General features: G+C 43.3%; 1 long non-coding RNA gene across 1 annotated transcript; it reads left to right on the top strand.

The window, feature by feature from the left end:
* The first annotated feature begins 14,842 nt into the window (after nt 1-14,842).
* On the top strand, nt 14,843-44,285 carry LOC138835126 (uncharacterized). The gene is made up of 3 exons (XR_011374456.1): nt 14,843-14,964; nt 43,355-43,445; nt 44,095-44,285. It is a non-coding gene; the product is annotated as an uncharacterized lncRNA (long non-coding RNA).
* Nucleotides 44,286-72,089: the final 27,804 nt, after the last annotated feature.

Raw genomic sequence — 72,089 nt, 5'->3', positions numbered from 1 at the left:
CACCTAAATTATAAAGTTCGTTTTTTAACATATTGTCTTATACATCTCAGTTACAATGGGTCAACCTGAATCCCTATTTAAGCATTTTGTTTTTTCCCTCCCCCTCCCCAAATTAGAGAATTGTATATACAAGATGCAGGGCACCGACATCAAATATAGTGAAAATAAGGGTTATACCGTAGGGGTGGACCATACAAAGAAACAAAAAAAAATCACAAGGTACATTGTAAATACTTTAGAAACAATAGCAAGGGGAAAAAAAGCAACCTGTGTCCCTATCTTTTGTTTCATTTCACTTAACACGTCTTATCTAGTCATAAGAAATACATTTTAGAAAAAGAAATACATTACAGTATCTTTTTTTATATTTGCAAAATCCATTATTATTTGGGAACATGACCTAGTGTTTGAAAACTAAGCAAATAAAGGTTTATCCAAATATACATATTTCCCTTGGATTTTAAGAACAAGGTAGTGTTATTTTCATCCTAATGCAAACCAAATGATCCACTAGTCACAAACACATCAAGATAACAAACAAGTAATGAATAAGAACTATTTTTTGGAATCCTTGCAGAATGGTCTAATTTTCTATTTCATTGTAATTTCCCTTTCAGTACAATATGTAATTGGGAGTTACAGAATTCCAACCTGTAAGTTTAATGTCCTGGTTTTTGTGTTTCTCTCTCTCTCTCTCTCTCTCTCTCTCTCTCTCTCTCTCTCTCTCTCTCTCTCTCTCTCTCTCTCTCTCTCTCTCTCTCTGTGTGTGTAATTAGAATAGTGCCCATAAATACTAAAGCATTATTTATATACTTCTATAATGTGATATATATATGTATTTTTCTATATAGAAAAATAAATTATGTTTAATAAGAGATCCAAATGAGTTTTGTTATGTTTTTGATCACCAAGGACTTCAGTTTTGCAAAAATATTTGGTATATTACATATATCTATACCAATGTATATTGGATATTACATATATTTATACCCATGCAAGTACTGCTGCTTACAAGTATTCTAGTTTTTCCCAACATTTTCAATCATGGTTAAAAATTGCCCATAGTTGCCAAGCACCAGTGGCTCACGCCTATAATCCTAGCTACTCATGAGGCTGAGATATAAAGATTGCAGTTCAAAACCAGCCCATTCAGGAAAGTCCATGAGACTCTTATCTGCAATTAATCACCTGAAAACCAGAAGTAGCACTGTGGCTCAAGTGGTAGAGCACCAGCCTTGAGTTGAATCACTGAGGAGCTGAATCTCTGAGGGACAGTGCGTAGGCCCAGAGTTCAAGCCCCATGACCAAAAAAATAAAAACTAAAACTAAAACTAAAACTAAAACTTTTTTGAACATGGTCAAACACAGATAAAAATAAACTGGCTGGCATAGTTAATTCTTCCTTAAGAAAAAAATACTTTGTGTTTGGGTTTAGAAACACTATTAGAAGATCATTTTTGACATAACATCATTTTGGTGCAAGTTAAAATGTTTGGCCTGAAAAAACGATGCTTTGTGGTCATTATGAAAATTTGTTGTAAATCATAACTGCAACTGAAGAGTGTTCTCTTTTGTGGTGAAGTTCTTCACATGACTCAATGATAAAGTCATCTAAGATGACATATACATTCACTCACAATCTTTCAACAAATCTAAGCAGTCAGACTGAGCATGGTGGATATTGCTAGTATGGAATGTAGCATGCAAAATTGAATAGCAGAAACCTGAGGGGAAGCTTCAGACCACAGCAACTATCATGGGTTGAACTCATGTCCCTGATGAATTGATGTTGAAGGCCTCGCCACTAAGTTTCCAAGGTTATGCTGTAGGATAATACCTTCCCTTCAACAGCTGTATAGTGTCTTATCAAGTTCTACCAATAGATTTGTTTCTAGACTATGACTATACTCGATTAATCAAAACCTAAAAATCTGAAACATTCCAGTATACTGGACTAAACTTTTCTTTCCATCCTACACTCAGATGTAGGGAGAATTTAAAAAGATGTTCTGGGACTGGGTTATAGTTCACTGAGACTACTTGCCTAGCTAGTGAAATATCCTGGGTTCAATCTTCATTAGCACAAAAGATAGGTGGCAAAGCCCAGAAAATGGAAAGTCATTCAAATAAAATTCCTGAAACATGGACAGACTCTCCTGGTATGTTTAGGAAAGTTAGAAGAAAGGCCACCCCCTGCTACCAACTGTGTTAGAACTGGAACAATCAAACCTCGGGCAATAAAAACTGAAGAAACAAACTATAAAGGCTGTGGTTTGCTGCAGGGTATTGAGGGAAGTGGGAGGGGGAATTGGGAGAAGGAAGATTGGTAATGGCAGCAGCAACATAGGTAAAATGGTCAGTGACATTATCTTGTGTAGAACTTGGAGACGCACATGGGACATGGGAGCAATTACATTGACATACAGCTGCTGTACCGGTTAAAATGAACCTTTGCAAGCTAACACCTCAGTTGATGGACATATATCTTCAGTCAGAATGTATATACAGATATATGCACATAGTTCTTAAGTGCACACACCTCAGATCCATAAATAAGAAGAAAGTAATACCACAGAGGATAAACAGTTCAACCTGAACAATGTGTTGGTCCAGCTAATACAGCAGAATGCTGATTCTTTACCTCCCTTCCTTGCATTCTTTGGATATGGTTATGATGTGTGTGGCCTGGAAGTGAACTAAAGATAACTGGTGCTGGGTAGAGGAGTCCTATTTTTGTTATGGCACCTTTTCATTTTAATAACATGGTCATTGGATTGAACACAATCAAAGTACCATAGTAATTGACCTCCCCTTCCTGGATGAATGAGCAAATGATAAAATAATGATAGCATCCTTGAACATATCCAAATGTACACTGCCTGGCTGCCTTGGCATCTTCCTCTATGGAGCTCTCAACATTCAAACATAACAGATTTGGTAAAATATTGTTAGGTTGAGTTTTACTTTACTTCATTCAGTCATCCAATGATTGTGGAATGTTTTTTGTTTTGTTGTTTGGGTTTTTTCCCCTTCCTTCACTGGTGCCTCCATTTTTAAATGATGTGTAGCTGAAGTTCAATAAGAGAATGAGTACTTAGAACTGTCCCACTGATGGAAGGAAATGTTCATGTGAATGTACACACTAAAGCACAAAACCTAAAGCACAAAACCTAAAGCACAAAATCTTCCTTTTGGTTCCTCCAGGGAGAAGGCTGGTGGGGACCTACTTGCCTTGAAAGCGGACATCTGGTCATGGTACCTGCACCTGGGTTGACAGGGACCAAGAAGATAGAGGTCTTTGAGGTGAAGTACAATAAGCCCTTGGGCAGGGAATTTTTGTAGCACCTAGAAGCTGTGTTCAAGCCCCAGCACTGGAAGAAGAAAGAGGTAAAGAAAAGGAAGAGGGAAAAAAAGAAGGACTTATTGTTTGAGTGCATTTATATATTAACCATGCCTCATGGATAAGAGTGATATGAATTTGTTACTCCAGATGTGGCCCGTTCTACCCACCTGTCTTCACAATAAACCTCTTCCCAGGCGCCAGAGAATTATGCCCCTGGAAGGTGACTATTTAGATGGAGTTGCTTTCCTCTAGTCTAGATTGTGGGACATGGGAACTCGAACCCGATGGACTTACCCCCAACAGAGCACAGATGAGCATAGTACATAAGCACATGGAGAGAGCCATACTGGACAGTGCTGTTTCCAGTTAAGTGTTCCCAACCATTCTTCTTGGTCCCCCTATCCACTCTGCTAGGTTCCCTGTCCCATACCTCCCCCCCATCATCCCACCTCCCGACCCCACCCCTCTGGCCCATGGTCACCCGGTGTTTCCTCAGCCTACCACCATGCTATGTCCCCTACTCACACTTTTTGGACTGGACTACTTCTTGAGGCCAGATACACCCTCAGAGCTGCACCCATTCTCCTGACCCACCGGTATCACAGCCACAAATTTTACCTTCATTTCCACCTTTCTGGCCCCACGCCTTCCAGCCCTACCACTTTTGCCCCACTGCTTACCCCTCACTGATTGGCCCAGTCCCTTCCATGGGAACACATGCGTAGGAGGGGGAATGTGTGCTTGCCCAGCACTCACTACACAATGAGAGTTGCCAGAATATTCTTAGCATGAGCTTTGGCTGCCACAGAGAAGGAAGGCCCAGGACAGAGTGTGCCGCTCCTCCTTGACTGGCTAAGGCCTGGACAGCCCCAGGGCTCTCTGGTTTACCTGAGTTCACTAGCAGCTGCAGGGCTGGAGATACAGACCTTGCCTCAATCTCCTTAACCGGCGCTACATCTTCCTGAGGGATCTTCAGCTTCACCACCTGAATTTCCATCTTTCTACTCAGTGTGGCCCCTGCTGCAGGCAATATCCCATGATGACTGCAATTTGAGGTAAGAGAGACCCCTCCCATAGCCTCTCTCTTTTCCATTTTCTTCTCTGCTCCCCTGTGGGAGCCTCCTATCTCAGCCCACCACTCAACCTCAGGAACCTGAGAGAACTGACCCGGAGCGTTCCGGGAGCACCACAAGAGGGCAGAGTGAGGCGTGGCTTTTCACACAACACAGCACAGGCAAGCACAGAGCACCGACCCTCCCTCTCCGCAGAGAGAGCCGACCCCCGTGCTGATAACAAGTCATGGGAAGAGAGGAGCAAGATAAGGGCGCCCCCCTACTCCAGCATGTACAAGTCCCCGACCTCATGGCGAGGGCAGGGAGAGCGCAGCAGGACCCGGTTCCCACACCCCTGCCTCCCCGCACACCACCGGCGCCAGCACGTTGGGACGGTGAGGGCAGGGGCCCACGGGCAGAAAGAGAAGAGTGGTCCCATTCGCCATGATTGTCTGTCCCTCACCTGGCGCAGCTTAGGTCCGGGCCTGAAGGAGATCACAACATCACCACATCAATCACACCGAGAGGGTGGAGAAGACAGCCACACGGCACTCAGGAGGTGCGGGGCCAGGAAGCTCGGCTCCTGAGAGGGCCAACAGCCTGGGATAAAAGCGTAGCCAGGACAAACACCCTTTCGTGAGTAACGAGCAAGGCAAAAAGAAAAAAAAAAACTAAAAAAATAATACCATGGACTTAAGAGTCCCTGGCACTCAGGATAACCAGGACACCTCTGCTGAGCACAGGACCAAAGAAGCTAGTAAGAAAAAAAAAAAAAGGAAAAAAGCCACGGACAGCGCTCGGGAGTAGCGCAGCTCAGCGGCCGACCAGGCTCACCACCGGGAAGTGGCAGATCGGGGGATTTGGAGCTAGGAGTGACAGGAAAAAAAAATGGAGCCACGGAGGGGACGAGCCAGACGGCAGAATGGGGATGCCGCACACGCACAGGCAAGGCAGGACTCACCCCCCTCCCCTTTTCCTCCTCAAGCTGGCCACGGCGAGGGAAGCACACTGCACAGGCCTACCTATGCACCCCAGACAACCAACCACTCTCCTCCTCGGCGTGCCGAGGCAAGGGCCAGAATCCGGCACCGGGAGCGGGGGAGAGATCAAGGACGACGGGACTCACTCTGCCACCAACCACCAACCAACCACCACCACAACCACGAGCCACCACAGGGACAGGGCCTGCTCAGGGCAGCGGGAGCCGGAAGTGTGGGGAGGGAAGGACAGGGGGACCTGGACCGGGAAGAGACGGGAAAGGCCCGGCACACAGCATCCAAGAGAGCCCCAAAAGACCTGCTGACAGCCACCGGGACACAGCATGCCAGCACCCTCCTGCAGGTACAAAATCCTCACGTCACCACGCCAAAACCAGGTGGTCACGCAGGGGCGACAACTCGCTGGCGACAGGGACCTCTTGGAAACCACATCAGGGACACTTGTCCCCAACACGTCCCCAACAGAGCCAGACACAGAACTCTCAGGGACAGCTGGTAGACCACATAAGAAGACAGACGAAGAGTGAGGGCGGGAGTGGGTTCAGGGGACGCGCCCGCCCCACTACCTCGTGGGCACACACCCCGGGTGCGCACGGGCTCACAGCACGGGCGGTATGGGGAGCCTTCCCCCGGCAGACGGGAGGCATTCACTCCACCCAACCACAACACCCACACCGTGTGGGGTCGGTGGTGAGTGCCCTGCCGCCAGCATGCACACACCTGGGATTCCTGGGCTCAGGTCCCTGACTCCCGAGGTGCTCCCCCTGCCTCGATTTTTCCCCTACTCAGGGCCCACCGGACAAGTCCCCACTATCGTGCACACCACAGATGGTAGGAAGGTCCCCGCCCCGAAGCTCGCCTCTGCCGTGCCCATGGCTCCTCCTGCCGCAGAAGTCTGTCCTCCGGCCTCCGGGACCGTGGAGGAGGCCGTGGAGGGAGGCCACACGGGGCCAGCGACCGAGGCCCTCGTGCCTGGCACGCGCCAAGCGCTCACTCGGAGGTGACTCCGGGGAGGGTGTGTGGTCCGAGTCCAGGCCGGGACTGGCCCCACCAACTATCGGCTCACCCGGGGACCCTTTCCCCTGACTCCCGAGACGTCCCTCGTACTGTATTTTTTCGCCCTCAAAGACCAGAGTCCAGGGAGGGGAGGAGGACAAGGCGTCGGGCCCAGACAGAACTACTGGTTGACCCGACAAAGCTGCCAGCCCCCACAAACCAGGCACGGAAGAGAGAGCGGTGACGCACGGCCCTACCCCGCGCTCACGTGTGGGTGCAAAGTCCGACAGAACAGCAGCCCCGGCACCACAGCAACACCACGACCACAGTCGTGCCCGGCATCCGGCAGAGGCGGGACCTCTGCCTGGCATGCCAACGCCAGACCTCCTCCTTTGCTCGCTCGCTTGGCTGAGAATGAGGGGACTGTCATATCAAAGCGGACGCCAGGGGGAGCACGACAACCGCCTTCCAACGACCGACTCCACAGAGCCGCCGTACCCCAGATTGGCCCGCGCCGGCCGGCTCTGAGCTCCGGAGACACAGAACACGGAAACAAATCGCCTCACTCCCCACCGCCACACACCGAGAGGCACAACCTAGGTCAGGACCTGCAGCCGGGTCCTCTCTGTGACCTAACGAATGCCACCAGAGCCAGCAGAGACCTAGACCAAGATCGAGCCGCTGCCGATGCCTCCTCGGCCGCCAGCGACCAAAGCGAAACCAGGAACCAGGACGGGAGTCGCCGGAACGAAGCGTCCCGAACCCCAGTACCAGGAAGCCGGGATCGGTCTCAAGCAGGAAGGGGTGTCAAAGACGGCAGGCCTGCACCACAAGAGAAAATGAACCAGCCACCCGCATGACCTCCGCCGCCCGGGGCAAGAACCCTACCCCGCCCAACATGGCCAGAAAAGGGCAAGTGAGCGCTCGTCCCACCATCTGCCCGCCCGTCTTTTTTTTTGGGGGGGGGGGGTTGTTTGTACTTTCTGTTTTCTTTTTCCCCCAGATGGAAACCAGAAAGAAAAAGAAAAAAAAAAACCTCCCAAAGATGGGTCGGCTCCAGCAAGAGACGAGCCCTCGGGAGGCACCCCGCTCACTTGTGAAAGTCCGCCGCCCGCCCGCCCCACAACACGCTCCCTCCCCCCGCCCCCACCCGCCCCCCCTCACAGGCAGGGAAAGGGCAGGGGGAAGGCCAGAGAGAGGTTTCTTCTAACACACAGAGTAGGTACACGTCACGCACACAGGTCTGGAAAACCACGGTGACAGTGCCATGGGAAGCGTGAGTCCACTCACCCATCACTAAATGACAGGAAAGCCAAACGAGAACCACTGGCTGGGTGGGGAAGGAAGGGGAGGTGGCACCCATGTGACGCTTATCCCCGGGCACCGGACGGAACTACCTTCTCACCAGTTCATACTCTAGCCTGTCATAACAGCTAGCCTTTTCTAATAGGCTCTGCCACTCTCTCTGGAGCAGGATTCGGGGCATGAGGCGATGAATCTGAACCCGACACACAGGTGTTGGAGGGTAGAGGCATCATCACTCACATGCCTGTGGTGGAGGACCTGGACCCGAGTGTGGTGGTGCACAGTGTGTGTGTGTGTGTGTGTCTGTGTCTGTGTGTGTGTGTGTGCGGGGTTGGGGGGAGGGCAGGTAGGGAACCCTAGGAGGAAAGACAGGGAGAGACAGACGAGGGGCCCCGGCCCAAACAGAGTGGGGGGGGGTCAGAGGGGCGATCCTATCTCCCGGGGGTGAAGCATGGTTAGAACCCACAGGACAGGCCCGGCGGGCGTACTTCTCTTTGGAGTTCGCACTGGGAACATATGCGGGCAGAAGCGCCCCAGCACACACATCGCATCGCAGACGGGTAGAGAGGCAGAGCCAGGGGGTCAGGCATGGCAAACACTCTATTCCGTCAACACACACACACACACACACACACACACACACACACACACACACACACACACACACACACCTTACGGTGTGTGTACAATATCCACAAGGTAAAAGTTTATTTATCCATTCCCCAAAGAAGAAGAATAAGATGATGTCAGTTACAGGGAAGTAGATGGATGGACTGATGGACTAGGAGCAGGGGGGGGGGGTTGGCAGAGGGAGGGGGGGTGTGCCAGCGGCGGCGGAGAAGAACCTAGAAAAGGTGATGCCAGGGGAAGACAGACCGGCGGAAAGACAGACAGACCGACCAACCAACGGCACCTGTTTTCTCTCCTACGTGGATGCTAGACCTAAACTATAACTGGACATGGTAAGCTACACAGTACTCCGGGCAAACAGAGTGTGTGTGTCCTCGTGTGTGTGACACACATACTGTCCTTTTGTCAGAAGGTTTAACTTCTCTGAGCATTTAAGATATTGCAGAGAAGACACAAGACGTAATATCCGTAAGTGGCACGACTGTGAACGTTTATAACCACCGGACTGGAATTAGGAGGACAGAAATGTACCTGTCCTCACGCTTTGGGTCATGATCACAAGTACATTTGGTTCAGGATCTTTCAAAACACATCGATTTATCCTTCTGGACACGATGGTCTAGGACCACACTAGTCAATAGCCACTTCAAAGCCAGATCCGCGGTTGGATATGTTTCAATTGGCTTATATTGGTTTATATTGCAAGTGATTCTAGAGAAGACAGAGAAAAGAGAATAGAGGGGGATTTTCCCTTGCTATTGGGTGTGGGGTGGGGTGGGAAAAAAAAGGATTAACAAGGCCACAGATTGGATTCTTAGAGTGAAAAACCATGGTGAAAATGGAATGGGATGGAAATTTACTCACCAATCATGTAATCATTGTCCTAGTTCTCCAGACAGGTTGTAATCTTCTTTTCAGTACTGGTGCTCCAGCCACTCTAGAAAGCATACATGTAAGCTTCCACTGTCGCTAGATTTTACGTACTAATTGTAGTCTTGCGTGTCTTTTCACAACCCAGCCTCTCAATGCCATAATAACAGATAACTGGGGAGCCACTTAAAAAAAAATAGCTTCCCATGGGCTGGGAAGGCGGCTCACTGGTAGAGCTCTTGCCTTGCATGCCTGAGGCCCTCGGTTGGAATCCTCAGCACCACATAAGCAAAAAGAAAAAAGCTGGGAGTGGCGCTGTGGCTCAAGTGGTACAGTGCTTGCCTTGAGTTGAAGAGCTGAGGGACAGCATCCAGGACCAGAGTTCAGGTCCCCTGACCGGACCCTCCCCGCCCACAAAAAAAAAATAGCCTCCCAGGAAACAATTAGTCAGCTTGCCCCGCCCACACCCAGAAGGGAAGATAGAGGGTGGGTGTTGCTAGTAGTGAGGCAGAGTTCCACAGGTAACTGAGATAACTTTTGTCTTGTAAATGTAGTCATGGCAACGAGTTGCAGTGTTGCTTAGGACCTTTTAGAAGAAACTGGAATTCCAAGAAGGACTGTTATCAGGAAATCTAGGCAGGAAGCCTCTCAGAGAACTACCTTTTGCAAAGGCCAAGGCCTAAGTTAATGAGTGCGTAAGATAAGAACACTGCAAGAAAGCAATCTTACGGTACTGTTCTATACATAATATATTAATAGACTTGAAAAATACAAGAAATATCACATGGAAATGATTCATACAAAACAAAAAATTGAAATGAATTCTTTATTTCTTCTTTTCTTCCTTACCTTTTTTTTTTTTTTTTTTGGATGTGAGGATTGAGCTCAGTGCCTGGGTGTTGATATTTACATTTTCACTATTTTATTTTTTCCCCAAGGCAGCTACTAGTATACATTTTTGGGCAACAGCTCCACATGTGGTTTCCTGGGAAATCCTTAATCTCACAGTAGACTTAAAGACTACCCTGTTAGGCCAGCTTGGAAACGACCTTTACATTTCTCTCAGCCTTCTAAGTAGCTGTGGGTTACAGAGATGCGCCAGCTGCATAAGGCTAATGGGGCTCATTTTGTACAGGGGAAATTGTCTTTGATTTGGAACTGGAAAGCTGTGCTATGTATCTATAACAACTGTAGTTTCAGGTCTGTTGAAGGTTTCCTCAGGGCTGATTAGTACTGTGTAATGCAGGACCACAAGGCAGGCAGAATCACATGAGGTGGCACTGTATGGTGCCAGTAAAATCAAGAAGCTCTCACTACCCACCAAGTGTGATGGGTATTCCTTCCTTTCCCTGCCCTCGCCCAGAACAAGAGAACGACGGTGAGCAAACTCCATCTAGTGTCCACTTTCTGAAAATACCATGGTTGTGAATTCCAGTTTCCTCTCATGAAATGAATGAATCAAGGAAGGGTGGGGGTGGGTCAGTGTAGGAATTGAGATTAAAAATAATCATTGCAGGCACCATGAGACCAAAGTTTGAATTATAAGATTCTAAGGTATTGTATGAGAAAGACAAGAATTTTGGGTCAAGGAATTATAAATAGAAACGAAAATGCAATCTGTGACTAAACAGGAGAGAAAATGACAAAATATTGGTTTGAGTTTTGAATGTGATTGGTTAATTCTATTTTGAATGGTGAAGGCCAATACTCCATTTTAACTCCAGCTAAACTATTGTATTGTAATGTTTTTTTTCTTTTTTGTAGGTCGTGGGGCTTGAACTCTGGGCCTGGGCGCTGTCCCTCAGCTCTTCAGCTCAAGGCGAGCGCTCTACCACCTGAACTACAGCGCCACTTCCGGTTTTCTGGTGGTTTATTGCAGATAGGAGTCTCATGGTCTCTCCTGCTCGGGCTGGCTTTGAACTGCGATTCTCAGATCTCAGCCTCCTGAGTAGCTAGGATTACAGGCGTGAGCCACCAGCTCCCGGCTTGTAAATCTTTTAACTTATGATTCTGTAAAAATTACAAACAGATGCTAACCCTCACAAAGGACACATTGTTAATTCCTCCAAGGGACAATCTGTCTTTATCTCTTTCTTTACTGTGTGGCTACACCTAAGCGTTTGGGGCACTATCACAGAACATTTTATTTATATACGACTAGTTTTCTACCAGTTTTGAGCCACAGCACCATTTATGGGTGTCTCCCGCCAATGGTGGCTTTGAATCATGATACTCCGATGTCTCTAAGCCATCACTGTACCTAGGATTATAGGCTTAAGCCATAAGCACCCAGCTCAGAGACTAATTATGTTTACAGCAAAAATGTACATTTGGAACTGAGAAGCTACAGTATATAAATGACTGAGGTAGCAGCTCTACTACAGATTTCCTCAGGGTGAATTAGTATTATATCATGCAAGAGTGAAAACTGGCAGATATCAGTACTGTCATGCGTGCCTCAGTCAGGCAGAACACGGTGCAACCAAGGTATGGTGCCAGGATAATCACTGATATGCCAGAGTCCAGCCATCACCAACGTTCTTCTCCCTCTCTAGGCAATGTTATGGTGAGCGCTCGCCACCTACTGTCCATTTTCTGCAACTACCCAGGTTAGGAATTCCAGTTGTCTGACAGGAAATAAGCCAGAGAATTCTTGTCGGTCCAAAGGTGGGGTAAAAGGCAGTGCACTGTAGGAATGCAACAGAGTTCCACAGAGGTGGAACCACAGAACTCAGTCCAAGATTTGATTTGTCTTCTGGGCTGCCTGACACTCTCCACAGATTATTCAAAGCAGTGGTATTGGTACCAAGCTAGGTAGCAGAGCCAGGAAAATAAGCAATTCCCTCTCCCCTTTAGCCAACCTCCCCTCACACTTCACAGAGAATAGGAAATGGAGGAAATAAAGGGAAAGAGGGGGCAATATGGGTTATAGATTGAGGTATGAAAAGCCACTTCATTTAGCTAATAACTGACATTTAATATGCCTAAATAATAGCAATGATCTTCACATAGTGATGACATATGATTTCAAATTAATTTATTGTCATATGATTTCGTGAAATTTTATCTCTTGAGAATACAGATGGAGAGAAAGGTAAGGATAAGGAAAATCTCTCTAACCTTATCTCTTCTTGCATAAACATTTAACATGTTCTGGAAAGGAATTACTAGAAAATACAGTACATTTCCAACAGAGAAAGAATTACACTATAAGTTGAAGATATGCCATCGTTGAATGCACAGCATTAGTAATGCATGCATGATGCCTAGGTTTGAGATAAAGACATACTAATGACATGTTAAACATACTCACAAACTGTATACACCTAATAATAGGATATCAAAATATATACAACAAATACTGCCACAGATATGGTTTGGGGATTGATGAGGAAGGAGAGAAATAAATAGAACAAATAAGGGCTTGGAAGATGGCTCAGTGGTAGAGCGCTTGCCTTGCATGCCTGAGGCCCTGGGTTCCATTCCTCAGCACCACATAAGCAAAATGAAAAAAGACGGAAGTGGCGCTGTGGCTCAAGTGGTAGAGCGCTAGCCTTGAGCTGAAGAGCTGAGGGACAGCGCCCAGGCCCAGAGTTCAGGCCCCACAACCAGCCTCCCCCCCCCCGAAAAAAAGAGAAAAAGTCAGCCCGCCATTACATCACACCTGATCAACAATAGTACATAAGGCTGAGTAAGGCTGACCCAAAATCCCTCTTAACTTCAAATCACATAACTTTTCTTCACTCATTGCCTTTGCAATAAAAAACTGGCCAGAGGATCCATGGTAGTCCAGACTCTGTCATCAGGTCACAAGCAGACAGACAGGTAGAGAAATCCGAATCCCACCTTGCTTTTGTCTCATTCCTTTTCACGGTGAAAGGGCCTTACATGCCTTCTCCTGGCTCTAGTTGGCCCTCTCAAGGACCAACTGCAAGAGCACACTGAAAAGGCTGTGGGTCTTTCCTCAACATGACCTCCTCAACAGGACCATTAATTGACCCCTACTAAGCATGCTGTGATTTTCAAAATCAATGACTACTTAGATAAATTTAAAGTGCCAATAAGATAGTAAAGAATTTCTAAATATAGTGATACAATACTTAGTAGTTCATGACTTATAACAAAGCAAACCAAAATCTGTTTTTATTTAATTGACATGTTTGTGTTTGGCTTTGCCACTCATGCTTTAAGTTGACCTTGAAGTACGGGATGTCTACAATTATAATTGTTTTTAAGGTGGAGGTATAGCTCATCAGTAGATAATCTAAGTTTCTGTTAGCAAAATGAGTCCCTTCCCATAGCTTTAGTCCATTCCCTCCCTTCTCCACAGCTTAACATACTCCCTTCCTAAGCAACACTAGGCCCACATAGTAAAGGCAGTACATAATCAACTTCCAACCCCCTTTACCTTGGGATGGCACTTCTCTGGGACCAATACCACCATATAAGGCAACAAGAACCCCTTAGGGTGACCTTCAGATTTGGGCAGTTGCAGGACCCTTATCTACTAGGTGGATAGGAGGCATAAATCCTAGTCTGACATGATGAAGCCCCTGGCCCACACGTGGACACCAGGGTCTCCACCTCCTAGCACCTTCTAGCACCTCCTACACCTCCTAGGTTATATAGGTCACCCCAAAAAATAACCGGTGCTTCTTCTCATTCCTCCCTTGGGAGAAGGAGTCTTGCAGTCACTCTTTCCCCACCAATAAACCTTTCTTTGTTCTCTGTACCTTGCTGTCTGCATGGTTATCTGGCAAAGTATAATATTAATTTTGCCATCAGTTCCTTTCCAAACACTGGAAAACCAAAAAACCAGACATCTGTTTCTATATATGTGTACATATATATGAAGGCGTGAAAAGGTCAACAAGTGTATTATCAGTCGTTACCTCATTTACAAAGAAATGAAAGCACAGCACAAATACATCCACGAATCTCTCTTTTAAAAACAGCTTTGATGTTCTACATAATACATGCAGATTAATGAAAAATACATATTTTAACATGTACCCTTTCATGTTCCTGTCCACAAACGAATCTATTTGTCAGCGTAAGAATGACATGTACTATCTGACCGGGCACTAGGCAACCTAATTTTTATTTCCTATATATCCCAAACTTAAATCTACCAGGAAGTTATATTGCACCACCACCACCACCACCACAAAAGCTTAGATTTTCTCAGAAACACAGAATCACATTAAAAATTACCTTACAATTTTTCCAAACTTCAGTAGGTGGTATAAATGCTGCATGACTAACAAGCTGGCTATACATAAACTGAGGCCCCGGTGGGGCTTTTGTGTATTTCCTTCAACACTAGTTCCTGAAGCCCAGGGATTCCATTCAATGGTAAGGCCTGCAGGTTCTGGTCTCCATGGTGATTGGGCCCTGCATTCCCTCACATCTGGGTTTGCATTCCTGGTGAGCCAATCTGTGCGACCAAGCCGCATCTACTGACCCAAGGAGAAGCCGTTTCGCTGAAAAGCCTCGGCTCCCGCAGGCTGCATGAACCTGTACTGAATAAAGCCTCACGCCATCGTGCTCTCGCTTGCACACTGGTGGCACGGGGGGCGGAGCCCGGCCTGGTGCTCACGGGGAAGGGTGGCCTCGGGGCTCGGGCTCGGGGTAGCGGGGTCGTGAACGTGGCTGGCTCATGTCTGGGCACGGATCCTGGTCTAAACTTGTGGTAGAGAATCAGAAGCGCTGAGCAGCAGGCACAACTCTGGCCAAGGCCTTGGTGGCACCATCCCAGGAGCTGGATCCGGTGAGTCCAGCACGCCATGCCTTATGGAAACACCTGGTGGGAGGTGGCGGATCCTCCACTGCCCCGTAAGTCCCACTGCACATGCGCAGCCCTGCCCCCTTCCGCCCCCCCCCCCCCCCATTGCCGGAGGTAAGGGTCCGGAATCGGTCCACTAGTCAGGGTTGTCAGTGGCCGGTGCAGGGTGTGGTCGACAGGACCCGCAGGGGGAGCTGCCGGGCAGAGAACTGGGTCCTTCCGGGGCTCTGGGTGGACCGGCTCCGGGGGCGTTCGTAGGTCATGGGAACCAGGGTTCGGACCGCAGCACCTAGCAGCAAAGCGGGACAGCGAACAACATCAGGAGATGGAACGGCCCCCAAGTGTGCTGGACACCCACACATTGTCAAGCCGCCTTCGTTGAGGGAAAGGCAGGGAGAAGCAGAGCGGCTCAGGGACAATCTTTCAAGAAATAACCGATTCGGTATCTCAACCATCATGGGAAAAGCTGCGTAGATGAAATCGGAGGCAGGGGCTGGGCCACCGCACCCGCACCAGACCGCGGTGCCCGCAGCTTCTACGTCCCTCCTGGCCACCTCCTTCCACTGCACCCTCCTCCTCTCCTTTGCCCTTTTATTAAGGGATGATAAGGATGACTCTTAGTGGAGAAGGACTGTCCTGAGAGCAGCCCAGGTCTCCAGGGCCAGGCCATTCCACGGGCTGGAGCTGAAACTACTGCGGTGCTCAGAGCCTGGGTGCAGTGAGCGCTGCTTCCCGCCAGAGGGCTCGCTCAGCGCGTGGGTATCATGGGGCCCAGGGTGTAGTGAGCGCCGCTTCCTGCTAGAGAGTGCTCTGGGAGCGTGCACATGCTAGGTTGTTCTGTCAGACTCCCTTTTCAGGTAATGATTAGGAGAGTCACAATTAGGCTTGCTTCACATAAAACCTAAAATGAAATAAGTTCCATGCATGCATTGTAATGATAGGACTTGAAAAACAATTAGTATTTACCTGTTTTCTGTATGTTAATTGCTGCTTGGATAGGTGAGGTGAACTAATGTAGGAAAAGTCAGGGTGATAGGGTTAGAATGGGGTAAAGAGAAAAATGAAAAGTAGTGAAAGTAATTTTCATGATAGCGAGTACATATGAACAGACATTCCATGCTAATAAGTAGGTGATGAATGGTTGAATTAATTCAGATCATTCCTGTGACTTTAGGAATATCAAGGTATAGAGATGAATATGGTTCTGGGGGGAATAATTTTCAGCATTGTCAGAGACTAAGGCTTTGCAGGTAATGAGTATAGTTATTTTACACTACAAGAATAACACCAAACCCACAGCAGCTTCACAGGCTATCAATGTGAGAATATTATTACGCATTGTAAAACACGGAGTAAAATGTGTGTTCAAGATTATTACAGTGAGCCAGGAACCGGTGGCTCATGCCTGTAATCCTAGCTACTCAGGAGACTGAGATCTGAGGATCGCTGTTCAAACCAGCCCTGGCAGGAAAGTCTGTGAGACTCTTGATCTCCAATAAACCACTAGAAAACCGGACGTGGTGCTGTGGCTCAAGCGGTAGAGTGCTCACCTTGAGCTGAAGAGCACAAGGACAGTGCCTAAGCACAGAGTTCAAGCCCCAGGACCAAAAAAAAAAAAAAGATTTCTAAAGTAGGCGATCATAAATAATGATGATATTATACTGTCAAAGCAGAGAGGAAGAATGTGAGACCGGAAACATCAGAGCTCAACATACAGAGTAGCTACCATTACAGGCATGAAACACCAATGCCCAGCTTAATAAGGAATTTATTATTATAGAAATACTTAAGTAATTGTACAAAGAACTTCAATTCAACATATCAGTTTGTGAGTGCAATGTATCATTACATTTACTAATAGTATTTTATGAAGTTGATGTACAAAGGGTTTTAATTTCCATACTTGGGATCATGAGTACAATGCATGTGATAGATGTCACCCGTTTTATCATTCTTGTCATCCCTTTCCCAGCCCCCATCACCTCAGTTTGTCTAGTTCCATTTTCACACATTCACATTGACTATCATGGCTACATTCATCTACCTTTCCTGTCTTCACTTGTCTACCCCACTTTCCTTGACATTATCCTTCCTGAATATACTACACTGTAGTTCATGGTTTTGTGCAGGGTCCTATTTTCCTTAGAAACAGCTATTATTCCAAGATCCATGACTTAGTGTGTGGTCAGGGTCAACATTTCACTAGTATGTTTTCCTAGGTGGTCAGCTTTCTACCCAAGATAGAAGTCCTGTGGGTTTTGTTGTTGTTTTTGTTGTTTCCCCAAATCTTTGCATTTTCTTTTTATTTATTTCTTGCTCTTTCTTTTTCTTTTTCTTTTGTCGGTCATGGAAAAACACTCTGGGCCTGGACCCTGTCCCTCAGAATTTTAGCTCAAGGTTAACGCTGTACCACTTGAACCACACTGCCATTTCCAGTTTTCTTAGTGGTTTATTGGAGACAAAAGTCTCACGGCCTTTCCTGCAGGGGCTGGCTTTGAAGCACGATCCTCAGATTGCGACATCCTGAGTTAGGATTACAGGCAGGAGCCACCTATGACCAGTGTGTTTGTGTGTGACCAGTGTGTGTGTGTGTGTGTGTGTGTGTGAGACCAGTGTGTGTGTGTGTGTGTGTGTGTGTGTGTGTGTGTGTGTGTGTGTGTGTGTGTGCGCGTGTATGTGTGTGTGTGCCCCAGTCCTGAGTATTGAATACTGACGCTTGAATTCAGGGCCTGTGTTGTCTTTGAGCTTCTTTTTTTTTTTTGCACTCTGCCACTGGATCCACACCTCCACTTCTGGATTTGTTTGGGGCAAGTTTCTGGAGTATCACAGATTTCCTGCCTAGGCTGGCTTTCACCCTTAATCTTCATATCTCAGCATCTCTAACACAAAGATGAAACTTTAATAATAGCAAGCTATCATGTGACAGATGCCAATATATTAGGTTTCCTAAACAGACTACTGAGTTCTCAGTATCTCTAATGTGAGTTCAGACCTCCAAAACAGCAAGCAATAAACCATCATGACTGTCTCTGGGAATATACAATTTTTAAAAATATTCAATTACCAGCTGGGTGCCAGTTACTCACATCTGTAATTATTGATACTCATGAAGCTGAGATCTGGGGATTGCAGTTTTAAGCCAACCTGGGTAGGAGTCACTTATCTACAATAAGCTAATCAGAAAAAACTGTGTAGTGGCTCAAGTGTTTCAATGTGGCTCAAGTGGTAGAGTGCTACCCTTGAGCACAAAGAGGCTCAGGGACAGTGCCTAGGCTCAGATTTCAAGACTTGGGACTGGAAAAACATTCTTACCAGAGCTCCCACAAATAACAACTACCTTCCTTTATGATGAAGGTTTACATTAACTATATTTATTCTCTGTACTAATAGCAAATGCCACCTTATCTTCATAAATCAAGACTTGCTTCAAAAATTCTATTTTGTAAAAATAGAAAAATGAAAAATTCATAAATCAAAAGTGGCTTACATTAAACAAACAAGTTTCCGCCGGGCGCTGGTGGCTCACGCCTGTAATCCTAGCTACTCAGGAGGCTGAGATCTGAGGATCTCAGTTCAAAGCCAGCCCAGGCAGGAGAGACCGTGAGACTCCTATCTCCAATAAACCACCAGAAAACTGGAAGTGGCACTGTAGCTCAAGTGGTAGAGTGCTCGCCTTGAGCTGAAGAACTGAGGGACAGCGCCCAGGCTCAGAGTTCAAGCCCCACGACCGACAAACAAACAAACAAACAAGTTTCCAGAGCTCAGAATTCAGGGCTCAGCAGGAGACTTTGCTCCCACAGACCTAGGACTCACCTGACCAGTGCCTTCTCATATCCAGGAAGTCCAGAAGGATGTTGTAAATGATCATGAGGTTCATTAGGAATGTTACCAGGTAGGGAATAGTGCACTTGATTAAAGTCAGTAGAATTGGATGGGGTGATAAGCTGGGCTCAGAGCTCCTTCACTGACCTGAGAGTCACGTTGGTGTGGTGTGATTGACATAAATGGTCAAATGTAAGCTGTCTCTAGTAAATCAGAAATCTTGACAAAAATCATTTATCAGAGGTGCAGGTAAGGGAACTACGATATTTTTCTATCAGTGCAGGACAGAAGCAATGGTGTTTTTTAAACATTTATTATTATTGTTGTTATTGTTATTGTTATCTTTAGGTAATTATACAAAGAAGTTCCCATTCTACAAGACACTATATAAATACAAGGTGTCTGACAACATTGTCACTCATCCCTCCTAGCAATGGTGTTTTGAACAAGAAAAAATAATGAGTCAGCAGTGGAAGAATGCTTGCCTTGCAGGCATGAGGCATGAGTGGGGAGGTGCTGGTAGGAGGCAGATAGTGCTGGGCTTGGAACCAGAGTGAGGAGGGGCAGCTGCTAATCATGGCAAATCTGGGAACAGACAGCCAGCGGGGCGACCTAAGGACATTCACCTACCAGGGTCCACGAGAGGGCCACATCCAGGGCACTTGAAAGCAGGCAGGAGGGACCAGGACACTGCAGTCCTGGAGAGAGCCACTATGGACTCCCACTAGTGTGTCCTGTCCCTACAGACTGTCCAACAATGCAGTCTCACTTTATTCAGAAGGAACTGGGGAACCAGCTCAGGCCCCGATGCCCTGCCAGTCCCCACTGCCTTCTCAGGCCACCTCCCTTCTCTATCCTTTCCTCTCCCTCCCTCCTCAACCCACACCAGAATGGAAAACAGAAAACATTATTTTCAAGTCTTGTTTGTTATAAGATTCTTGAACATAAAATAAAGAACACTTGCAATAATATAAAGGGATAGCCCAATTAAAAAATGCTCAGTGCTGAACACCAGAAGTGCTGAGCTCAGAGCTGCTGATGGCTGTTGTACACCTGCCTGAACAGACTAACCACCACTCAATATTGCACAGTAAACTACAATCGTTTATGGGGATTTTCATCTCCATTGTTTCAAAGAAGTACCTCAGCAATGTGTCATCCCACGATGGATCATGCTGTCATCTTATTTAGTGAGCATGCTGAGAGCTGGAGAATAACAGTTCAAAAGCAGCCTAGGCAGAAAAGTCTAGGAGATTCCAACTGCAAAACAACCAGCTAAAGGCCAAGCCAAAGGCATTTTTCAGGAGTTAGAATACCTCATGCTCTGCTATTGTAACTATGCAATCAAAGGTGTGCACATGTGCATCCTGCCTGGGAACACTGCAGTTTCTAGCTTCTGGGCAGCAGGACAGGGAGTTCATCTCTTCTTTACTTATTTGGTAGAATCTGGCTTTTTGTATAATTCCCTATATTCTCTATGTTTTATTTACTGATCATAGTGATGAAACTCGGGGCTGGGCACTGTCCCTGAGCAATTTGGTTCAAGGATAGTGCTCTGCCACTTGAGTCACAACATCACTTTCTGCATTTTGGTGATTAATTGGAGGTACCAGCCTCATGGACTTTCCTGGGCTGAATTTGAACCATGGTGCTCAGATCTCAGCAGCTAGCATTACAGAACCATGGGCATAAAACTTTTGTTAGAGGTTAGTCCTTATTGTCTTAGTCAAGATTTTAGCTGAGATGGAGTCAGAGGAGAAGGAGCAAATTCATCCTGACTGTCTGCTTTCAGAAAAACAACTTATTGCATTTAATTTTTCTATAAACTCTGCTCTGTTTCTAAAGAAACTGAAAACTTTTTATTTTTTACTTAATAAGCTGTGTCCCTGAGCTCTTTTGGTTGAGGAGTAGCATTCTGCCATTGGATCCATAGCTCCACTTCTGGAGCTATTTTGGTTTTTTTTTTTTTTTGTTGGTCGTGGGGCTTGAACTCTGGGCCTGGGCGCTGTCCATCAGTTCTTCAGCTCAAGGCGAATGCTTACCACTTGAGCTACAGCGCCACTTCCGGTTTTCTGGTGGTTTATTGGAGATAGGAGTCTCACGTTCTCTCCTGCCCGGGCTGGCTTTGAACCGCGATCCTCAGATCTCAGCCTCCTGAGTAGCTAGGATTACAGGCGTGAGCCAACAGCGCCCGGCTTCTGGAGCTATTTTGGAAATTAAAAATTAAATTAAACTCGGTGGGGAAGGTGGCTCAGTGGTAAGTGCTTGACTTGCATGCATGAAGCCCTAGATTCGATTCCTCAGCACAAACCACATAAGCAGAAAAAGCTGAAAGTGGCACTCATTTGATATGGATGAGTTGGTGTCTCACAAAGTTTTTGCCCAGGATGGCTTCAAACCACAAATCTACTTCCTAGGTTTACAGGTGTGACCCACTATGCCATGGTTGTGGTTACTATCAATTGTCAACTAGAAAAGGCTAAGAAATGCATTAGAGGTTACTAATGCACAACTCTTGGTGTATAATAGAGGCTATTTCATGAGAGCAATTATGTGCACTTTGCACATAATGTTAACTTGTAACACCCTGGAAAAAGCATTTGTAGACAAACATTTAAAAATACATGTAGGTGGTACCTTGTAGGACCCAGATTTAAGAAAGATGACAGGCTCCATGGAATGAAAATCGGTGTGCCTAGAAGTGGACTTTAAAAGCAGTTTCCTTTGCAATATCTTTTCTCTTCCTGCTTGATAACCATCCTGGTACACTATTATAGCAGCAGAAGTGGATAAGAGCAGAGAGAACTATCTTGAAACATTTACTTCCAATCTAAAGTGGACCTTCCTCTGACATCTGATGACAGGACAATGGTAGGCTTCCACACTTCTGTGGTTACTCAGTAGGAATACACAATACACTAAAGCCATCCCTCAATCAGATCCTGTGCTTCGTAATGAAGAAACATGCGATGACCATCTTGCACTCCATTCACCATTTGAGAAAATGAAATCTGGTGCATTTACTAATAGAGTGTGTAGTATAATACAGTTTTTTAAACTGCAACAAATAAAAAATAAATTTATAAATTAAATTGAACAAAAAACACCCTAGAAAGTAGTGGTTTTGAGAAGAATTTGAGAGCTTGGCAGCAGTGGCACATGCTTGTAATCCCACCTTATCATATTACTGGGAGCTGGATCAATGCCTACCAAGGCAGAAAAGTGTTGTCCCCATCTCCAAGAAAACAAACAAACAAACAAACAAACAAAAAAAGAGTCCATGTGTCCTGGATGAAATCCCCAAAGGCTGCTCCTCAGAGGGTGATGTGTGATGCTGTGAGGATGAAATCTAACCTGTAGTGGAGCCCTCAGGGTATTGGTCATGTCAGGAATATGAAATGCCTGTTAAGGAGAATGCCTGAGGCTGGGAAGGTGGCTCAGTGGTACAGTGCTTGCTTTGCATGCATGAGGCCCTGGGTTTGATTTCTCAGCACTATATAAGCAGAAAAAGCCAGAAGTGAAGCTGTGGTTCAAGTGGTAGACTGCTAGCCTTGAGCTGAAGATCTGAGGACATTGCCCAGGCCCAGAGTTCAGGCCCCACGACTGAAAAAAAAAAAGGTAAATGTCCTGTGGCCTGCAAGTAAAAATACCATAAGGTGGGAATTTTCCTTTCTGATTGAGTGGAAATCTATAATCTGTGCCATTTTCCCTCTAGTGTATATGAGTTGTTTTTCACTTCATAGTGACTCATGCCTAAGAGTTTTCCTAGAATCGCATAAGAAAATTTAGTCTTAAAATTTTGAAGACTTTTCGATTGTTTACAGCCATGGGGAATTCTGGGAAATGGATGGACAAAAACCTACAAGAGCAAAGGTGGAATCTTAGGGTTATGAAGAACTATTTGGGTTCCAGGTTAATAAAGGTGGACTTGTGATGGATATGTTGAGTATTATTAGCATGAGTGGATTAAGAAGTAGCTAGGAGATTAGGAAAGCACTCCTTGGGTTACATTGTGTTATTGCAAGGAGGATTAACAGTGTGGATAGATCTTCACTCAATGTAGATGAACATTACCATCCCATTCTGGGAGCCTGAGAGAATAAATATCCTAAAAGGAGAATGCCAGGTACATCGATATGTTCTCATTCTCATTCTCTCCTCCATCTACTTCCAAGGAATCACTCAGTATGTGAGAAGGTTTTCTTATAAAAACTTACGTGTACTGAAAAATCCTGAAATTATAGGCAAAATAAGCCTGTCCTGCTTTAATTTGTCTGTATCAGATCTTCTGTCACAACAATGGGAACTCATTAAGACACTGCCACTCTCTGCCTTTTACTGGGAACCCTTTCCCCAGGAGAAGAACCATGACCATGAAGAGACTTGCTCTGGTCAGTTGACAGTATGTCACAGAGGCTGGTAGCCACACCAATGGTTCCCATCATTTCGCCAAGCCTAAGTGGCAAGTTGTAGGTTGAAACAGCATTGATGCTCCCCATAGCCTGGACTATTCCAGCTGCATCAAGCTGTCAGTGGTACTCGGGTCAGTGCTATGAGCCTTATGGCTGACTAGATGTGTTGCTCAGTGAGGATATCTTAGAATCCCCCATCTTGCTCCCATGTCTCACTTCTGGTCCACATGCTTACTCCTTCCAGTCATTCACACTGCCTATGTGCTTCTTTGGTTGAAAGTCTTTACTATTAGTTTGGGTCCAGAACTCTGGTGTACATGACAGGTCATAGTTAAGGCAAGGGCTGTCCAACATGAATAAGTACCATGCTTGGGCCCCTTGCAGAATCTGCTTGGTTCAGACTCCACCATGCCCTATGTAGTGCCACAATGACACTCTGAACATAGGCTCTCTGAACACACCCAAGAGACAGACCATTCTTGCTGCTCTAATGCCTCCCAACCCACCCAGCATTCTTGCTGAGCTGCTCCATGGCCCCAAACCTACCAACAAAGTGCTTCTCTAGTATGATCTTGTCATAGCTGCAGGTCACACAGTGTCACCTCCAGCTATTTCTAAGTAGTTTATTGGAGATAACAGTCTCCTGGACTTTGAGCTTCTTTTAGCTATCATTCTACAATTCCCTTATGCTTATTATGTAATTTGCCTACACTTGAGCTGTTGTCATGACTAACAAAGCCAGGTTCACAAGTCTCCAGTGCATCAGGAATAGATTAGCTGGAAAAGCAAAGTGTTCAGAAATCCAAGGCTAGCTTGATTTCTTCATGGCATGAGAAAAGAAATAGAAATCTGCATTCCTTGAGCTCAGAGAGACTATTTTCTGTCTTTCACATAGAATTAAGTTTGTTTAGTCACTAACTTGCAATTTTTTTTGTCTATTACCATATTTTATATTCTTGGATTTGGAAATCAGGGAGCAATCTAGCACTGAAGGCATCCCTCCAGCCCTATTGGTTAATGTTATATTTTTTTCAGATAAGAGAGGATCCCACATACTTTCCCCAAGTCCTTCCTGACACTTAGAGCTTCCCAATCCTTGTCTCTCACTGTGCCTTACATGGACTAAACAAATTTAAATAGGACAACTCTATACTTCATGAAGAATACTTACTAGAACTTAACGTTAATTGATACTTTTATTTTTATTTTATTTGTGAACATACTGTACAGCGGGGTTACAATTACATGGGCAGGATAATGCATACATTTCTTACCAAGCATTGCAGCCTCCTCCTTTGTTTACCCTTCACATCCCTTCTGTTAATTGAGACTTTGTTTTTGAAGCACCTTCTTAAAATTTATATTATTTCATTTTAATATATTTTTATTTTTAATTTTTCATTATACAGTTGATATATAGAGGGATTACAGTTACATAAGTTAAGCATACATTTATTTTTGGACAATGTCATCCTTTCCCCTAATCCCAATTTTCCCTTCCAATCCCCACCCGCAAGTTGAATAGTGCATCTTCAGCATAGTGTCTATTGAATACCATTGCTGCATTTGTTCACCCATTGTCTTATTTCATTCTTATGCCAATACCAAATTCTGTCATTCCTGGCTATTAAGTGAAGGAACTGAAGTTCAAAGATAAGAAACTCAAGATCACATTGCTAAAAGAGCTAAAGTTTACAATTGAATAGATTTAGCTGTGCATGATGGTGTGACTGTTATCTCAGCTGCTAGAAGCAGAGGCAGGATATTGTCAGCACGTTGCCTGTCTAGGCTGCATAGTAACACTGTTGCAAAACATCAAAACTAAATGAAAAAAAAAACAAGTATCTACCAATGCTAGAGATTATGTGGAGTTTTACAGCATTAGTCTTTAAGGAAGGAGACTAAGGACACAGAAATGTAGTTAAACTTGGCTGGGATAATGGTATCCTGATCATGGTATCAGGCTGCTGTTCTTCTTTTTCTTCTTTGTTTTTTTGGTTGGTTGTCCAGAACTCTGGGCCTGAGCACTCTTCCTCAGCTCTTGACCAAAAGGTAAGCCCCTTACCAATTGAGCCACAGCACCACTTCCAGCTTTTTTCTGCTTATGTGGTGCTGAGGAATCGAACCCAGGGTCTCATGCATGCAAGGCAAGCACTCTACCACTGAGCCAATTTCTCAGCCCAGGCTGGTATTCTTCAGCAGATACTTTATGAGTAGGATTTCAGTGATGATGGAACTTTAGTCTATATTTCTATTGTCTATATGTGTATAGCTGGTACTTATATGTATGTATTAAACATGTGAAATATGGTTTAGGATAACTGAAGGCTGACTTTAAATTGTATATACTTTTACTTACATTGCAATAAGATGGAACACTCTATTATTCCTTGTCTAATGTTCAATTTTAATGCAAGCCAAAGCTGGTACTGTGACTTTACTTTCAACTACTTCATGGTGGAGGCAAAAATAAAACAGGATTTCAGGTGTCAATAACAGCTTGACAGGTGTCAATAACGGCTTGAGTGTCTCTTAATGTGCCAATCCCTATTGAAGGCTTTGTAAATTCTTCAATTATTCAGCAAGAATCTAGGAAAGCACTCTAGAAGTCTAGGGGAAAAAAAGGCAGTGTGACTAAGGCCCTGCTAAAATCAGTAGCCACTCTGGAGGGACAGGAAGTGTCTTGGGAAAGTGTCTGTTATCTGTTGCACTACCTTAGGCTATAGCACTGGGATGCTGTGGCACAAAAGCCATGTTCACATGAACTGTCTAATGCTGTTCAATCTTATTTTATCTGTGGCAATCCTTTTCATATGAAATTTGTTACAAAAATGGGGAGCTCTATAATTTGCAGCAAGTGTGGGGATAGAACCATGGCCTTATTTCCTGAAGTAAGTTGCTGTTGGTGGCTCTGGAGGTGCCTCTGTGATGCCAGGATGGCATGCATAGAATACAGGTGGAGCCTAGATAATTCTCAAGGGTCAGCTGCAGATGAGTTGATAGGCTTCTGAAGGAAGGAAATATTTGGAGGTGAGGTGTGATGCCGCCATGACAGCATCTCTAATTTAGTAGTTTGAAATACATTTCAAAAGAGCTCAAGGCCCTGAGTTAAAGCCCCTCAACTGATAAAAAAAAATCACTGATTTTTCTGCCCAAGGTGGCTTTAAACCATGATCCTCTTATCTCAAGCTCCTCATTTGCTAGGATTACAGGCATGAGACACCAGCATCGGCTTTGCCTTTCCTTTTCATATTATGCTATAAAAATTTGTATCATCATTTTATTTTTTATTTATTTATTTATTTTTTTTTGGCCAGCCATGGTGCCTGAACTCTGGGCCTAGGCGCTGTCCTTCAGCTCTTCAGCTCAAGGCTAGCACTCTACCACGTGAGCCACAGCACCACTTCCAGCTTTTTCTGCTTATGTGGTGCTGAGGAATCGAACCCAGGGCCTCATGCATGCAAGGCAGGCACTCTACCACTGAGCCACCTTCCAGCCCTGTATCATCATTTTATTATTGTATCATTATTGAGCTATATTTTTAGTGCAATTGTTTGCATTTTCCTCCTCTTTAATTTTCTCTCCCCTCCTCTCATCCTTCCACTTCTCCTTCACTTGTACTTTACTTGTACCATTCTAAGCTTGAACTCCTTACTGAAGTTTATTGCTCAAGGCTAGCAACATACCACTTGAGCCACTGCTCTGCTTTTGCCGGTTAATAGACAATAACAGTTTCACAGACGTTCCTGCCAGGGCTGGCTTTGAACAACCATCCTCAGATCTCAGCAACTATGTTTATGGCAGCATTATTTATCATAGTCAAGATATGGAACCAACACAGATGCTCCTCAGTAGATGAATGGATTGGAAAAATGTGCTCTGTGTGTGTGTGTGTGTGTGTGTGTGTGTGTGTGTGTGTGTAATGGAATTCTATGCCTCCATCAGAAAGAATGGCATCTCACCACTCATTAGGAAATGGAAAGACTTGGAAAAAAATTATATTAAGTGAAGTAAGCCTGGCCCAAAGAAACATAGGTCCCATGGTTTCTGCTGTCTCTTTTGCTGCTAACATGCCGGAGTTTAGGAATTGTTTATTTCTCAGTGCTAATAAGAGAGAGGGAGCCAAGCACAGGAGGCTTATGCCTGCAATTCTAACTACTTAGGAAGCCGAGATCTGAGGATTGTGGTTCAAAGCCAGCCCAGGCAGGAAAGTCCCTAAAACTCTTTTCTTCAATTGACTAAATGAAAAGCAGAAGTGGGGTTGAGGCTTAAAGCAGCAAAGTGCTAGCCTTGAACATAAGAGCTCAGGGATGGTGTCCAGGCCCCAAGTTCATGCCCCATGAACATCCAAAATAGAGAAAAAAGAAACTGAAAGAGGAGAGAGAAGAGAGAGGGGGGGAGGGAGGGGTTGGGAGAGGTTTGGAGAGAGGAGGGAAAGGGAGGGAGGGAAGGATGGAGAGGTACTTGGTTTTCTAAGTCAGAGCACCACGTCCAGTTTTCTAGTGGTTTACTGGAGATAAGAGTCTCCTGGACTTTCCTGCCTAGGCTGGCTTTGAACCATGATCCTCAGATCTCAGCCTCCTGAGTAGCTAGGATTACAGGCATGAGCCACTGGTGCCTGGCTGCTTGTGATATATGATTTGGCCATATTGAGTCCCCAGAGTGTTCATCTTCCCCATCTTTCCCTTTGTCACCTTCATCTTCTCTGGAAGTCTTTTTACTTTCATTTCCCCTTTATTTAAAAATTTTATTTCCTTTGGATTCTAGTTGGGTAACAGGTATTTTTTTCTGCATCTCATTTAGTTCTCTTACTATGAAAGTATGAAGATTTTTTAATAGCCTTTTTAGCTGTGTTCCTGTGGCTCATACTTGTAACCCTAGCTGCTCAGGAGGCTGAGGTCCGAGAATCAGTTTGAATCTATCCCCGAGCAGACAAATCCAAGAACCTAATCTCCACTTAACTAACAACAAGATAGAGGTGAGTTGTGACTACAATGGTAGAGTGCCAGACTCAAGTTAAAGATCTAAGGGGCAGTACTCAACTCTAGTACTGTAACAAACATAACAGCAAACAAATCCCTTTTTAATAAAGAGACATTCACAGTAAGCTCAAAAACAGAACATCAGAATCTGCTGTGACAATCTCCTGTGGGAAAATGTTACACAGAGAGGAAGCCCCAGATGCTGACAGATGGCCATAGCTTCTCCTCTCTCTGTACCTGCAGATCCTGAAAATCAATGTGTGATGAGCATCCCCGTGGTGGCACAGAGCGTCCCATGCTGGTGCTGAGTACACTTGCTGGTCTTGAGCAACCATCAGGGAGGTTAATGTCTGGGGTCACACTTGGGTCCCCTGTGTCTCATACAGTAGTACAAAGCTATGTCCTATCTTCTCAGACTGTCCATCTGCAGAAACAGCGTGCTCCTTGAGTTGTCTCTGGAGATGGTGAATTGACCTTTCACAGAGTCTGCATAGTTTTTGTCACTGCTATCACCACTAATGTATAAGAGCCACTCAGACCTCTTTCCTGGAGGCTGGTAGAGCCAGTTCATGTAGTAACTACTGAAGCCAAATCCACAGGCTGCACAGGAGAGTCTCAGGGAACACTCAGGCTACACCAAGCCTCCTCCAGATCCCACCAGCTGCACTTCACACTGCGAACACAGAGCATCCTGGCCAGGAAATTTCACAAAGACCTACTGTCTCCTCACTCACACCCAGTCATATATTTAGTATCTCTTAGTTTTCATAAATTACCTTGTAATGCTGCCATAAGGAAAGTCCATCTTAGCACAAACCCCAGAGACATTTCTCAGATTACAGTCCTGAACACTAAATGGAGTTTTTATCAGCAGAAGGAGCTGATATATTTTTTTTAATTGTAAAAATACTGTACAGAGGGGTTACAATTACATGGGCAAGATAATGAGTACATTTCTTATCAAGCATTGTAGCCTCCTCCTTTGTTTCCCCTTCCCATCCCTTCCCATCCTTCCCCTGCCCCACACCCAATCCTCCCTGCCTACCTCCCCCACCACCAAAGTTGTAAAGTTCGTTTTCGACATAACGACTTGTACATCTCATTGTTGCAATGGGTCCACCTGTATCCCTATTTAAATGATTTGTTTTTCCCCTTCCCCTCCACAAAATACACCGACATCAAATACAGTGAAAGCAGGGGTTATACTGTGGGGGAGGGACATACATAGCAACAAAGAAATAATCTTATAAATGCGTTAGAAACAATCGCATGAAAGAAAAAAAAACATCTGAATACATATCGTAGGGTTCATTTCTCTAACATCAACTTATCTGAACTTTTCTGCTTGGCTCAGACATATAATAGATATTGCAAATAAGGGAAACCATGGGACCTATGTTTCTTTGGGCCTGGCTTACTTCACTTAATATAATTTTTTCCAAGTCTTTCCATTTCCTAACAAATGGGGCAATGTCATTCTTTCTGATGGAGGCATTGAATTCCATTGTGCATATATACCACATTTTCTAGATCCATTCATCTACTGAGGGGCATCTGGGTTGGTTCCATATCTTACCTATAGTAAATAATGCTGCAATGAACATAGTTGTGCTGGTAGCTTTACTGTGGTCTTGTTTGTAAACATTTGGGTAAATGACCAAAAGTGGAATTGCTGGGTCATAGAGGAGCTCTATGTGGAGTCTTTTTTTTTTTGGGGGGGGGGTCCAGTGGTGGGTCCTGAACTCTGGGCCTGGGCGCTGTCCCTCAGCTCTTCAGCTCAAAGCTAGCACTCTACCGCTTGAGCCACAGCACCACTTTCGGCTTTTTTCTTTTTGGTTATGTGGTTCTGAGGAATCGAACCCAGGGGCTCATGCATGCAAGGCAAGTGCTATATCACTGAGCCACCTTCCCAGCCCTATGTGGAGTCTTTTGAAGAACCTCCATACTGCTTTCCAAAGTGGTTGAACAAGTTTACACTCCCACCAACAATGCAGTAAGGTTCCCTTCTGTCTACATCCCCTCCAGCATCTGTTGTTATTAGAGTTCTTGATTTGTGCCATTCTAACTGGAGTGAGGTGGTATCTCAATGTTGTTTTGATTTGCATTTCTTTTATGGCTAGGTAGGTTGAGCATTTCTTCATGTGTCTATTGGCCATCCTTCTTTCCTCTTCAGAGAAGTTTCTCTTTAAGTCTTCAGCCCACTTATTTATTGGACAGTTGTTTCATTGAAGATTTGTTGTTGGGGGATTTAATTTTTTGAGTTCGTGGTATATTTTAGCTATGAGACCCTTGTCCGTTGTATGGCTAGTGAAGATCTTCTCCCAATCTGTGGGCTTTCTATTGATCTTGCTAGCTGTGTCCTTTGCCATGCAGAAGCTCTGCAATTTCATGCAATCCCATTTGTCCAACCTTTCTTTGATTTGTTGTGCTTCTGGGTCTCTATTAAGAAAATTTCGACCTGTGCAAAGGAGACCTAGGGTTTCTCCTATCCATCCTGTAATGTTTTCAGAGTGTCTGCTTTGACTCCGAGGTCTTTGATCCATTTGGAGTTGATTCTGGTGCAGGGTGATATATAAGGATCTAGCTTTAGTTTTCTACAAGTCATTAACCAATTTTGCCAGCACCATTTACTGAAGAGGCTGTCTTTCTACCATTCTATTTTTTTTAGAGGGAGCTGATATTTGCATGTCCTTCTGCTATAGAATAAGCTCTGTACTGCAAGTCTCAGGTAGGACAGTGCTCAGAGCAGATGAGTGTGCTGAGGGAGTCAACAATAAATCAGTAAATGCAGGGAATTGGAGCATTTCACTATATTTACAAGCAGTGACTTTTGGGAAGATTTAGCCCACTGTGAAAGCCTCAACAGTAGGATCAAGGGGCCTATTATCATCACAGAGAAATCTGATGCGGATTATAATTCCTACCTTAAATGCAAACATTATGTTTAGCTGTATTCCATCATTCTCACAAGTCTGGGTTGGTTCCCAAAACATGTTCATCTATGTGTCTTTCTGTTTGTGCTATCTTCATATATCTGTGTATTTTAAACCATCTTACTGAGAAATCATTGGCATATAATGATAATTATATAAATATTGAGATATGTATGTGAACACAAGTGAAATAACCATGAAAATATTCCACAACCTGTGGAATCATTGCTCCTTGAGACCCAGGTCCTCTCAGGCATCACAGATTGGATGCAGGCTGCCATAGAAGTCAATGCAAATGGATCATTCGAAAATCTGATCTCTCCTCTAGAGAAGGCTATCTTCTTGTTCTTTTGAAATGTCATCCAGCAATGATGTTTCTCTTATGGGACAATATAATGTTTCTAACTGTTGAACCTGAGTCGACTTGTGTATAGGGCTGGGAAGGTGGCTCAGTGGTAGAGCGCATTGCCTTGCATGCATGAGGCCCTGGGTTCGATTCCTCAGCACCACATAAGCAAAAAAAGAAAAAAGCCGGAAGTGGTGCTTTGGCTCAAGTGGTAGAGCGCTAGCCTTGAGCTGAAGAGCTGAGGGACAGTGCTCAGGTCCATAGTTCAGGCCCCACAACTGGACCCCCCCCCCAAAAAAAAAAAAGACTTGTGTATATCCAAGTCTGTTGGCAATCTGCCACATGAACAGTGGCTAGATCTCTCAGATTTTGCTAATCACCAAAATGTTCCTTAATGCTGTTCCCCCCCCACACACACACTTTGGGTGCAAGCAACTCCACTTCCTGCTTTTCCGTGGTTAATTGGAGATAAGAGTATCAAAGATTTTCCTGCTCTGCTGGCTTTGAACCTAAATCCTCAGATCTAAGTTTCCTGAATAATTAAGATTACAAGTACAAGTCACTGGTGCCCAGCAGACCAGAGAAAGGAACATTCATCTTTCCCTGGCTGGCAGAGGAGTATGCACTCAGTAAGCATTAGTTTTACTTTTAATTTCTTAATTATTTCATAATTAATGGATTAGGTGGAGTTTATGTTTGATATCTTCCTTTAACCTACTTTTCTTGTTTTTCTTTCATTTATTCTGAACATTTCTCTTAGGTGCCTGTTCTCAGTCAATTTTTGGTTATTGATGCCTGTATGATGTAGGACAGGGGTTAGCAAACTTTCTCTGTACAAGGTTAGAGTTTGCAGGGCATTGTCGTTGTAGCTATTACTCAGCTTTGCCCTAATAACACATAGGATGTCACAGAAAGTATATGAATGGATGAACGAATGTAATTGTCTGTGTTCCAATTAAATTTATTTACAAAAACAAGGTTGGAGTTGGCTTATAGTCCTATAATGTCTGTCTCTGATTTCATTTATTTCTATCTATTTATGTATGTATATATGTATGCATGTATGTATGTATGTATGTATGTATGTATGTATGTATGTATGTATGTATGTATGTATGTATGTATGTATGTATTTGGTGGTCCTGGGGCTTGAACTCAGGGCCTGGGTGCTATCCCTGAGCCTCTTTGTACTCACGATTAATGTTCTCCCACTTGAGCCACAGTGCTACTTCTGGCTTTTTTGGAGTAGTTTATTGGAGATAAGAGTCTCACAAACTTTTCTGTCCAGGCTAGCTTTGAATTATGATCCTCAGATCTCAGCCTCCTGAGTAGCTAGGATTACAGACATGAGCCCTCAGCACCAGGTTAACTGTCCATGATTGTATGTTAAGTAATAAGAGCTTATAGGTTAGTTTACCATGTCACTATTTTCTTTCCCTTTGATGAGAAGGATAGGTAGATGGGTGAAGATTTGCTCTATTAGCAAATTACTAATATATCTTTTCACTATAAATGTTCACTTTTACTATGCTGATAATTTTCTCTTTTTAGGCAGGAAACAGCATAACTTCTGGTTTACATGAAGTTTGGAAGTTAATGAATATATTCTAAACTTTCAGAGACTGACAAATTCATTTCCTTTCCTGTCATTGGATCTGCTGAGTCTTGTAGGAGATTCTACAATGAGGAAAAACACATAAATTTAAAACTATATAATAATTTAAATCTTAAGTTATACCATGAGTTATTATCAACGTGTTTTGAAATGATCCAAAGGTCCTGTGACCAGAGCTTTGTCCATTGCATAGCAATGTTGTGGGGCAGAATCTTTGGAGAGATGAGGCTTGTGCAGGGCATCTGTGGCTCATGCTTGTAATCCTAGCTACTCAGGAAGCTTTGATCGATAAAAGTCAGACAGGGCAGAAAAAGACATGTGAATTACCTTCAATTGACAACTGAAACAAAAGCTGGATGTGGAGTTGAAGTGGTAGTGTGCAAGGCTTGTGTGAAAAAGCTAAGAGACAGCACCTAAACTCTGAGTTCAAGGCCTAGTCGTGTGTCCCTCATTGAATTATTTTTTTTCAGCTAGGCCCCATCTCTCCAAGTTTCTAGAATCCTTGAAAATAGCACTGCCCTCTGGAGAGCAAATATTCAACACATGAGCCTGTGGAGGACATTTCTTATTCAAAACATAACGTTAGTGAATGTTAGTGAACCAGGAACAATGAGAAAATAAAGTTATTTCTCTCAAAAGGAGTGAAGAGTGTATAGCTTAATGGGGATAATTAAAACACATAAGTTGCTAGTGATTTGTGCTATAGAAATTAAAAAGAAGCTGGGATCCCTTCTTTAGTGGAAGTCTTGAGGCTGTAGAGCGGGTTAGGGGTTAGGGTAGTCCATATAAACAAAAAACATAGTCAAAAGGACAGCTGAGAAAGTCAATACTCAGAGGTCACAGAAATCCACAAACCTCACTTCCTTATACCAAGGATCTAAATGGTGACAGTTAAGGAGGTGGTTCTAGGATATTGAAGGTTTCAAAGTAGAACTTTGGAAACAGTTCTGTATTCATATAATAGCTGTGGAAGAGGTCCAGAAAAAAAGAATGCTTAGTTGTGTTCTGGTACAACTCATCTGTAGGGAGCTGGAGAAAAGGATGGTGGTGAGGAAAAAAGGACATCCACAGTTACCAGAGCTGTTTTGGAAGAAAAATGGATATAGGTGGAGTAAGGGATTTAAGGACAGCCCAATAACAACCTGTGAGATGTGTTGACATCACACCAGGCCCACTGCTCTCGCGCCACGCCCCTCCCTCCTCAAGTGCTACTTTCCTCGTAGCCCTGTCCCGTCACAGCACGGCTCTCTCCGAGCCCTCCCTTAGCCCCGCCCATCCCATCGCCCCATCCCCTGCACACACGCCCCCATGTTCTCCGTCCCTCCCCAGCCCCACTCCTTACCTTGTGGCTCTTGCTGCCTCCTGGCTGCCCAGTGCAACCTGCATGTACCGCTCCTCACAGTGCTCACACATGCCACCCTGCTCCTCGCAGGCGCTCCCCTATCCTTGGCCCCCACGTGCTCCCACCTAGTCCTGACACTTGCCCTTGCCCTTGCCCTTGCCCCTGGGTGTCAGCAGTGAGGGGGGGCCCTCTCCTCGTGCCCTAGTGGTGTCAGGTGAGGGTGGCTCCCACTCCTGTACCAGTAGGTGAGTATGGCTTGCACCCTGCTCCCCGTTTTTGGGCCTCTGTGCAGGGAGGCAAGGATGGCCCACGTCCTCCCCACTTTGGCCTGCTGTGCAGGCAAGTGAAGGCTGCCTGTGCCCAGCTCCAAGTCCCTGTGCCAGCAGGAAAGGTGGCCTGCACCTTCCCCTCCCTGCTCAGAGCCACTGTGCCAGAAAGTGGGGGCAGTCTGCTCCCTGCTTCCGCTCTCCGAGGCCTTGTGGTGGTAGGAGAGGGTGGCAGAGGCCTGCGAGGCCTGCAGTGCCTTATCGGACCAAGACACTATGGAGAGAGAAAGCCAGCACTCCCCCACGGAGAAAGACTTGCAGTTCTGGGACCTGAGGCATCTCCAACTCTCTGTGGCGCCAGGCCTCCCCGAGAACAACCTGACCTATGGGAGACTATTCCATTCAGGTTTATACACACAAACCCGATATCACCCCTGCATCCCAGTAGGAGCCTCTCTTAGGGGTCGGGCTTCTAACGGACACGGGGAAAGGAGGCCAGGTGCTGGACAACGTGGCTAGAGGCTGCCAAGGTAGGTGGCCAGGGAGAACTTGCAGAGGTCTACATGAAGCAGGATAACTTATGGAAACTGAGGCCTTTTGTTGACAACTCTGAAATATGGCACCTAAAATCTTAGAAATGCTATCTTTGCTTCAAAGAGAGGCAACTGAATGCATTCTTTCCTGAGGGATGCATTTCTCACCCAAGAATTCACAACTGCCTGACAGGATGCCCCACAATGCAGACAGCAGGGTGTCTCCTTATTTCAAGGATAAGGATCTGTTTTATGGCAAAATGCATTCTTTCCTGGAAACTCAGAGTATAACACCAGGTGTAGTAAAAGCAAAGACAAAGCACCCAGCTTTGCATAACTCAAAGCCAGACCCCCTGTCTTTTCCCTATAAATACCCAACAGCTCAAGGACCTGTGTGTCTTTCTGGGTGTCTCCTTGTGTGTGTGTCTCTGTGCTTTGTATCCCTATGAGACCACCCACACTTTGCTAGAGTGTGCCCCTACCCTTCTGTTTGCTTTTTTGTCTGTCTGTTTCCTTGTTGTTTACTTAACAAATCTCTGCCAAGTTTTTGGACTTGTCCAGAAATTCTGTGATCGAAGTCAAAAACCCTAAGTGAAGAGTTACTATATTTAAAGGGGAGCTTCACTAAACCTTACCTCTGTCTGGTGACATACACAGGAGTGAATTTCCCAGATGGCATCCTGTGCTGACAGACAATTACAGGGGTTCAGGTGTGGACATGCATGAAAAGAAATGGAAGCAGAATGTGCGAGAACCTGTGTAGGAGGGGAGAGAGAGAGACTGAGGAGACTCTTCCACCGATGTAAGGAAATTTGTCAGAGTTGGTGAGATGTTAATTTTGTGCCTCTGGAATGAGGGGTACCTGTGGCTAGGACTCCGTCGTCTCAGGCATACCGAATCCAATCATTTGTAGAGACTAGAGAGTCACCTGCCTCTTGTGCTAGGACCCCTAAGTGCTTGTCCCTAGGAACTGGTGAGGAAGCGGAAGAAGTTTCGATGGTTGGGAAGGCCTAGGGATGAAGCTCATGGAAGCATGGCTTTCAAGGCCTTAAGAGGACATGTAAGGGCTATAATCTTCTGAAGAGGTTCCTAAAGATCCCCTCATGAAACTGTTTTGCTAGGATTGAGTAATTAGCAACCCAAATTATCAAATACCCAGTCATGGCCAAGAATAAGAGAAGATGCTTCTTAATGTAAACAAAAGGAAGGCCTTATATAGCATACTTTAAATTGGCAGGAATTTTGCAGGAAGAGTGAGAGAGAAGTAAACCAAGGTAGGTGACTGAAGGAGATATTTGTTCCATCTATGACTATGGCATCTATGACTGTGAAGCTAGTCCTGAAGCCATGCATGTCCATCTTCAACCCAACAGATTTGGGACTTGGAAGGCGTGTGTGTGTGTGTGTGTGTGTGTGTGTGTGTGTGTGTGTGTGTGTGTGTGTGTGTGTGTGTGTGTATGTATGTGTGTAGTGTTTATGCAAGGAAGGGAATCATAATAACCAGGCTGAGATGAGCATCTAACACCTGAGCCTGACACATTAGGTATCCCTAGAAGTGCTCATAAAGAGGGAAAGCCGTGTGCAACAAAGCTGTTTTCATTTCAGGATAAGCTGAGAAAAGGTCGCTCATTGCTCTGAAGGTGGCTAATAGTGGGCTTTATCTTTCTCCTCTGGGAGGCACCTGCAACAATTCCTTTATAGAGTTCTTCATCTTCCAGGGACAGGAAGGATACTGGTTTGGACAGAGCATCCCAGAGTCCTGAATCTTGACTGGCCCAAGAAGAGACCACAAGACCTAGACAGGTTGGGTTGGGGCTTGTGGCTCCATCAGAGCCCATCCCCCCTTCCATGGACTGGAGAGAAAGCAGAAGACATTAGACACTGAACATGCAGGGCACTGCAACAATGCTGCCTGCACACCTGGATACAGCTGAGCCTGAAGCTGCACCTCAGCTTCTCATTCTCAGGTAGAAGTACATTACCTTTTCCTTTGCTCAGTTTTGTGTTTTCTTTCATTTACAGTTGATATTGGTCTAATCAACACAAAGTGATTACTAATTCTCTGGGTTAGGGAGTCTGAGATTTTAATTTGATGACCTAAACCACACAGTCAAGAACAAGAATTACAGTTGATGGTTTGGTAGTAGCCTGGGAAACACAGGGATTCCTCTGCTGGTCCTGCAGCTTTAGGTTTGGCTCTGACAGTCATTGCAGCAGTGAATCAACATCTTACCTGGCAGTTCTGCAATTCCCGGGCCTTCCCAGCAGTGCCACCTTGTACTTGTAGCTGGTACCCTTGGTATCCAGGCTGCCCATGAAGACAAATGTGTCTGGAGGGTAGTAACAGATTGTTCTGGCAGGTGATATCCCCAAAGGTACTCTGTATTCAGGCAGGTGATGCCCTTCTAGGATGCTCTGTGTTCAGGTAGGTGATACCCCAATAGGGTACTCCCTGCCCTTGGAGGGATCCCAGAGGAAAGAATATCTGGGGTGATTTTTAAGGTGTAAAGATGAATGTGCATAGTAGCAAAATTTCATAAATTCAGCAAACATTCTCTGACACGTACCCAGTGTTAAGAAAAAGAGTCCACCTTGGTCTTCTAGGCGTACCCAGTGTAGAGACACAGCCAGAGGCAGACAATCTCTGGCCCCATGTTTGTCGTTCCTGAGGAGCAGAGAAGCTTCTCAGAGGAGGGACCTTTTGAATTGGGCATTTGATGTCAGAGTAGAAGCTGGTCTCATTTCCTTTTTCTCAGAAAAACTGAGGCTCAAGAGATGTAGGTGTCCAGCTTGATACACACAGCTAATTCAAGGCTGGGCTAGGAAGGGGTTGCAGAGCCTGGGAATGTGAGGAGAGATTTTTGTCTTTGGAAGAGGTCATAGCAAGGATGAAAGCAGAAGAGCTTCAAAACAAGTTACTTCTAAATTATTCATCTAAATTATTAATTGCACATATCAAGCATATAGGTCTTATACACATATACACATTTCATTAGTCCTACTAAGTGATTTCATTTTGTTTTTAGTGAATACAACCCTGTGCCGAGTCTGGGCCTCCCTGGAGTCCAAACCTCCTTAGAGTCTGAGTCCAGGCCTTTTGTAGTTTGGGCCTGCTCTGAAATCTGCACCAGTTCTGGTTACAGGCATATTTCTAGCCTGGGCCTCCTTTAAGTCTGCAGCGCAGCGTCCAAGTCAAAGTCCATTTCTTGTGCCTACTCTGAGTCCAGGTGTCCTTTGAGTCTGAGTCCAAGCCTGTTCCTAGTCTAGGCCCCTCAGACTCTGTGCCCACTCTGAGTCTATGCTGGTTCCAAATCCAGACCTGTTCCTGGGCCTCCTTGTAGTGCAGTCTATGCCCATATCTTTTCTTTATTTTTATTTTTTTTGGGGGGTGGGTCCGGTCGTGGGGCCTGAACTCTGGGCCTAGGCGCTGTGCCTCAGCTCTTCAGCTCAAGGCTAGCACTCTACTACTTGAGGCACAGCACAACTTCCCACTTTTTTCTTTTTGCTTATTTGGTGCTGAGGAATTGAACCCAGGGCTTCATGTATGCAAGGCAAGCACTCTACCACTGAGCCACCTTCCCAGCCAGTATGTCCACATCTTTTCTATGCCTGCTCTGAGTCTGGGCTGCTCTGAGTCCTGACTGCTTGGAGTCCTGGTTGCTTTGAGTCTGGGTCTGCACCTGGCCTACTTCAACTCTGGACCTGCTCTGGTCTGGGCCATGTTCATTTTCCGGGCTTGCTTCATGGTCTGGCCAATTCCTAGTTTGATTAACTCAGAATCTGCATCTATTATCAGCCTGTTCAAGGTGTTCATGACCTTAGCAAAGCCTAGGGGTTGGGAAAATTGTATAAGACATTCATTTTCCAGTGTCTAGGTTTTATTCCCATTGTACTAGGCATATGAAAGTATTTTGTCTAGAGTTAAGACCATGAAAATGATCCTGTGTTCCATGGCCTCCTTCAAGCTAGGTAGGCACCTTTACACTGAGTCATGTCCCTTACCATCACTGTGTCAGGCCTGACCTGAGATCTGTCTCATTAGAAGCGGGGCGGTGGTATCAGAAGGTGAGAGCAGAAAGTGTGCTCTAGATGGCTTTTTCTTTTTGTTCTCAGCCATACTCCAGATCACTCTCAGCATAAAAGAGACTCCAGGATGCTGAACCCTTGTTCTACAGAGACTTCCTTTGGCTTCAGGTCCTGGGTGATGAGAAAATGCAAAGGGTTCAGAAGCCTGGAATTATGAGTGTAGGATCTGGGTGTAAGGCCTAATGTAGTATGGTTTGGCTGGACCTCAACAAATCTTGCTTTGGAGAAGATAGTGAGTTAGGGCCTAAGGGGATCTGTGGAAAACATTTCTGCCAGGTGCTAGTGGTTCATGTCTGCTTTCCTAGCTACTCAAGAGGTGAAGCTCTGAAGATTGCAGTTTGAACCCAATCCAGGTCTTCAATAATCACCAACTGTCCCCTTCCTTTCCCCCCTCTCCCCCCAAAAGGGAAACAAAACCTCAAGAAAAGCACCTAGGCTGAGTTCAAGCCCCAGGACCAACACAAAAAGATTTTTGTTTTCATCATATAGGTTTGATACACATTTTATTAGGCATTCAAAATTATTTCTATTTCTTTTTGGTAAATTCCAGTGGTATTGTGTCCCATGACCTCTCATAAGCTAGGCAAGCACCTCAGCTCTTAGCCTGGCCATCAAGATTTTGATGCATGTTGTCTTCTTTTCTTGTTGTTGTTTTTGGTCCAATCGTGGGGCCTGAACTCTGGGCTTGGACGCTGTCCCTCAGCTCTTCAGCTCAAGGCTAGCACTCTAACCACTTGAGCCACAGCGCCACTTCCGGCTTTTTTTTTCTTTTTGTTTATGTGGTGCTGAGCAATCGAACCCAGGGCCTCATGCATGCAAGGCAAGCGCTCTACCACTGAGCCACCTTCCCAGCCCGCATGTTGTCTTCTTCTGACTGTAGGATAAAATGTGGAGAGTATGGAAACTTGGTATCTTTAATAGAGGTTCATGGTATGTGGCCCAATGTGGGATGGTCTAGAAAGACCCCATCAGAACTTGCTCTCGCAAACTCATATCTTGCCCAGGTCACTCGCCTTTCTCCAAGTCTGCATCAAATTTTCATCTATACTTTCATGTTCATTCTGCGGCCTGGAGAAGGAGGTGAAGGTGTATGTGAGAAAGGACATCCAGTCCCTTCCTGCTTGGTGCGTTGGTGCTAACCAGAACAACTTTGGTGACTCTAGGTTCCTACCCAGGCCTCTGAGTCTTCAGTGCACTTTAAGTTTGCATTTTGGTCATATTATATTCAGTAGTTGTGGGGTTGGGAGCTCAGGATATGTGTGGAAAAAAATGTTACTTATTTAATTTGTCAGTTCTGGGGCTGGAATTCAGGGCCTGGGTGCTGTCCCTGAGCTCTTCAGCTCAAGGCACACATTCTACCATCTGAGCCACAGTGCCACATCCAGTTTTCTGGTGGCTAATTGGAGATAAGTGTCCCCTAGACTTTCTTTCTCAGGCTGGCTTTGAACCACAATCCTCAGATTTCAGCATCCTGAGTAGCTAGGATTATAGGCGTGAGGCACTGGTACATGGCAGTACCAAGTTTTTTTTTTAAATTATTATTGTTTTTGGTTTTGCCAACCCTGGGGCTTGAATTCAGGGCCTGGGCACTGTTCCTGAGCCTATTTTTGCTCAAGGTTAGCATTCTACCACTTGAGCCACATTGCAATTTCTACCTTTCTTTTGTTTGTTTTGTTTATATGGTACTGGGGAATCGAACCCAGACTTTCATGCATGCTAGGCAAGCATTCTATCACTAAACCATATTCCCAGCTGCATAGCACATTTTTATCTGTGCTTTCAGACATGTTCATCCCGTAGCCTGGAGAAGGCAATGAACACATGTGTGAGGAAGGACAACCTATGCATTCTTGCTTGGTAACTTGTACCTGTCAGAGCAACTCTGGCCACACTAGGCCCATCCCAGGCCTGTATCCTTAGCACCAAGTCTTTACTGAGCTTTCAGCTCTGTCCTGCATAGGATATGAGGACTAGGGGGTGAGGGGATGTGTGACACATGTTTATATTTTCATTATTTATTACAGATATTTTATCAGGCATTCTGAGGTATTTCAATTTGCTTTGGTGAATTCCAGTGGTATTATGTTCAGGGCTCTCCACAAGTTAGGGCAGCACCTCAACATTACCACTGTAGCCACGCTTCCAGTCCTTTTGCTTCTTCCCATTTTCTTTCACATTGGTTTGGCTGTGGTCTGCTATTCTCCTTCTGTCCATAAATAGGTAAACAGGCATGCACCCCTATACTAATCCCTATTTATTTGCAGATTAAAAAAACCCCAAGGATTGAAGTTATGCAGCTTGTCCACCATTACATAGCTAGGTCTCCATGCAAACATCATTTCAACTTAGGCAGTTATGTGGTCACCTTAGACCTTTCTAGTTTGAAACACGAAACACTGGAAGGTGTAGAAAGAACAGTGGCAACTCAATCCCTTCAACACTGATGAGTTTGTCTTGGAATAACTTGTATAATAGCATAAGTTTTGGGGAGAGGCAGAAGGCCAGAATACTAAAGACTCTTTAGTGTGGTGGTGGTAGTGGTAATGGTGGTAAGGGTAGTGGTGGTTTGTGTGTATTGAGAAGTAAGCTTGACCCTGCTGTATTTCAACCTCACATAGAATCAGCTCTCCCTCTGGTGTCTGGAACTGCCTTCACCCTAGTATTGCACAGAGACATTGCTGTCCAGGGGCTTGGGGTTAGGAGCCCATCTGCTGTGTTTACATTGGAACAGACCAATAAGAACATCCCTGCATTTTGTGCTAAGGACTTGGTTTCCACCAAAGGACTCTGAACACCATTTACCCTTTTCTGACCCTTTGCATCAGGGAAAACCATCTGTTTCTTTTTTTTTTTTTCGGTCATGGGGCTTGAACTCTGGGCCTGGGCACTGTCCCTCAGCTCTTCAGCTCAAGGCGAGCACTCTACCACTTGAGCTACAGTGCCACTTCCGGTTTTCTGGTGGTTTTTATTGGAGATAGGAGTCTCACGGTCTCTCCTGCCCTGGCTGGCTTTGAACCGAGATCCTCAGATCTCAGCATGCTGAGTAGCTAGGATTACAGGCGTGAGCCACCAGTGCCCGGCATCCATCTGTTTCTTAAAATAACTAAACAGGTTGTGATGTGGTGAACACCATAATCCTGGACCTAGGGAGTAAAGAAGATAAGGCAGGAGTTCATGGGACTGATATTTTATTTATTCATGTGTTCATTTTTGATGTGCTTTGCCTTAGGTCTTGGTGTGTCAAACACATTTGAGTCATACTCCAATCCTCCTGCCAAAACCTTCTGAGTAAAGGGATTACAGTTGTGTGTCCATCTGTTTATCTCAATGAGATCTTTTATGTTGTGGGTTTTAGAAGTAATTAGAAGGGAACCTGAAAGTTTTGCCTTGTCTGCATGTATTTTTTCTTCTTCTTTTTTTGCTGATGTGGTGCTGAGGAATCCAACCCAGAGTCTCAGGCATGCAAGGCAAGCGCTCTACCACTGAGCGACCTTCCCAGCGCACTTTCATCTCTTAAAACTTTGATTACCAATGTAATTTGGTAACATCGTGACTCTACTTGTTATTTTGGAATATACCATAAACATCCATAAATTGATAATGTTCACTAAAGGATTGGAAGTGGATAGGGATAGAGACATGTTAGATTATAGGTAGTAGATATATCTTTATTTATTGCTGCTTTGTAAAGCATTACCATATATCCACCATGACAATACCAGAGAATAATTTTCCTGCATTATACAATTTTCCTTTACGTATTCTGCCATCCACTATCCCCTATAAATATGAATATTTTCCCTTTTTAATTATTTTCACAATTAAATTATTATAAGATGGATTTTTTTTAAATTGCCTCATTTTGTTTGGTTTTGTGATGGTAGATATTGAGACCAGGGTATGATGTAAGTTATGCTAGTATACTATCCCCCTAATTTACCCTCATTCCATCATATTCCATCATGTAGGGATTTAGAGTTGCTGGATATTGTGTTTTGTGAAGCTTGACTGAAACTTGCAACCTTCGTGATCTCTCAGCAGATTCTGGTGGCTCTTACCTGTAATCCCAGCAACACAGGACATTGAAAACTGAAGATTCAGTTCCAATCCAGATTGGGCAAGAAACTCTGTGAGTCTCTCATCTCCAATTAATTACAATAAGCTGGAAGTGGAGTTTTGGCTTAGGTAGTAGAGCACTAGTTTTGAGCAGAAGATACTCAAGGTAACCGTGAGCACAAGCCTAAAACATTCATGTGAGTGTGTGAGCATGCACACATACACATACACACACACACACACACACACACTCTCTCTCTCTCACTCTCTCTCTCTCTCTCTCTCTCTCTCTCTCTCTCTCTCTCTCTCTAAAGCAACATTGTATTTTACATTCACATCCAGAGATTGGACAACATCTCGGCAATTTGTGAAATTCATTTTTGTATTTCTTGAAGGAAAAGGATAGATCATGGCACACAGAAGCCAAGACTTCAGAGGCAAGTACTGAATAAACAAATAGCTTGTAAAAAAAAAAACCTAAATAGCAGTTTTCTATCTAGCTTTACATATAACATTCCTTAAATGCTGTAGTATTCTTAAAATAATAGTCATCATAACAATAAAAACAATGCAGCACCTTTTCCTTCTCCCCTTCCCTACTTCATAAAATATTTGGCAACAGAATAAAAAAAGTCTTTTTTCTTACAAGAATGGACACCTGTAAAAATATCTATGTGTGTAATGTTTGTTTACCAATGCTTCTTTGATCTTCCCACCTCTAGGTACTTGCATATTTTGCTGATGATTGCCCTTAAGGGCAAACAGAAGATTAGGATACAGAAACAAAATAATGTCCTAAGATATAGATGTAAAAAACATGTGCAGGAAGCACATAGCAGGCTGAGAGTGCCCTGAGAAGTAAAATGATTTGTGCCGAGTGATAGGAATAGTGACTAATAAGGCATGGATCTGACCTAAGAATGGCTCCTTGAAGCTGAGACCATGCCAGTACCTAGGGGTTTCGACAAACAAGGTATGCTGTTTACTATGTCCATATGTGTATATTGTGATGTTGAAGTGGTAATTTCAGACTCGTTTGTTTTGGGGAAGGTCTTATGTGAGCAAGCAGCTTAGATTATTGGAACCTGAGAGGTGACCTTGCCTCCCTCACAGTGGATTAGAACATGGAACTGTGATAGCAAACTATGAAAGTTTGCTCAAGTCAGCTCATTTGGCCTGTGGCTCTGGAACAAGAAAGATGTTCTTATTCTGTGTTCAAAAGTCAGGAGACTTGGGGCTGGGAAGGTGGCTCAGTGGTAGAGTGCTTGCCTTGCATGCGTGAGGCCCTGGGTTCAATTCTTCAGCACCACATAAGCAAAAAGAAAAAAGCTGGAAGTTGTGCTGTGGCTCAAATGTAGAGCACTAGCCTTGAGCTGAAGAGCTGAGGGACAGCGCCCAGGCCCAGAGTTCAGGCCCCATGACGCCCCCCCCCAAAAAAAGTCAGGAGACTCTGGTCTCAGGCAAGAGTGAGTGCATCACTCAAAGCTTCAGACATTGGATCAGTGCCAAGAACCAAATCTAGTTTCTCAGGCCTTTGTCCAAGTAGAAACCAAGAGAAATACAGAGCAACTCAGGCGAGGTGTAATCATGATAGGAAACCTATTTGATCTCATCCTACTCAGACTAGAACCATCTTCTTGTGTGCTTTTAAGTGTCTATATTGAAATAATTCTTTCTACGTAGTTTTCAATCCACTCTATTACAGTTACTCAATTTGAAGTGTGCTCCCAATTCCATGTTTGAAAGATCCATTCTTTTTACCACCTTAGTGTGAAAAGGAGTCGGCTCCAACCTGGGATATACCCTGTAAATTATGGAGCTTAGAGGCAGGCCTGGAGATGCTTGTGATTAACCTAGTCCCTGCCCACCAGAAAGGAAATCTCTTCTTTATTCAAAACTTCCTATACAACTATAGGCTGTGGGAAAATGGAGCAAGTGCTGGCTGTTATGTTTAAAAAGTGAGTGCTCCTCTTTCAATCTGGGGCTGCTCAGCCAGCCCTCATGGATGAGTCTTGGGAGTACTGGCTCCAATCTGAGACTGTTTGTTTCACTGGGGTCTTCTCACAAGAACTTGGCATAAGACAAAGAAAAACACACCATGACTAATTTCTTAAGACTGGCCAGCCAGGACATTTCATTTCCCTCAGAAGCTACTGGAGCTTTAGAAAACTGTGACAAACCAGGATTACAGGCATGAGCCAGTAGCTCTCACCTAGCTGAGGCTCCAGGAAATCACATTTACCATTTGTAAATAAGTTTTCAGTAGTAATCGTGGAGGCCTGTGAAATAATGTAATCAGAGAAAGGGCTAGGGTGTCAAAGGTGGCTAAATGACTTCTGAGCCAGTAGGGATGCCTTCCATTTGTAAGCCCTGAACCATTTACTTTTTATGTCTTGCTACTTGAACTCAGGGTCTAAGTACCAATCTTTTGGTGCTCACAGCTAGCACTCTACCATTTGAGTCACAGGGTCATTTCTGCCTTTTAGATAAGGGTCTTCAAATTTTTCTGCCAGACTTGCTTCAAACGGTGATTCTCAGATCTCTGCATCCTGATTAGCTAAGATTGGAGGTGAACCATTGGCACATTTACTTTGAACAGACTTCTATAAGCCTCTTAGCAGAATTTTCACAGGACTGAATAGACATACTTCACTGTTGTCTCTCAGTTTCACATTCCCATCTGGGACTTAGCCAGATCCTTAGGTGTCCTGTTAGTTCTGAAAAGAGGAGCCATTAAAGTGATGTTCTGTCCTCCCATAGGTACAGATCCCTCTGCCCTAACTGTAAGGAAGATGAACAAGAAGTAAGTGAACTCTGGCACAAAGAGAAGGCCTCTCCTAGCAAACTGGGTATCTTTGAGGCCTCTGATTCAAAGTACACATTTCTCCTTTGCACACTATTTATGATTTCCACCAGGGAGTTAAGGCTTGGGACTTTAGTAGTTGGCAGATGGCATAGGTGTGGGTGTGGTTGTGGTCTCTCATCAATGACAGGGAATATTGTGTGCAGAGAATCATATCCTGGGGGGAACAACCCACAGTGAGAAATTTGGAGAATTGTCTTGCAGCAGCTTCTTAGAACTGGGTTGTGAGAAGCATCCTAATCCTAGGAATCTCCTCCCACTTTCTAATAAATGCACCTCTGCATAGAGGATGGACAGCCTCTGCATGGGGTTTGTAAGAAAGGGGCTATGGGAGGCAGAGAAGGGGGAGGGCAGGTTCTCACCTTGCCACCAATCTGCTCCCAGAACCCTTTATTCCATCTTCACTTTGCGGATGGACTTTTCCACTGATGACTTCTATGAGCCCAGGAACCAAGACACCCTGAATAAACTCATATACTATATCATATTCAACTTGCATTCTTGGACTTGCTCTTCCTCTTACACATCCTTCTTGACCAATGGAGTGACACATGATTTATCAGAGCTAGAAAAAAGAGGAGTCCTTGTATAGGTGCCAAGACTTTGTGAGTAGTGATCGAAACTAGGCCCCTAGGGATGGGCTTCTCAGGATGGTGATTGGCCAGGAGCCCTTAGTACTACCCAGCTTGACAAAATGTCCTTTTATGGATATTCTCTGCCAGGTAATGCCTGTTTCTTTTTGAAAATATTCAGGCATCGGTGCTGATTAGAAACTCCCTACCTTCTCACCACTGTTCAGTCCAAACTCAAGTTCAATAGCTTTCTTCATTAAAACCTCATGGCAGTTTAATTACACCTGAACTTATAGACTCCACTCTAAGAATCCTTTACTTATTTACATTCTCAGGTTTCGATCACCATAGAGCATCTTTCTCTGAATTCGAAATAAAGAACCCTCAGTGGCGTCACCAATGGTGATGATGGAGATCTGGAGTCATCACTGGACTCCAGAAAGAATGTGAATGTAGAGCAGATAAGGCCATTTGCAGAAAAGACCAAGCAGATTTCGAGTCCTGTGGATGTCCCACTTGTTCTGAACCCTACACATGACGCAGATGAACCTGCAGGTACTCCAGTGGAAGAAGATCCAGAATTTATTCACTTGACTTTCACAGTCTGCCTAGATCAGCTCCAGGTGAGTCAAATCAGGACATGTCTTGGCAAGAAGGATAAACCAGCACTTGTGGGGTTTGAGGAAAATTTCCCCAGTCTGTGTTCAGAAGCACCAATAAGTGATGTCTCAAAGCTTGATTCGGTTGAGGAAAGGGAGTCTGTCCTCACAGAGTATCTGCTGCAGGAAAACCAATCTCCAATGGAGAAATTTGAATATGTCCCTCCCTCAACTCAGGAAGAGAAGCCTTTCTGTAATGAGGTGGTAGATCCCTTTGACTACCCTGACCTAGCATTTCTGCTTATAGGCAACTTATAGGAAGATCTAGTGTTATAGGTTCCTTCTCCCCTCCCTGGGAAAATATCTATTTTACTTTTTGTCATGATTGATGTAAAATGTTTATTTTATTTACTCTTCTAACTCTATTAAAATGTCAGTATTTATGTTGTACAATTCTTGAATCCTATATACTGTGGATTTTTTCTTCCTATAATCTGATGACCCAGGCACATGGGTCCTGAGTGGGTTGAAATACCTGTAGCTGTACAAGAGAATCTACTGAATATAGAGCCAACTATTAAATGCATAGGCAGTGGCAAAAGTCCAGGCCATGCCTCTAGCTCTAGGACATAGCAGACATAGCAGACCAGACATCCTAGAAAGGTGTTCCTCCTTGATCCTCAAGCTCATAATCTGTCAATTGGGACAAATTCCAGAGTAAATGTAGTGGTACATGGGACTCTCTTCCAACAGTGAATTCAAGTATCATTACACATCCATTGTGCTTCATGCAAACATCTAAGAAAATTTCACCCTAAATAACATCAAAAACCTAGTTTGGGGAGAAAATATTTAACAAGATACATAGGATCCCACAATTCAATGAAAATGAATACACATCTAGAAACCTGTGGGACACAGCAAAAGCATTCCTGAGGGGGCAAATTTATTGCCCTCAGTGTCCACATCAAGAAAATAGAGATGGACTAAGTAAATAATCCCATGTTGTAAACTACTAGAAAAACATGAAAAAAGTGGAACCTAAAGTTACTAGACGGAACCAGATTACCAAATTAAGAGCTGAAATTAATGAGCTAGAGATTAAGAAAATTATAAATAAAATTAATAAAACAAAAAGCTGTTTTTTTAAAAAAATACATAAAATTGATGGACCTTTGGCAAGATTACTTAAGAGAGGAAACCCAAATTAACAAGATCAGGGATGCCACGGGAAAAATCACAACAAATACCCAAGACATCCAAGCAATTCTAAAGAACTATATCCAGAATCCATACTCTCTAAAGAAAGAAAACCTATCAGAAATGGATGCATTTTTAGAGAAATACAAGTTACCCAATCTGAGCAAAGAACGAATCAATTAAAAAAGCCAATATCTTACAATGAGATAAAGGAAGCAATCAGAAGTTTTCCAACAAGGAAAAGCCCAGGACAAGATGCATTCACTACGGAATTATGTAAGACTTTTAATGAGGAACTAACACCCATACTCCTCAGCCTCTTCTATGAAATAGAAAAAGAGGGAGCTATCCAAAACTCATTCTACGATGCCAATATCACACTCATCCCCAACCCAAGCAAAGACCCAACAACAGCAACAACAAAAAACTACAGACCAATCTTCTTGATGAACACAGACAAAGATCATTAACAAAATTCTATCCAACAGAATCCAGAAACATATAAAAAAAAAACATACATCATGACCAAGTAGGCTTCATCTCAGAGATGCATGGATGGTTTAACCTACATAATTTAATAAATGTAATCCATCATATCAACAGACCCAAGGTCAAGAGCCACATGATTATCTCCATTGATGCAGAAAAAAAGCTTTTGATATGAGACAATATTCATGTTAAAAGCTCTGGGAAAAATAGGAATAGAAGGAACATTCCTTAAAACAATAAATGCCATATACGACAGACCAACAGCCAATATTATACTTAATGGGGAAAACAACCAATTCTCCTAAAATCAGGAACAAGGCAAGGTTTCCCATTTTCTCCACTCTTCTTCAATATACTTCTGGAAACCTTAGCCAGAGCAATAAGGCAAGAAAAAGACATTAAAGGGATCCGCATAGGGAAGGAAGAAGTTAAATTATCTCTTTGGGCAGATGACAGGATACTATACCTCCATGATCCCAAAAACTTCACCCTCAAGCTCTTAGAACTTATAAACTAATTCAGCAAAGTAGCAGGATACAAAATCAACCCACAAAAATCAGTTGCCTTCCTGTACACAAACAATGTACAAGCAAGAAGGGAAATCAAGGAAACGGCCTCATTCACAATACCCCCCCAAATAAAATATTTAGGAATTAGCCTAACCAAAGATGCAAAAGAACTGTTTAATGAAAACTATAAAAACTTAAAGAAAGAAATTATAGAGGACACCAGAAAGTGGAAAGACCTTCCCTGTTCTTGGATAGGCAGACAATGTAGTGAAAATGCCAAAATTAATATACAAATTTAATGCAATTCCTATTAAAATCCCAATGATGTACATTGCTGAAATACAGAAAGAAAACAGTCCAAAAATTCATATGGACATCAAAAGAACTAGAATAGCCAAAATAATTCTAGGCAAAAAAGAAAACATGGGAGGGATCTCGATGCCTGACTTCAAACTCTATTATAGAGCCATAATGACAAAGACAGCATGGTACTGGCACAAAAACAGACCCCTGAGGGGCTGGGAAGGTGGCTCAGTGGTAGAGCACTTGCCTTGCATGCCTGAGACCCTGAGTTCGATTCCTCAGCACCACATAAGCAAAAAGAAAAAAGCCGGAAGTGGCGCTATGGCTCAAGTGGTAGAGCACTAGCCTTGAGCTGAAGAGCTGAGGGACAGCACCCAGGCCCAGAGTTCAGGCCCCATGACCAGACCCCCCCAAAAAAGAAACAGACCCCCAAAGACCAAGGGAATAGAATAGAAGATCCAGAAATAAAACTACATGCCTATAATCAGCTGATAATTGACAAAGGAGCCAAACACATACAGTGGAAGAAGCACAGCCTCTTCAACTACTGGTGCTGGGAAAACTGGGCGGCCACATGCAGAAAACTAAAAGTGGACTCCAGCCTGTCACCATGCACTAACCACTCTTAGGCATCTATCCTGAACAACAGGAACCAGGATACAAGGACATATGCACCTCCATGTTTATTGCATCGCTGTTCACAATAGCCAGGATATGGAAAAAACCCAGATGCTCTCACTACAGATGAATGGATCAAAAATTGTATTTATATCCAATGGAATATTATGCTGCCATTAGAAAGAATAAAATAATGGCATTCACAGGGAAATGGATAGAACTAGAAGAAATCATGTTGAGTGAGGTAAGCCAAGAGGAAAGAGACAAATGGCACATGGTCTCCCTGATAAGTGGATGTTAAATCCAGAACATAAGGTGATACAACACAGTAAACAAGACTCGAGAAACAAAAGACCCCCACTCATCTAGTCCAATGATTACTAAATGACCCCATGCCGCTGACCACATATGGTATATATGTGCACATCGGAGGGAAACTAGGAGGAGGACACAGAACTAGAGGGAAACGGGAAAACATACAACAGTGGGACCCATCGGCTGCACCGGACATTGATCAAAACAAACCAAGCAACTTAAAGGCAGCGATGGGAGGGAGGAAATGAGTGGGAAAGAGAAAACAGCTGACACTATGCAATATCACTCAATATGGAAGAAATAACTGTATAGTCAAAGCCCATAGAAATCATAAACTTCATGGACCATGATAGGCAATTTGTCCCATGAGTGTTAGAATGTGTTTGTGACTTTAACTAAGCATCATTATCCCAAAATACTTTGAAATTTATGAAATTATGTTATCAATTACAATAAAAAATTTGGAAAAAAGATACATAAGAAATATGAACACTGACATAAAATACATCATAAATAGGAGAAAGAAGACTTGCATAAATGGAAAATGACTTCCCAGGTGTCATGGACCATCTCACTAATTGTAGCTTCTAAAGTGGCATATTCTAAAGATGGAGGTTCAAAGCAGCACCTGCAGACAAATCTTAAAGACCCTTATTCAATGAATCAGTAAAAGTCAGGAACTAGAGGTGTAGCTAAAGTTCTATGTACAAGCGTTGAACAAAAAATAAGCAAGAGAGCAAGGTCCTGAGTTCAAATTCCAAGGTGGCATGAAAGATAAATATATCAGAGAAACAAAATTTGGGCAATGGCAATTTTAAACTAAAGAAAAACATATACAGGAAAAAGGAAAAGTACATGTTAATACTGTCCTTGAACAGTTTTTTCTCATGTCCATAGCTCCAAGTTTGGATATTTGTTGTTGTTTTTTTGGAAATAATTTTTGGAAAGGTTTTTCTTCCTCAGGTGGGTTTTGAATTACCATCCTCAGATCTCTTCTTTCTGTGTAGCGAAGATCACAGATGTGAATCATCCTCCCCTACTTAACTTCCTCTTGTTTTTGCAGTATCCAATTAGTTTGTTTAAGATTTCTTATAGTCCCTTACACATTTTAGAATGAATTTTGCAATTAATTTAAACCCAGGTCACAATCTTGTAAGGGGTATTTTGAATGCAAAGGCAATTTGAAAAGTACTGCTCTTTTAGAAATATTTTATTTTTTTGGGTCCGGTTGTGGGGCCTGAACTCTGGGCCTGGGCGCTGTCCCTCAGCTCTTCAGCTCAAGGCTAGCGCTCTACCACTTGAGCCATAGCGCCACTTCTGGCTTTTTTCTTTTTGCTTATGTGGTGCTGAGGAATTGAACCCAGGGCCTCAGGCATGCAATGCAAGTGCTCTACCACTGAGCCAACTTCCCAGCCCTCTTTTAGAAATATTAAGTCCTAGCTGGGCACTGGTGACTCACATTTGTTATCCTAGCTTCTAGGAGGCTGAGATCTGAGGATCACAATTCAAAGCCAGCCTGAGCAAGAAAGTCTGTGATATTCTTACTCTAATTAACCACCCCCAAAACCAGATGTGTAGCTGTTGCTTAAAGAAGTAGAGTGCTAGTCTTGAGCAAAAAAGTTCTGGGACGTTGCCCAGGCCATGACTAAAGCTCCACAACTGATAAAAAGTAAAATAAAGTACAATATTGATTCCTTTAGTCATAGGACAGGGTTATTTTTTCCATTTCAGGGGATCTACTTGAATTTAAAGGCCTTTTTCCATTTCCAAATCACTCATCTTTTTATTGTTGATGTTCTGTGGTGGTCTTGGTGCTTGAATTCAGGATAGGAGCTATCCTTGAGCTTCATTTAGCATGAAGCTAGCACTGTACCACTTGAAATACAGGTCACTTCCAGGTTTTTTGGTGATTAATTGGATCTAGGATGTGGTGCAGGAGGAAGGAGAGTAGAAGGAATGGATTGGGGGTGTCCCTCCTTACCCTGGTGCTTTAGTCATATGAGATGGAAAGTTTGCTGAAAATGGGCAGGTCTTCTGAATTGTCCAAGATGGGAGAATCTGACCCAGCATGGCTCCTGCTGTACTGCACAGGTAGCCTTGACCCAAGAGAGAATTCTGAGGGGTGGCATGAGAATCAAACATGTGAGAGAACTCAGACATGGATCAGAATAGGAAGGTGGTGGGATAGACATGAAAGGCAGCCCCATGAAAGAGGTAAAGAACAAATACCTGACTCTAGGAGGTGAAGGGGTTATTGGTGCCATCAGGAAGGTTGGGTGAGCCCAGGAGGTCATCGGCAATCAGGATGGGTGTTGGGATGATGGACGTGGGGCTATCTAGCAGCCTTGTGGTGGCAGCAGTCTCATTGGCACTGGAAAATCCAGCAAAGCTAAAGCTATGCTGGAGATAGGGAAGGTCTGCAGAAAGGTCCTGGCCAGGGCTCTGTGTTCCTTGGCTTTGTGGATGAAGTGGCAGCAGGGCTCATAGAGGCAAAGGTTGGTGACATGGAAGGTACTAGATCTTGCACTTGGGATGGCAGGCTAGGCTGTGGAGCTTGTGCATGCTGTGCATGAAGTGACACTTGTCTCTATATTTATAGGTGTTTTCTTCAAATTGGAGGAACAGCTAGTTCTTATAGAGACTGGAGTTGACCTGCCTCTTTTGGTCTGCTTCTGATTGGGCAGCAGCTGCTCAGCACCTGTGAGAAAGAGCAGTCTCTGAAGCTGCTGTCCCTAGAGTACAAGACTGGGACTGGCTCACCCTTCAGGTTGCTGATGACCTAGCTCTGGTGGAACTTGGTGCTGGGCAGGGTGTTGGCCAAGTGCCTCCAAGGGAAACACCTCAGCAGCAGGAGAGACCACTGCCTTCCTGTCTAGCAAGCAGCCCCTTCTCTGGGAGCTCTGTCATTGAGCATCTTGGCAACCAAAACTTGCATAAAGCTTCTGTCAAGTTGAAAATGGTGGCAGATATGAGTGGGGTAGTCATTGTGGACACTGACAGAGGACAAAGGTGCAGATTTGGTGTCATGAAGGTCCTGATGTGGGGAAGGTGCTTACTCTGCCACTTAGGTCAGGAGTTCCACATGTCTAATCCCAGGGCCCCTCACCTTTCTCACTCTGCCCTCATAGAACTTTAAGTGGATTTTTTTGTTTTCTTTTTAGATTATAAAATGTCAGTGCATCAAATACAAGGGATTGCTGCATATTAATTGGGTTGCATGTAGTCAGGTTTTTTGTTTGTTTTTCGTAAGTCGTGGGGCTTGAACTCTGGACTTGGGCACTATCCCTGTGCTCTTCAGCTCAAGGCGAACATTCTACTGCTTGAGCCACAGCACCACTTCCGGTATTCTAGTGGTTAATTTGAGATAAGAGTGTCACTGACTTTTCTGCTGGGCTGGCTTTGAACTGTGATCCTTAGGTCTCAGCCTCCTGAGTAGCTAGAATTACAGGCGTGAGCCACTAGCACCCGGCAAGTAGTCAGTTTTTCATCAGAACAAATACCTGAGAAAAGTATCTTCTGAAGTGAGATTATGTGTGTGGAAGATAGGAAGAAAAATGAGAAAAACTGGAAATGTTGGCAGAGGCTGTAATTTGGGCTTTTGGGGAACAGTGCAAGGATATTATACATTCAGTGGCACTTTGAAGCAAGGTAGTAAGACCCTCTCAAAAATATTAAATAAAAAAGGGATAGAAGCACAGTTCAAATGTTAGAGCATTGCCTAGTGTGTGTCTGGCCTGGAGTTCACTCCCTAGACCCAGAGATTTGACTTGGAAGGGGCTAATCTGAGTGTTACATGTAATCAATAGCAGGTTCTCTAGCACTGATCTTTTGATTAAATTGAATTAATGTGTGTTTGTGTGTGTGTGTGTGTGTGTGTGTGTGTGTGTGTGTGTGTGTGTGTGTGTGTGTGTGTAGGTGGTATGGTGTAAGAGATAGCAACTGAGTTTCAATCTTCTCAAGGTGAATATCTAGTTTTCCCAGCACCATTTTCAGATCCAATTTTTTCTCTGGTAAAAATGAAACAGTACTGATTCAGTTCACTCTAGAAAGATAGAAGGTAGGCAGGGACACAAAAGAAATAGTTTGGTCCAGTATTCTGTTTAAATACAGGGCTCAAGCTTTTTGTTTTAGCTTTTAGTTTTGTGGCAGGCACTCTGCCACTTGAGCAACACTTTCACTCCCAGCTTTTTCCTGGTGAATTGATGAGAAGTGTCTCTTGAGTAAGTAGTATTATAGGCCTGAGCTTCTGGTACTGAGCTACAAAAGAAAACAAATTTAAATTTTCTAATAGGTTTATTTTTACAGCATAATTATGGTATAATACAGGTATATCCATATATCCCATACATATTGTGGATTGTTTTCTTTTGCTTTGTTTTGTTCCAAGGGCTTGAACTTAGGGTCTAGGTGCTATCCCTGAGCTTTTTTGGTCAAGACTGTTGCTCTACCACACTTTGATCCACACTTTGGATCCACACTTTGATCCACACTTTGAATCCACACTTTGTGTTCACACATGGATCAAAGAGAAGGGTTACAAAAATATTTTCTTTTCTTTCTTGCATCTTCTTGAAGGTGTTGGAGAAGAGAAGACCTTTGACAAATGGGGCTATTGGGTATTTGACTTATTGTGAGATGTCTGCTTATCAAATTAAGACATTGTTCAAAGAGCACATTTGAACCAGTCTGTGTTTACATATACAGCATCCAGAAATAATGAAAAACAAAACCAATCAAAAAAGAGAATAATCACTCATTTTCCTGAGTATGAAAACCCAGAAAAATGTTTCTATGCCCTATGAACTTTGACCCCACATGCTATAGCAGGATTATTTTGGTATAGATTTTCTGGCCCCCTTCATCACACATAGCAGGAGGAGTGCAGGAGGAGCAGCTTAGCAGGAAAGCAGCTAGGCAGTGTTGAGATGCAATGCAGGCCCCTTATGGACCCTCTTGATCTAGGTTCTGAAGAGCATGCTTCAAGGTAGGGGCAGTGGGAGTCAACCCCAGAATGGTCAAGCTGAAATCCTGAAAGCCTGTGAACAGCTTTCTATGCCCTGGATTGAGTGAGTTTGCTGATTCTTACATTCATATTCTTCACCCAATAAACAAACATGGCACCTCAAAGCAGAGTCCTGGGCCTGCCCTAGTCCTTGTGAGTGAAAGGTGCTGGAAGCATAGGAAGCACAGTGATCTAGCAGGCAAATCTGGAAGCCTGAAAGGCCATGGAACGCCAGCCCTGATTACTCAGAACCAACAGATATCCCTTGCATTGGCCCTGAATTCCAGGAGACTTGGCAGTTACCTCTCAATTCTGTGACAAGTAGGCTAAAGGCAATTCTGTCTGATGAATGGTGACAAGATGCCTAGAATTACCAACTCAGGCCCTAGGAAAGGCTGGAGTTCCAACTCCAATCTCCACTAATCATAAACGAAGGCCAACCAGCTGTATCAATAAAGCCATGTGTCTCCTTGGATAGTAGTTGAAGCTGGCAACAAGTGTCTCACACCTATAATTCTAGATACTCAGAAGGCTCAGATCTAGGGTTTGCAGAAAAATCTGGGCAGAAAAGTTCTGAGACTCATATTTCCAGTTAACTAACAAAAAAATCTCAGTGAAACTTTGGCCTAAGAAGTATAGCGCCAAGTGCTATACTTGAGTGAAAAAGCTGAGTGAGAGTGTGAGACTCTGAGTTTAAATCCCAATACTGCTGTTCACACAAGGTGTGTACTTACACACACATGCACATATCTCTGTGCATCACCTCCTTCTGGGATGCAATAATAGATGCTGAGAGTTAGCTCTAGTATCAATATTAACTCATTTCCAGTTTGATGACTGTATTCTACACACAGCAGTAGTGTGAAAGCTTCTCAGAAAATGAGTCCCACCACGCTTACAGTGACTGAGGATGGGCATAGGTGCATCCCTTCTGCTAGCTTTTGAGGGACCTCACTGTGCATCTGTGGACATTGTCTGTTCAGAAAAAAATCCTCTTCCAACAGTCACCAACAGCCACCAGAATGTGGGGAGAACTGGTCTGAGTAAAGATCATAGGATCTTTATTTCATCTTTGTTAGATGTTTTTGCCTCATGTGGAGTCAGGATGTATGGCAAAGATGATTTTAATAGTTTGATGCACAAAGAGATCATTGAACAATTACTGATATTTACCATGTAAGCACAGGGTACCAACAACAACAGTGATTGCATATTCTATTGATGATTCTTTGTTATTGTTGTTGTTGTTCATGGGAATTGAACTTGAGGCCTGGGTACTGTCCCTTGAGATTTTTTCACTGAAGGCTGGAGTTCAATCACTTGAGCCACATTTGGCATTTTTGTGGTTATTTGGAGATAATAGTCACTTGGAAGCCTGGAGCTGGAGGTTTACCCCTGTAACATTAATTACTTAGAAGTCTGAGATCTGAGTGTCAAGATTCAAACCGCCTGGGCCAGAAAGTCCATGAGAGTCTTACGTCAAGTTACCATCCCCCAAAAGTCAACTGGGATCATCATGTCTCAGCTTCCTGACTATCTTGGATTGCAAGTGTGAGCCATCAGCAGTTTATTTGTAACAAATAAGCAAATAATAAAATAAATAATAATTGTAAAATAAATAATAAATACTATCTCTTTAAATAATTTTAAAGAGATTTTCATTTTATTTCATGTGGACAATGCATGTTGATCAGTGTTACCCTTTCCATTATTGCCCACCCTCCTTTTGTTTGAACACAGAGTCTCTGTATATTCCATGTGATCTTCTTGTTTCAGTTTCTTGAGTGTTGAGATTATAGGCATGCACCACAATGCTTAGTTTTGTAAGTCTTATTCTCAAACCAAAGCAGAATGCCAAGCAATATTTTCCTAGTTTCTGCTGCACTACATTACAAATATGCATTAAGAATGTCAGACTTTCTTTTTTTTTTTTTTTGGGTCCGGTCATGGGGCCTGAACTCTGGGTCTGGGCACTGTCCCTTAGCTCTTCAGCTCAAGGCTAGCGTTCTACCACTTGAGCCACAGCGCCACTTCTGGCTTTTTTCTTTTTTTGCTTATGTGGTGCTGAGGAATCGAACCCAGGGCCTCATGCATGCAAGGCAAGCACTCTACCACTGAGCCACCTTCCCAGCCCAAGAATGTCAGACTTTTCACACCCTGAAAATGTGGTCCACTGACATCACACTGCATACAATATGCATGGTACATGGGGAAGTTAGCCAAGTGGTCTAGGCTCACCTGACACTGAGTCCCATGTAAACCCAGGTGTATTCTGATGCTGCTGGGTGAAATATTCAGTAGATGTCTGTTAAATCTGGTTGATCTATGCAGTTGTTCAGATCTGCGGTTTCTCTATTGAGTTTTTGCCGAGTTGATCTATCTAGTGGAGAGAGTGGTGTGTTAAAGTCCCCAACAATTAATGTCTTTGGATCTATGTGGGATTTGAGTTAAAGTAGTGTTTCTTGGATAAATTTGTGTGCTCTGTTGTTTGGCGTATGGAGATTTAGAATTGTAATATCCTCTGAAGGAGCAATCCCTTAATTAGTATGTAGCGACCTTCTTTATCTCTTCTCACTAATTTTAATTTGAAGTCTATTTTATCTGATATTAGGATTGCAACTCCTGCCTTTTTATGGGGGCCGTTTGCTTGGTAGATTTTGTTCCAGCCTTTCACATTGAAAATGTGTTTGTTTTTAAGGGCAAGATGTGACTTCTGAAGGCAGCAGATAGAAGGATCTTGCTTTTTAATCCAACTAGACAGTCTATGTCACTTAATTGGTGAGTTAAGTCCATTAATGTTGAGAGATAGGACTGAGAGGTATTTGGGAGTTCCTGCCATTTTATCCACCTCCTTGGGGGCTGCGGCAACTAGGTTCTTCCTATGGTTCTTGGATTTTCAGTTTGGATGAGGTTTCTTGGCCTTTACTGTGGTCTTCTATGTATAGGACATGTTTAAAAATATTTTATAGGGCTGGTTTGGTGGAGATGTATTGTTTCAGTTTTTCTTTGCTATGGAAGGTTTTTATTTGACCTGAGGTTATGAAGGAAAGTTTAGCTAGATGCAGTATTCTTGGTTGATAGTTGTTTGTCTTTAGGGCATGGCATACATCATTCCAGGCTCTTCTTGCTTTGATTGTCTCTGCTGAGAAATCTGAGGTGATTCTAATTAGTTTCCCTTTATACGTGATTGATCTTTTCTCCTTGACAGCTTTAAGGATCTTTTCCTTGGTCTGAATTGATCCTGTGCAGATTACAACATGAGGGTGGGATGTCCTGTTTTGGTCTGGTCTATTTGGAGTTCTAAAAGCTTCTTGTGTCTGAATAGGCCTATCTTTTTGCATGTTTGGGAAGTTCTCTGCTAAGATCCTATTAAACAAATTTCCTGGACCATTAACTTCTGTCTCTAGGTGTTCCTCTACAACTATTATCTTCAGATCAGGCCTTCTGATGGTGTCTTCAAAATGTTGAATAGATCTACCATATTTCTTGGATTTGTCTTGGATGGTTGAATGTTTTTTCTCTATAATATCTAGGCTGTCTTCAATAACTGGGATTCGATCTTCTGCATGGTCTAACCTTCTATCAAGACTTTCTACTTTGTTTTTCATTTCTTTTCCTTCTAATTGTTTGGCTTTGTTGGGGCTTTGTTTTAGATCTTGTATGAACTTCTTTTCTTCCTTAATTTGTGCTCAGTGTTTATTCTCAAGTCACTTAGTTGGTTGGTTATGGTTTCCCTGGACTCCCATTCCTGGAAGGTGATTTCTGAGGATTGCAGTTCAAAGCCAGTCCTGGCAGGAGCATCTGTGAGACTCTTATCTCCAATTAACCACCAGAAAACCTGAAAGTTGTGCTGTGGCTCAAGTGGTAAAGTGCACACCTTGAGCTAAAGAACTCAGGGATCGTGCCCATGCCTAGAGCTCAGGGATCATGCCCAGGCCCAGAGATCAAGCCACACGACCAACAAAAAGAAAAAAAAAGGAATGGGTTAAATGTTAAATAAATCTGAACTTATTTTAGGTTCTATGAATTCAGGAAATGTTACAATAATGGAAATACATTTTATTTCATAATACCAGGATTTGAGATCAAATGGGTATTATGATTCCTGTTATAGAACAAGATAGATTCAGAGTTAAGAGTGAAAAAATCTGTAGGGTTTAGGAAAACCTGCAATTTATTTCAAGAATTACAAGTCAATTTCAGTTAGGATGACACAAAATGAGGGATTTTCATAAATTATATAATTGGGATACCATTAGGGTCAAGTTTATGGTTAGGATTACAGCCATGATTAAGGTTAGAGTAAAGGAGAAAAAAATGAGGCTCAAATTGAAGGTAAATTTTAGAATAAGCCTGGTAAGAGTTAGAATGAATGTGAACTAGAGTATTGCTATATTAGAATCTACTTACAATCAGGCTTATGGTTATTCTCAATGTTCCAGTTAAGGTTAAGTTTAGGGTTAGAAAATGACTAAGGTATTGGGAAAAAATTGTAACCTATGTTTGGAAGGCTTACTTGAATCAAGTCAGGATGAGTGAAAATTAGTTTACTTGTGTTAGTATTGACATATAATTTATATTAAGATTAGGGTCAGTATTTTGTTCTGATTATGATTAGTGTTATGAATAAGAATATTTTTAGTATGAAATTGAGTTTTCACTAAAAAGTGGAAGCAAAAAATGTGAGATTGAATAGTAACTAGAGCATTATCATTATATTTATTTCTCAGTGATCATTCTTGTAATGATTAATGAGAGTTTTCCAGCCAGGTTTCAGTTGAGAGTTAGCGTTAAGTAATGGACTAGATGATGAGTAAATCTGAAACTGTTTTAGGGTACAGGGGTTCATGAAAAGGTCAGATCAAGGGAAACTACCATATTTTTCCTGATGTGAGAATTTGAGGACACATAATGGTTCATGTTAGGGAACAATATAACTTCAGATATAGAGTCAGGAAATTTGTGGGAATTAGGGCAAATTGAAATTCATTTCCATAGTGCAAACTGGAGCATTCACTAGAATGAATAAAAACTAGAATATTTTTCTTAAACATTAGAATTGGACTATCATTAGGGTGAAAGTTAGGTTTCCGTTCTAGATGGGCTTAATGTTAGCATTAGGGAAATGGAAAATTTAGGGTCTAATTGAAAGTAAATTTTTGAAAAACAAGTCAAGTTACAATTAGGATGAATGTGAAATAGGAAACTGTTCATAATAGAAGGATTAGGGTATGATTAGTGTGAGGGTTAGCCTGAATGTTCCAGTTAGGGTTCGGGTTAGAAAAATGGCAGGATATTTAAGTAAAACTAAAAACTATTTTGAGAAAGATGAGTTGAATCAAAGATAGGATAAATAAAAACTAATATATTTGTGTGGCTTTTAGAATTCAAAGGCAATTGGTTCTAGGGTTGTGGTTACTTTTCTAATTTATGAACTAATGAATTAAAGGCACAATTCTTTCATTCTTACAAACCAAGACAGTCACAATTTGGGGAACAAACTCAAATTTCTACATGAAAATGTGTCTTAAAATATTTTCAAACATAAATAATAGTGAACAAGGTGTCATTTATTAAAATTAGGTAAGTTGATGATACAGCTTTCAAAAATATACAAACATATGGGACAGAAACTCAGACATCTTATCAGAAAAACAGATATTCTACTTGCTCTAGTTGGGAAATTGTGTGTGTATGTGTGTGTGTGTGTGTGTGTGTGTGTGTGTGTGTGTGTGCATGTGTGTGCGCGTGTTTGTGTGTGCATGCGTGCATGTGCGAGTGTGCTTGCACCCACCACAGGTCTTCAACTCAGGCCTGGGTTCTGTCATCATCTTATTCAGTGCAAGGATGGCAGTAAACCACTTAGCCACAAGTCTTCTTCTGGCTTTTTAGCAGTTAATTTGAGATACATATCACATGGATTTTCCTGTCTGGACTTAATCTTATGATCCCCAGCAATCCTTGGATTAGTGTTACTGTGGGTGTTACCACAAAGTGACAGTTCATTAATCTGGGAACAATATAGAAGTACTTGTGCAAGATACAAAGTAACCAGTTCATTAATTTGGGAGTAACACAGGATCACATTAGATTGCCTTCAAACACATTGTTTCTGATGAGTTTATCTGAACCCCAAGACATAATCAAAACCTATTAGCCACAATGTATGAAGTAGCACATATTTATGGCACAGGATATGTACAATGAATTAAATCCTGAATCAAAAGTCTTTGTTGGTTTTGCTATTTAAAAACAAATCAGAAATAGATGGTCATTGAGATGAAGTCTATACTGGAGGCCTGTAGTGAGCAGCAGAGCATCTGCATAGTGAGCACAAGGCACTGAGTCCAACCCCCAGGACCATAAAGAAGAGGTAGAAGAAAGTGAAAGTGTAGGAGAAAGAGGAAAGGAAAGGAGGAGAAAGGTGTAAGAGAGGAGGAAAGGCATAGCAGGAGGAAGAAGAGGAGGGGACAGGGAGAAAGTTGAAGGGAAAAGGGATGTAAGAGGGAAACAGGACCCTGGGGAAAAGAAGCAGGAGAGGAGACAGAAGGAGAAAGATAAATGTAATATAACAACAAGAATTGTTGGAAAAAATTTTGCATAAGTGATCTGCATGTGCATGGCAGGATTATTTTTAATCAGTGAGAAAGCTAGCACGGTGACAATATGGGTGATACCTGTTGTTCGGTCATTTTATTTTCTTTCTTCAGTGAGGAGTTCAGAAGAAATCCTGTTTGGTGTTTGACAGATATATTCAGGATTTCTTTTTCATGAATTAAACATGGGAAGGAACTATATGCAACCTCCCTTAATTAAAAAAAGAATAGAAGCTATATTTATTAGTATTACTGTGCATGAGGAAATCGTGGAGATTTTTGGTTAATTCAAAGGGCTCCATGCAAAAATATACGACAAGAGGGAATTAAAACTGTTTTTAAAGTATAATACATTATCATTGATGAGAAGTTTTAGTGGATGTTTTTCTTTTTCTTTTTCTTTTTCTTTTTGCCAGTTATTCAGTGCAGCAGCAAGGCTGTAACCTGGAGCCCTTTCGAAGTCACCACATGAACCTCAATTTCTGTAGTCCCTGTGGGTGTGGGTGCCTCCTCAGGTCACCCGTTGAGAAGTGGGGTCCCCTTCCTTCTGGTGGATGTACAGTGAGGGGATGTGTGTGCATGCTCCCCAGCATTGCCAGATGAGCCCCTCCCATCCTTCCCACCTCCCTTCCCAGTCTCAGTTGCTCCATTTCACTCAGGATCTGGCAGCCATGGGGCTGGATTTGAATCCACTGCTGCCTTCTCCTCCTCCAGCGGTGCTGGTACTGGTCTGCAGTGGTCTTAGGTGGGAGTGCCATCCCAGGGAGACTCCGTTCTGAGGTCACTGACTGCCCTCATGGGTGTAGGGTCTGGGGACACCATGTTTGTACACTGTAGAGTCCACGGGAGAAGGAAGGCTGGGTGGGCAGTCCACCCCTTTGAGGCCAGGCAGCCCAGCTGTGGTTCACCTTATCAGTCATTTATTTATTTATTTATTTATTTATTTATTTATTTATTTATTTATTTATTTATTTATTTATTTATTGTGAAAACACCATACAGAGGGGTGACAATTACAAGGGCAATGAGTACATTTCTTTTTTTTGGGGGGGGGGGTCCGGTTGTGAGGCCTGAACTCTGGGCCTGGGCGCTGTCCCTCAGCTCTTCAGCTCAAGGCTAGCGCTCTACCACTTGAGCCACAGTGCCACTTCCGGCTTTTTGCTTATGTGGTGCTGAGGAATCGAACCCAGGGCCTCATGCATGCAAGGCAAGCACTCTACCACTGGGCCACCTTCCCAGCCCCAATGAGTACATTTCTTATCAAGCCCTTTCCCATCCTCCTCTCCCCACCACCAAAATTGTAAAGTTCATTTTTCGACATAACGACTTGTACATCTCCTTGTTGCAATGAGTCCACCTGTATCCCTATTTAAACTATTTGTTTTTGCCCTTCCCCTCCACAAATTATACCAACAGCAAATACAGAGAGAGCAGGGGGTATTCAAATGTTTTTCTTTCACTCGATTATTTCTAACATATTTATAAGATGATTTCTTTGTTGCTTTGTATGTCCCTCCTCCACGGTATAACCCCTGCTCTCACCTCATCAGTCTTTAAGGTGGTCTGGAGACTGGAGTTGTGTGCTGGCCCCTCTGCCAGAAGGCTTGTGACAGCTGCACAGCTCAGCACCCTGGAGCCCCTTTAGCATCCCCACAGACTTCCATTTTCTGGTCCCTGTGAACTCGGGTATGGGCTCATCCCTGCATATGCCCATCAGTGCCAGAGGAGTCTGGACTTTCAATGCACCAGCTGCAGCACCAGGGGCCTGAAGTCCTTTGGCTTTGCTGTGTAGCCTCCTCCGTCCTTTTGGTCTGCATGGGCCCAGATCTGGGTGACATTCTGGGGATGCTCCGTTTGGAGGCTCACTCCCTACCCTTGTTGTGCTCCAAAGCAGGGAAATGGGTCTGGCCTTGGCAGTGTAGTCCACACAGATGGAAGGCAGGACTTGGGGTCTGCCTTGCCTTCCCTCCTGGCTTTGGCCCCTGAGGCTGGTTTGCTTGATCTGGTCACTGATGGAGCCTTATTGGCTGCAGCCCACCACAACAAGTGCTGCACCTGCTGCAGCAGCAATGTGATGTCCTGGGCCCCCTCAGGGTCACCACAGGGACCTCTGATGGGTCTACATGCGCTGGGTGTGGGTGTCATCCCAGGACTCCCATTAGGAAGTGCCACTCCCCTTTGTGGTACTGGAAGCAAGAGGTGCCACATATAATTTCTACGTTCTAACATTTTCCTTCACTGAGATAAACAGAACTGGGAGATTTAAATAACTTTTATAAAAACCAAATATTTAACCTATATCACTTCAACCTGTTAAACTATTGTAATATTTTTTATCTAGTAGTAATTCTTTTTTTTTTTTTTTTTTGCCGGTCATGGGGCCTGAACTCTGGGTCTGGGCGCTGTCCCTCAGCTCTTCAGCTCAAGTCTAGCGCTCTACCACTGGAGCCACAGCGCCACTTCTGGCTTTTTCTGTTTATGTGGTGCTGAGGAATCGAACCCAAGTCCTCATGCTTGCAAGGCATGCACTCTACCGCTGAGCCACTTTCCCAGCCCTCTAGTAGTAATTCTTTCTGTAATTACTTATTTTACTTTTGAATGTAACTAATAAATATTTTGTGTGTGTTTTACTATTCTAGTATAACTTCGTTTGCACTACTTACATACAATTTTTTTTCAAATTCTGATATTTAATCATGTGTTTTGGATAAGAGTTTTGTTGTACTTTTATTTCAGTTTGCCATTATGGCCTTATAAATACAAACAATAAAATCCATTTTTGTTAGTATCAAGTTCAATGATTTTGGACTATAGACTCAAGGATATAGCATTATATATCATACAGTAATATGTATCACTTTGTTTAAAACTGCTCCATAAAATAAGTAGTAATTCAGGTGGCAGCCACTTCATCTGACATGCTGATCCCTCTGGTGAAGTAGGATCCTAGTGGCAGTCTGTCCAAATCGGGCCCTTGTGGGCACCTCACCTGGGACTGTGGGAGAAGATCAGGGTACACCTCCTGTTGGGCTAGGGCAGCAACCCAGTAGCTTCTGTGTGAATGACACAGTGCCACTGACTCACATCTAGCACCTGCCTGCCCCGTGGGCCTAGGCTCTGAGGATCAGCCCCTGGGAGCACACACACACCGTGGGGCAGAGACCGACCACCTAGGAAGGAGTGCAGACTGAATAGAAGCCACTCTGTGGACCAGCTTGTACAGTATTTATCCTTCATGAAGCAGGGGACAATTCTGCTCCACTGTGGGGAGAAGACAAGAAAGACAGGCCCAGGAGGGGTGATGCCAACTTTTGTATTCAGGCTGGCAAGGAAACTTTCCTCCACGCACTCTCCAGCAGGCTCAGGAAGCCCTTCCATGCTCCTGGTCGATGGAGTAGTAGCCAGGAAACTCACGTCTGATACTCTTGGCTGCTCTTTTGGGTTTGTTTGTTAATTTATTCAGAGAGCCTCTCCCTCAGACAGCAAAGTTATATTCTGGGTTTTGTAAAACGTTCTGCATCTGAGCATTCTCAGTGTTTGGTTTTTGTGTTGTTTCTTGTAAATGGGTTGTAAAATTTGTGTTTTAGGTTTTGAGGTGCAGGAAGAGGAGCCAGAATATGAACACAGTTTCCTATAAGCCTGTCATCTAAAACTGAAAACAGATTCTCTCTAAAACTGCATTTCAGGAAATAAATTTGAGAGGGGAAAAGGCTCTTTTATCATGAGATCAAAATGTGCTATTTTTATATGCATGTTTTATACGTTCAAAATACAATTAAGTAATTCACTATCTAGGAACAATTTTTCAGATCTAAGATATAAGTGTTTTGGGAGCTAGAGGCAGGGTTATTGTGAGCTTTATCCAAAGGGAGGGAAGGAAGTTAAAATCCATAGATGACTTTGTAGAATCAAAATGGTAATACAAAATAAGAATCACAAAAAACCCTCTGTGCTATTCGGGGTCTTTTATTCTTCCATAATAATTTTTGGATTGCTTCTTCTATTTCATTTAAGAGTGAGATTGGGATATTGATAGGTATCACATTGAATTTGGATATAGCTTTTGGCAGTATTGCCATTTTCATGATGTTAATCCTCCCAATTCATGAGCATGGGAGGTTTCCCACTTCCTTAGTTCTGCTTTCTTTTTCTTTTTAAGGTTTTTAAAGTTTCCATCACAGAGGTCCTTCACCTCTTAAGTTAACTCCTAGGTATTTTATTTTTTGTGCGGCTATTAAAAAGGGGTTGCTTTCCTAATTTCAGCCACACTCTTATTGTTATTGGAATACAGGAAAGTCATTGGTTTCCGAGGGTTAATTTTATACTCTGCTAGTTTGCCAAAATTTCTGATCAGCTCAAGTAACTTGGGAGTGGAGTCCATGAGGTTCTTTAAATACAAGATCATGTCATCTGCAAAGAGGGAGAGTTTTATTTCATCTTTCTCTATTTGGATCCCCTTTCAGTTTGCATCTTGTCTTACTGCCCCAGCTAGCATTCTAATACTAAGTTGAAGAGGAGTGGAGAGAGTAGACATTTTTAATCTCACTCCTGTATTTATAAGAAATGGCTGTAACTTTTCACCATTAAGTATAATACTGGCTGTAGGTTTGTCAATCCTTAACAGAAAGAACAGTACTGGAACAATATCAATTCCAAATTTCAAACTCTACTAAAAAGCCATAGTAAAAGAACAGCTTGGTACTGACACAAGAATGGACCTGAGGACCAGTGGAATAAGACTGAAGACTCAGAAATGAATCCACTGACATATAGCCATTTACTCTTTCACAAGGGAGCTAAAAAAACAGAATGGAAGACAGACAGCCTTTTGAGTAAATGGTGTGGGAAAAATTGGTTAAACACCTGTAGAAAACTAAAGCTAGATTCTGTATATGTCACCCTGCATGAGGATCAACTCTGAATGGATCAAAGACCTCAAAATAAAAGAAGACACCAAGAAAACATTACATGAAGGAATAGGAATAAATCTAGGGTTTTTTTTTTAGCACAGACAGAAATTTTCTTACTAGAGAGCCAGAAACAAAAGAAATCAAAGGAAGTTTGGACAAATGGGATTGCATGAAACATCAGATCTTCTGCAAGGCAAAGGTCATAGCTAGCAAGATCAATAGAAAGCTCACATACTGGGAGAAGATCTTCTCGACACAAGGTCTTATATCTAAAATATACTTAGGACTCAAAAAAAAAATCCCCCAACAATAAATCTTAAAACGAACAATTGCTCAATAACTAAGTGGGCTAAAGACTTAAAGAGAGACTTCTCTGAAGAGGAAATAAAAATGGCCATTAGACATATAAAGAAATGCTCAACTTTTCTGGCCATAAAAGAAATGCAAATCAAGACAACATTGAGATTGCACCTCACTCTAGTTAGAATGGCAATAATCAAGAAATGTAATAACAACAGATGTTGGAGGGGATGTGGTTAAAAGGGAACCCTACTGCATTGTTGGTGGGATTGTAAACTTGTTTAACCACTTTGGAAAGCAGTATGGAAGTTGTTCAAAAGAATCCGTGTAGAGCTCCCCTATGATCCAGCAATCTCACTTTAGGGCATTTACCCAAATGATCACAAACAAGGTCATACCAAAGCTGCCAGCGCAACCATGTTTATTGCAGAATTAGTCACCATAGCTATGATATGGAATCAACTCTGATGCTCCTCAGTAGATGAATGGATCAAGAAAATGTGATATATATATATATATATATATATATGTATGTATATAGATATAGACATACACACAATGAAATTCTATGCCTCCATTAGAAAGAATGCCATTACCCCATTTGTTAGGAAATTGAAAGACTTGGTAAAAATTAAATTAAGTGAAGTAAGCCAGGCCCAAAGAAACATAGGTCCATGGTTTCCCTTGTTTGCAAGGACTAGTACATGTCTAGGACAAGCAGAGAAGATCAAAGTATATGTACATATGACCATATAAAATGATGTTAAGCGAAATGTACCCCAAGTCAGAGACATAGTGGTTTTTTCTTTCTTGCTTTTGTTTTTAATATAATGTACTATGTGATTCTTTTGTAGGTACATCCCCCCCATGGTATAATCCCTGTTTTCACTGTATTTGATCAAGTGTTCTGCATTTTGTATATACATTTTTGTAATCTGGGGAGTGGAAGGGATATAGCAGAATGCTTAAATGGGGATGCAGGTTGACCTATTGTGATGATGAGATGTAGAGGACACTGTGTCAAAAATGAATTTACAGTGTCGGGCAGGGGTCAAGGAGGGAGGAGTTGGGGAGTTGGGGAGGGAAGGGCTAGGGGAAAAACAAAGGAGGAGGTAACAATGCTTGATAGGAAATGAACTCATTACCCTACTCATGTAACTGTAAACCCTCTGTGCAGTAATTTTACAATAAAAAATATAAAAAAATCTCTGCCTGGTGTAGATTTCCAATGCTGCCATCGGCATTGCATTTTTTGCCTTTTTTGGCTGTGGTTAGGTCTGCCTGTCCAGTGGATCAGTAGTCTTCAAGGCATCTTGGTCCTGAAGTGGACTTGGATTATCCATTGGTTGTTGGAACCAGGCCAAGGACAGGACAAAACCATTTCCAGGGCCTGGCTTCTTCATTCCCCATGCAACTAGGATTGCAAGCAGTATTTCTCTGAATTTGTCCCCAGAAAAATCACTGAACCAAAAGGCAAAGTCACCAAACACCTCCCCTCCTCCCCCACATCCCTCCTTTCTCCCTCCTTGGGAAAATACAAAATAATTTTGCAGGTTTTAGAAAACATACAAATTGCCCACCACCTCCCCTGGTAAACTAGGTTTTAAGTCACTAAGTCATGTAAACAGATAATGCCCCATTCATTATTCTGGACAACATCTTCAGGTTGTTGGATGCTTTAATTTGTTGTTGTTGTTGGTGGTGGTAGGGGGGCCTGAACTCTGGGTCTGGGTGCTGATCCTGATATGTTCAGCTCAAGGCTAGTGCTCTATCACTTAAGCCATAGTGCCATTTCCACTTTTTTCTGCTTGTGTGGTGCTGAGGAATTGAACCCAGGACCTCATGCATGCAAGACAAACACTCTACCACTGAGTCTCCTTCCCAGGCCTAATGCTTTAATTCTTTAAAATTTCTTCTTGTCAGTCATGAGGTTTGAACTCAGGACCTGGGTGTCAACATATCCCTACTTTCTTCAGATCAAGGAGAGCCCTGACCGCTTGAGCCACAGTGCCACTTCCTGTTTCTAGACAAGCATCTCTCAGACTTTCCTGCCAGGGTTTGCTTTAAGCAGCGAATTTTTTTTTTTTTTTTTGGGTACGGTCGTGGGGCCTGAACTCTGGGCCTGGTCACTGTCCCTCAGCTCTTCAGCTCAAGGCTAGCACTCTACCACTTGAGCCACAGCGCCACTTCTGGCTTTTTTTTTTTATGTGGTGCTGAGGAATCAAACCCAGGGCCTCGAGCATGCAAGGCAAGTGCTCTACCACTGAGCCACCTTCCCAGCCCCTAAGCAGCGAATTTTTAAATTATATTTCTTCTACGTGTTAATTGGAACATTACAGTTTTTCTGAAATTTAAAGTTTTCTATAAACCTTTGTATTCAAGTAATCCAACAGCATTAAATATTACATTTAGAAGCTATCCTATAGCACATCAATTTTGACATTATTATGGTAAGATGAAAATCTTATTCTTTGTAGAAAAATCCCATTAAAGTCTAAATGGGAAATATGCTAATTTCAGCAATCTTGAATCTCCTTCCTCTTTTTTTTTCTCTCCAGTATCTTTTCTTGTTTTGGAACAAGTGTCATGGACTGTCCAACAATTTAAAAGGAAGCTTAGTCCATTAATTTTATAGAAAAGGAATGCAGCCTGCCTACATGTGAAGGCAACTTTGAGTATAATGTTAATCTGATAATTCACATCATTGAATTTTCAAAGTTGTTTTGATAAATTTTTGTTAAACCATTCGTTAAAGAGGTTCCAAATAGCAATAATAAAAACCAATGTTTTGCTTTCTAAGATGGTTTTAAAAGCTAGTAATTCAACAAACACATTCTATCCTTCCACGATTCCATGGTGAAGAATTTCTCTTTTATAATTGCCCTTACCACTGACTCCCTCCCTTCAATCTTGCAGCTTTATTCAGTTTTATTGTTACAGCTTTCATTTTGGTACTAGCATCCGTAATCTCCTTGTAGTATTTGACAATGAGATTTCATTTGTTGTTAGAGAGCTCAATTTATATTTATTTATATTTCCAAAGGCAGCCTCTTGAGCATATCATAGAGCATAAAGTCTTGAATATCATTAACGTGATCTTATACAACTATTCCATAAATTAATATAAGTACCACATAAATGTGCATTTTCATATAATTTTTAAAATGCAAAGTAGTTACATATATATGTCAAAAATAATTCAGACCACTAGTAGAAGAGACTAAGCTAAACCTTTTGCATCTTCATCAATATTCTTTGTAAAATTTTCTTTCACCTTAGAGCCTTCTTTTCCTAGCAAGAAGTTATAAGTGATGTCCTTGGATTTTAGTGACCTCTGAGTAACCTCTTTTCTTTCCACCACCAGTTAGTCCCTCATGTTAAATACCTGAGGAATAACTTGGCCCAATGTGCCTGCAAGAGGAGTACCCAAGTCGACTGTCTGTGCCCAATCTACCCTTTGTTTGGGAATGGGGTATCAGAGAGAGGGGTGTCAGGGATCAGGTAGCTGGAACCATGGTGTTATGAATTATGGGTAGCAGAAAAGAGTAGTAGAGACTAGGATACCAGGGAAAGGGTAACTGTGACTGTAATTGCTGAGTTGCAGTGTCAGGAAATTGGGTAGCAGCAACAGCTTTGCAGGGGTTGGGGTAGCTAATACAGGCATCCAGAACTGTTTAGCAGGGACAAGGAAGCATAGACAAAGTGAAAGAGCAAAAGTTGTGAGGGATTGTGGGGCACAATCAGGGTAAAAAGGTCATGAGTGTGCAAACTGGGTAGCCAGTATTATGGTAGAAGCAATTTTCATGGTGGACTGATGTGGTGCAGAGCTCTGGGTTTGCCTCTCCAGTTTTGGCTGTTAGATCTTTAGGGAAACTACCTCTAGCAGCTATTATCAGCTTGTTGTGTTCAGGCACGTGCCATCTATAAATGTCTACTCCAAGTAGATTGCATTCTTTGACACCAGTTATAGGATCTTTGCTCTAAGCATCCTGAGAGACCACACTCCACAATGCTGCAGAACAGGCTCCACATAGTGAGCTGCAATCACCTCATACAACTCTTGCTGCTCCTCTCCAATGTCAATTATGATAGCAAGGGATCTGAGATGTGCTCAGCAGCAGTGCTCTGGGAAGCTACCAATTCTTACTCTGGCATTCTGGGAGCTCCCTAGCAATGGGAAAGAGCACTTGCTGTGGCTCTTCCAACTTCTCTCTGTGGCTCTGGACAGCCAGACTCTTGTACCTCAGATGGGTTACTTTGATGTCCAGGTGGCCTCAAACTTGCTCTATCTTCTCTCTCTAGGTGCTCTTCAGCTTCAGCTTCAGCTGCCTCTCCTTTTCCCTCCAGGTAGCTCACTTCATCCCCACATCCTTTGAATTCTGCTTCATATCACACCAAGGCCTTCCACTTTCTCATTTACCTCTGTAGCTGTGAATCTGGC

Source organism: Dipodomys merriami, unplaced genomic scaffold (genome assembly GCF_024711535.1).
Source record: "Dipodomys merriami isolate MVZ:Mamm:240054 unplaced genomic scaffold, mDipMer1.0.p SCAF_23, whole genome shotgun sequence".
In the NCBI taxonomy this organism is placed as follows: Eukaryota; Metazoa; Chordata; class Mammalia; order Rodentia; family Heteromyidae; genus Dipodomys; species Dipodomys merriami.
The sequence above is the reverse complement of the archived record's forward strand: the minus strand, read 5'-3'. Positions and strand labels throughout refer to the sequence as shown.